General features: G+C 35.7%; 1 pseudogene; it reads left to right on the forward strand.

The window, feature by feature from the left end:
- The first annotated feature begins 20,852 nt into the window (after window positions 1–20,852).
- On the forward strand, window positions 20,853–54,782 carry LOC132426286 (mitotic spindle assembly checkpoint protein MAD2A pseudogene; annotated as a pseudogene).
- Window positions 54,783–72,089: the final 17,307 nt, after the last annotated feature.

Here is a 72,089-nt window from a genome sequence, read left to right on the forward strand (position 1 = left end):
TCATGCTGTTTTTAGTGAACACATAAACACATAGGATACAGCAGCAATCACAATTATTTACCAAGTTATAGGTTTGCCAATTCAGCTCATAATTATATTACTATAATAATCATACATTAAATTATAGAAGTTTATTTTACAAGAAAAAACAAATTAATTCAATATCAATTCAATTAAAATCAAATTAATATTTCCTACCTTGCAGTTTGAAGCTTAATTTAAATGTTTGTTAAAATATAATACTTTATGAGGGGGTTTAAATATATTAGTGATTTTCACAAATTTGGAGATTTGCAAAGGTCTTGTAAAATATTGCTCACAAATGTTGCCAGCTGTTCATCTTTTAAGATACTAATTAAAAAGTAGATTTCTACTTTAAATAGTATATCATTTTATTTGAAACTTTCTATATAAAAAATGTGACTTCCAGAAGGATAAAAGAAGCTTTCAGTTTGCTAATTGCATTATGTATGTGGACTTTCCTTTAATTTTTTCACTAAAGAACTTTACCAGTTTAATGATTTTATGAGTTATGCTCTTAAAGTTTGTTTTTGTTTATCTGTGAAACATAGAAGCCTATATACCTATTCTTGCTCTGAGGAGATTGTTTCACCCTCTAAACCATATATATCAGAATAGGCTAGACCTATGCTGTAGTACCGATTTTTCTGCTAAATCTCAGTGGCTAGACAAAAGTGTATTCTTTGCTCATTCTATAATAATTTCTGTGCAGTTTTGGGTGTTCCTTAGTAAAGTATGTCTTCCACGTGGAAGCTCAACGGAAGTTTAAATAATTTCCATCTTATGGCTCCACTCTTTCGAGGTAAAGCCTTATCCATTATTGTCTTGGCAGGGGAGGAGCGAGAGAACAGAACTCTCTAATGACTTATTTTCTGTCTTAGCCTAGAAATGACACATTTCTCCCTCTCACATTTTAATGACAAGTGAGTACTTCCTAATTAAAAGAAATATTGAACTGCAGTCTCTTTTGTACAAGGAAAGGAAAAATAGATATAATGATGAGCACTAGTAATCTCTAACTCAAAAACTTAACCTAAATTTACAGTGTTTCTTGCTTAAGAAAGTAAAATCAGTTAAATACTAGGGCAATGACACGAGGAACTAGATAAAACTGGTTTGTAGGATCATTTAGTATATTTTCCACAATGAATCTAATAGATTTGCAAAACAAATGAGGGGAAATATCCTATTTTAAGTAAAATATTGGCTAGCAAAATGATTGGCTCCTAAATATAAAGTTTTCCACATAACCTCCACATAAATAAAGCCAACTATAACCCATGCCTAGAACATAATTAGGAGACACAGTCTGCTAAAAACTCCAATCTACGTATGGGGGAAAACATCCAAAATCAATGTAGCCTACTCTGTAACCTTTTTCTAAGTAGAGAAACAGGAAGATTATCTGTGAAATAGATTGAGTAACAGAATCTTTATAGTAGGAGACACAGATAGCATTATCCTTGAAGGAGAAAGTCTGACACTGAGTGACAGAAATATTGGAACGTGGTCAGTGCCTGTGGATCAGTACAATGACTATTGGGGAACCAAAAGGGAAGACTGGAACATATGTGTGGTCAGAGATAAAAAAAGTAGAAAAGCATCACTTTGGTGGATGATAGAGGCTACATGAAGAGGAGGGATTATTGGAAGCTTGGTAGTAAAGAGATAAAGGGGTACAGGAAAAGCAGTGAAAAATATGGAATCTTCAGAAACAAAAGAATATCACAGGATCAGAAGACATTCTACATTTCCCCTACCCCCAACACACATACAGGAAAAAGACAGCAATTAGTAAATAAGCTTCACTGTGCTATCCAAATATGGTAAGCTTGAACTAAGAATCTTAGCAAACCAAACCATTCAGCCTCATCTATAATTAACTATAATTAATGTTTAAGAACAATAAAAGGTACTTTAAAAGTATACAGAAAAAATCACATAGCATCCACTTCAGATCTACTATAAGGAGAAGGAAGGTGACTGTCAAAACCTTTGAGTAGATGAAAACACACACCATAAACAGTTATGGAGCAGAGGAAAATTATAATACAACTCTAATATAAATTAAATAACATTAAATAAGCAATGACAAAAATGAAAGAACACTATGAATCAAAGTCAACAATTCAGAGTATAAATGGTTCATAAATAAGGTAAAAAACAGGAAACGTATTAACCTTGAAAACAATACACTAAGCGAAAGAAGCCAATCGCAAAAGACAACATATCTTTTGTTTCCATTTATATGAAATGTCCAGAATAGGCAAATTTTTAGAAACAGGAAGTAGACTAATGGTTATCTAGGGCTGGAGAGATGGTTGGGAAGTAACTGCTAATGGGCATTTTTTTGGGGGGTGAAATGGTACAAATGGTCTGAATTTATATTATGGTGATGGTTGCAGAATTCTGTGAATATCCTAAAAACCACTGAATTACACGCTTTACATTTGTGAATTTTGTGGTATGTGGATTATTTCTTAATAAAGCTATAAAATACACACACACACACAAAACTTGAAATTAGATTTACTGAACTGAGGAAAGAAATCAAAGGAAAAGACAGAAACAAAGACTGAATTTAAAAATTCTCAAGGGAGAATAATTTGAAAGTATAGTAAGGGAACTTGAAGAAAGGAGTAAAAACAAAGACGAGAACTATAATGAAATAAAATAAGAGAGAAAAACATGAGAGATAGCCATCGTTTTGGAATATAGGGAACAAAGACACATCATAAGTATCATGGGAATGTCTGAAGAAAAAATCACAAGAATAAAACTAAACTAATGTTCAGCATTATAATCAAAGAAAAGTCTCTGGAATTCAAAGATGGCCTGAATCAGCATTTTGAAAGGGTTCACTTAAATCTTGTTAAATTGACTCAGAGTGATGAATCTTGAGATAAAGGTATGTAACAAATAGAGTAAAAATAAACATAACAGAAATCTCTAATCTTCCAGATAAAATCACTAATCACTTACAAAGGAAAGAAAAGAAGGATGATGTATGTAGCAACATGCAAACCAAATGATAATGAAGCAGTATTGTCTATTTATGTCAGTGGGGTGTTAAAGTTTTGTACTATTATTGTATTATTGTCAATTTCTCCATCTATGTCTGCTAGTATTTGTTTTATATACTTATGTGCTCCAATACTGGGCGTATATTATATTACCGAGTGTAATATCCTTTTCTTGTATTGATTCCTTTATCATTATATAACACCATTATTTTTTTTTAACAACTTTTTTGGAGTATAATTGTTTTACAATGGTATGTTAGTTTCTGCTTTATAACAAAGTGAATCGGTTATACATATACATATGTTCCCATATCTCTTTACTCTTGCATCTCCCTCCCTTCCAGCCTCCCTATCCCACCCCTCTAGGTGGTCACAAAGCACCGAGCTGATCTCCCTGTACTATGCTGCTGCTTCCCACTAACTATCTATATTACTTTTGGTAGTGTATATATGTCCATGCCACTCTCTAACTTTGTCACAGCTTACCCTTCCCCCTCTGCATGTCCTCAACTCCATTCTCTAGTAGGTCTGTGTCATTATTCCCGTCTTACCCCTAGGTTCTTCATGACATTTTTTTCCCCTTAGATTCCATATATATGTGTTAGTATATGGTCTTTGTCTTTCTGACTTACTTCACTCTGTATGACAGTCTCTAGGTCCATCCAACTCACTACAAATAACTCAATTTCGTTTCTCTTTATGGCTGAATAATATTCCATTGTATATATGTGCCACATCTTCTTTATCCATTCATCTGATGATGGACACTTAGGTTGTTTCCATCTCCTGGCTATTGTAAATAGAGCTGCAATGAACATTTTGGTACATGACTCTTTTTGAATTATGGTTTTCTCAGGGTATATGCCCAGTAGTGGGATTGCTGGGTCACATGGTAGTTCTATTTGTAGTTTTTCAAGGAACCTCTATACTGTTCTCCATAGTGGCTGTACCAATTCACATTCCCACCAACAGTACAAGAGTGTGTTCCCTTTTCTCCACACCCTCTGCAGCATTTATTGTTTCTAGATTTTTTGATGATGGCCATTCTGGCCGGTGTGAGATGATATCTTATTGTAGTTTTGACTTGCATTTCTCTAACGATTAATGATGTTGAGCATTCTTTCATGTGTTTGTTGGCAATCTGTATATCTTCTTTGGAGAATGTCTATTTAGGTCTTCTGCCCATTTTTGGATTGGGTTGTTTGTTTTTTTGTTGTTGAGCTGCATGAGCTGCTTACAAATTTTGGAGATTAATCCTTTGTCACTTGCTTCATTTGCAAATATTTTCTCCCATTCTGAGGGTTGTCTTTTGGTCTTGTTTATGGTTTCCTTTGCTGTGCAAAAGCTTTTAAGTTTCGTTAGGAACCATTTGTTTGTTTTTGTTTTTATTTCCATTTCTCTAGGAGGTGTGTCAAAAAGGATCTTGCTGTGATTTATGTCATACAGTGTTCTGCCTATGTTTTCCTCTAAGAGTTTGATAGTTTCTGGCCTTACATTTAGGTCTTTAATCCATTTTGAGCTTATTTTTGTGTATGGTGTTAGGGAGTGTTCTAATCTCATACTTTTACATGTGCCTGTCCAATTTTTCCTAGCACCACTTATTGAAGAGGCTGTCCTTACTCTACTGTACATTCCTGCCTCCTTTATCAAAGATAAGGTGACCATATGTGCTTGGGTTTATCTCTGGGCTTTCTATCCTGTTCCATTGATCTATATATCTCTTTCTGTGCCAGTACCATACTGTCTTGATTACTGTAGCTTTGTAGTATAGTCTAAAGTCAGGGAGACTAATTTCTCCAGCTCCGTTTTTCATTCTCAAGATTGTTTTGGCTATTCAGGGTCTTTTGTGTTTCCATACAAATTGTGAAATTTTTTGTTCTAGTTCGGGGAAAAATGCCAGTGGTAGTTTGATAGGGATTGCATTGAATCTGTAGATTGCTTTCGGTAGTAGAGTCATTTTCAAAATGTTGATTCTTCCAATCCAAGAACATGGTATATCTCTCCATCTATATCATCTTTAATTTCTTTCATTAGTGTCTTATAATTTTCTGCATATATGTCTTTTGTCTCCTTAGGTAGGTTTATTTCTAGATATTTTATTCTTTTTGTTGCAGTGGTAAATGGGAGTGTTTTCTTAATTTCACTTTCAGATTTTTCATCATTAGTATACAGAAATGCCAGAGATTTCTGTGCATTAATTTTGTGTCCTGCTACTTTACCAAATTCATTGATTAGCTCTAGTAGTTTACTGGTAGCATCTTTAGGATTCTCTATGTATAGTATCATGTCATCTGCAAACAGTGACAGCTTTACTTCTTTTCCGATTTGGATTCCTTTTATTTCCTTTTCTTCTCTGATTGCTGTGGCTAAAACTTCCAAAACTGTGTTGAATAAGAGTGGTGAGAGTGGGCAACCTTGTCTTGTTCCTGATCTTAGTGGAAATGCTTTCAGTTTTTCACCATTGAGGATGATGTTGGCTGTGGGTTTGTCCTTTATTATGTTGAGGAAAGTTCCCTCTATGCCTACTTTCTGCAGGGTTTTTGTCATAAATGAGTGTTGAATTTTGTTGAATGCTTTCTTTGCATCTATTGAGATGATCATATGATTTTTCTCCTTCAATTTGTTAATATGGTGTATCACGTTGATTGATTTGTGTATATTGAAGAATCCTTGCATTCCTGGAATAAACCCCACTTGATCATGGTGTATGTTCCTTTTAATGTGCTGTTGGATTCTGTTTGCTAGTATTTTGTTGAGGAGTTTTGCATGTATGTTCATCAGTGATATTGGCCTGTAGTTTTCTTTCTTTGTGACATCTTTGTCTGGTTTTGGTATCAGGGTGATAGTGGCCTCGTAGAATGAGTTTCGGAGTGTTCCTCCCTCTGCTATATTTTGGAAGAGTTTAAGAAGGATAGGTGTTAGCTCTTCTCTAAATGTTTGATAGAATTCGCCTGTGAAGCCATCTGGTCCTGGGCTTTTGTTTGTTGGAAGATTTTTCATCACAGTTTCAATTTCAGTCCTTGTGATTGGTCTGTTCATATTTTCTGTTTCTTCCTGATTCAGTCTTGGCAGGTTGTGCATTTCTAAGAATTTGTCCATTTCTTCCAGGTTGTCCATTTTATTGGCATAGAGTTGCTTGTAGTAATCTCTTATGATCTTTTGTATTTCTGCAGTGTCTGTTGTTACTTCTTTTTCATTTCTAATTCTATTAATTTGAGTCTTCTCCCTTTTTTTCTTGATGAGTCTGGCTAATGGTTTATCAATTTTGTTTATCTTCTCAAAGAGCCAGCTTTTAGTTTTATTGATCTTTGCTATCGCTTCCTTCATTTCTTTTTCATTTATTTCTGATCTGATCTTTATGATTTCTTTCCTTCTGCTAACTTTGGGGATTTTTTGTTCTTTTTTCTCTAATTGCTTTAGGTGCATGGTTAGGTTGTTTATTCGAGATGTTTCCTGTTTCTTACGGTAGGATTGTATTGCTGTAAACTTCCCTCTTAGAACTGATTTTGCTGCATCCCATAGGTTTTGGGTGGTCATGTCTCCATTGTCATTTGTTTCTAGGTATTTTTTTGATTTCCTCTTTGATTTCTTCAGTGATCACTTCATTATTAAGTAGTGTTATTAAGTTATTTAGTAGTTTATTAAGTAGTTTAGCCTCCATGTGTTTGTATTTTTTACAGATCTTTTCCTGTAATTGATATCTAGTCTCATAGCGTTGTCGGAAAAGGTACTTGATACAATTTCAATTTTCTTACATTTACCAAGGCTTGATTTGTGACCCGAGATATGATTTATCCTGGAGAGTGTTCCATGAGCACATGAGAAAAATGTGTATTCTTTTGTTTTTGACTGGAATATCCTGTAAATATGAATTAAGTCCATCTTGTTTAATGGATCATTTAAAGCTTGTGTTTCCTTATTTATTTTCATTTTGGATGATCTGTCCATTGGTGAGAGTGGGGTGTTAAAGTCCCCTACTATGAATGTGTTACTGTTGATTTCCCCTTTTATGGCTGTTAGCATTTGCTTTATGTATTGAGGTGCTCCTATGTTGCGTGCATAAATATTTACAATTGTTATATCTTCTTCTTGGATCGATCTCTTGATCACTATGTAGTGTCCATCTTTGTCTCTTATAATAGCTTTTATTTTAAAGTCTATATTCTCTGATATGAGAATTGCTACTCTAGCTTTCTTTTGATTTCCATTTGCATGGAGTGTCTTTTTCCATCCCCTCACTTTCAGTCTGTATGTGTCCCTAGGTCTGAAGTGGGTCTCTTGTAGACAGCATATGTATGAGTCTTGTTTTTGTATCCTTTCAACCAGTCTGTGTCTTTTGCTGGGAGCATTTAATCCATTAACATTTAACGTAATTATCAATATGTATGTTCCTATTACCATTTTCATAATTGCTTTGGGTTTGTTATTGTAGGTCTTTTCCTTGTCTTGTGTTTCTTGCCTAGAGAAGTTCCTTTAGCATTTGTTGTAAAGTTGGTTTGGTGGTGCTGAAGTCTCTCAGCTTTTCCTTGTCTGTAAAGGTTTTAATTTCCCCATCAAATCTGAATGAGATCCTTGCTGGGTAGAGTAATCTTGGTTGTAGGTTTTTCTCCTTCATCACTTTAAATATATCCTGCCATTCCCTTCTGGCTTGCAGAGTTTCTGTTGAATGATCAGCTGTTAACCTTATGGGGATTCCCTTGTGTGTTATTTGTTGTTTTTCCCTTGCTGCTTTTAATATGTTTTCTTTGTATTTAATTTTTGATAGTTTGATTAATATGTGTCTTGGTGTGTTTCTCCTTGGATTCATCCTGTATGGGACTCTGTACTTCCTGGACTTGATTAACTATTTCCTTTCCCATATTAGGGAAGTTTTCAAGTATAATCTCTTCAAGTATTTTCTCAGTCCCTTTCTTTTTCTCTTCTTCTTCTGGGACCCCTATAATTCGAATGTTGGTGTGTTTAATGTCGTCCCAGAGGTCTCTGAGTCTGTCCTCAGTTCTTTTCATTCTTTTTTCTTTATTCTGCTCTGCAGTAGTTATTTCCACTATTTTATCTTCCAGGTCACTTATCTGTTCTTCTACCTCAGTTATTCTGCTATTGATCCCTTCTAGAGTATTTTTAATTTCATTTATTGTGTTATTCATCATTGCTTGTTTCCTCTTTAGTTCTTCTAGGTCCTCGTTAAATGTTTCTTGCATTTTCTCTATTCTATTTCCACGATTTTAGATCATCTTTACTATCATTCTGAATTCTTTTTCAGGTAGACTGCCTATTTCCTCTTCATTTGTTAGGTCTTGTGGGTTTTTATCTTGCTCCTTCATCTGCTGTGTGTTTTCCTATCTTTTCATTTAGCTTATCTTACTGTGTTTGGGGTCTCCTTTTTGCAGGCTGCAGGTTCGTAGTTCCCGTTGTTTTTGGTGTCTGTCCCCAGTGGCTAAGGTTGGTTCAGTGGGTTGTGTAGGCTTCCTGGTGGAGGGGACTAGTGCCTGTGTTCTGGTGGATGAGGCTGGATCTTGTCCTTCTGGTGGGCAGGTCCACATCTGGTGGTGTGTTTTGGGGTGTCTGTGGACTTATTATGATTTTAGGCAGCCTCTCTGCTAGTGGGGGGGTGTTGTGTTCCTGTCTTGCTAGTTGTTTGGCAGACGGTGTCCAGCACTGTAGCTTGCTGGTTGTGGAGTGAAGCTGGGTCTTGGTGTTGAGATGGGTATCTGTGGGAGATTTTCGCCTTTTGATATTACATGGAGCTGGGAGGTTTTTTGTGGACCAGTGTCCTGAAGTTGGCTCTCCCACGTCAGAGGCACAGCATTGACTTCTGGGTTCAGCACCCAGAGCCTTTCATCCACACAGCTCAGAATGAAAGGGAGAAAAAGTAGAAAGAAAGAAAGGAAGGAAGGAAGGAAGCAAGGAAGGAAGCAAGGAAGGAGGTAAAATAATATAAAGTAAGATAAAATCAAATAAAGTTATTAAAATAATAAATAATTATTAAGAAAAAAATGTTTTTTTACGTTAAAAACAAACAAAGAAACGGACGGATAGAACCTTAAGACATATGGTGAAAGCAAAGGTATACAGACAAAATCTCACACAGAAGCATACACATACACACTCACAAAAAGAGGAAAAGGGGAAAAATTAATATATCTTGCTCTTAAAGTCCACCACCTCAATTTGGGATGATTCGTTGTCTATTCAGGTATTCCACTGATGCAGGGTATATCAAGTTGATTGTGGAGATTTAATTCGCTGCTCCTGAGGCTGCTGGGAGAGATTTCCCTTTCTGTTCTTTGTTCGCAGATCTCCTGGGGTTCAGCTTTGGATTTGGCCCCGCCTCTTTGTGTAGGTCGCCTGAGGGCGTCTGTTCTTCACTCAGGACGGGGTTAAAGGAGCAGCTGATTTGGGGGCTCTGGCTCACTCAGGCCGGGGGTAGGGAGGGGCACGGAGTGTGGGGTGAGCCTGTGGTGGCAGAGGCCAGCATGACGTTGCACCAGCCTGAGGCATGCCGTGCATCCTTCTGGGGAAGTTGTCCCTGGATCACGGGATCCTGGCAGTGGTGGGCTGCGCAGGCTCCTGGGAGGGAGAGCGTATAACACATTTCTTTGTGTTTCCTTATGGTCTTTGTTTTAAAGTCAATTTTGTCTAATGTGAGTATTGCTACCCATGCTTTCATTTTTGTTTGCGTGAAATATCTTTTTCCATCTCCTCACTTTTGGTTTGTGTGTGTGTTTCACCCTGACTAGTGTCTCCTGTCTGACACTAGTGACTTTCACCCTGACTAGTGTCTGTTGTAAGTGGCATATTGAAAGGTCTTGTTTTCTCTTTTTTTAATCTTTTTCTTTTTTTTAATCCAGTCTACTGCTCTATGTCTTTTGATCAGACATTTAGTCCGTTGACATTTAAAGTAAGTCAATATAGGTATATATTTATTGCTATTTTATTCCTTGTTTTGCAGTTGTCATTCTAGTTCTTCTTTGTTCACTTCTTCTTTTTGTTTTTCCTCCTGTAATTTGATGATTTTCTTTTGTAGTATGCTTGAGTTTCTTTTTGGTTTCTGTGAATCTGTTTTAGGTTTTTGACTTGTCATTACCCTGGTTTTCAAGTATGTTAACCCATAACTATATCTACTTGCTTTAAACTGGTATTCATTCAAGTTCAACACATTCTAAAACATCTACATTTTTATACTCCCCTCCTCTGCATTTTGTGATCTTGATGTCCTGTTTTACGTCTTCATGGTTACCCTCTTACTGTTTATTGTGGTTATAATCATTTTTATAATTTTTTGATTTTTAAGAAATCTTTATACGGTCTTATTTATGTGATCTTCAATTCTTTTACATATTTGCCTTTCCTATTACGATTTTCCCTTTCTCATAGATTTTTATGTCTTTTCTACTTAGAGAAGACTCTTCAATCTTGTTTTGGGGGCAGGTTTAGTATTGCTGAATTCTTTTAGTTTTTGCTTCCCTGAGAAATGGTTTATCTTTCCTATTCTAAATGATAATCTTGATGGGTAGAGTATCCTAGGTTGCAAGTTTTTCCCTTTCAGGACTTTGAATACATCATACCACTCCCTTCTGGCCTTAAGTTTCTGTACATAAATCAGCTGATAGCCTTATCAGGGTTTCCTTGTAGCTGACTGTTTCTTTTGTTGCCTTTAATTTTTGCCATTTTGATTATGATATTCCTTGGAGGTATGTCTTGGGTTCATCTTGTTTGATTTGTGCTTTCTGTACCTGGATATCTGTTTTCTTCTTTAGGTTTGGGAAGTTTTCAACCATAATTTCTTCAAATACATTTTTGATCCCCTTCTCTTTCTCTTCTCCTTCTGGAACCCCTATTGTGCATAGGTTGGCATGTTTTGTATTATTGCATAGATCTCATATGTTACTTTATTATTTTTTTAATTTCTCTCTCTGTCTGCTGTTATGATTGAGTAATTTCCACTATTCTATCTTCCAGATCACTTATTTATTCTTCTGTGTCATTTAGTGGGCTACTCATTGCTTCTAGGTTGGTTTTTATCTTGGCAATTGAATTGTCTATTTTTGATTGGTTCATCTTTATAGTTTCAAAGTCCTTGTTACAGTGATTTGTGGTTTTATTGATGAGTTTTCTTAATTTACTTAACATGTTTACTACCACCTTTCCTAACTCAGGGTCTAGTAGACTGATGAGCTCTGTTTCATTATTTCTTCTTTCAGGGGATTTCTTCTGTTCTTTTAATTGGGAATACTTCCTCTGCTTTTTCATTTTACTTACCCTTTTCTGTTATTATATATTTAGGAGAAACAGTTATCTATTGTGGTCTTGAAGGGATATTTTATGTGGGAGCATCCCTGCGTAGACTGTGTGTGTCCAGTGGTTTTGGCATGAGGGCTGGTTTTTGTAGGATACAAGCCAGGTCTTTCCTCAGGGTGTTCTGGCCATTATCTCCTTGATAGGACGTGTGGTTGTTGTTGTTGGTATATCTGAATCTTGTGTCAGGTGTGAGTTTAGGCTTCCTCTCTGCTCCATGACTGCTGCTGCCCTGTCAGGGGTGCAGTCTGCTCCCCAGTTGTTGGAATAGAACCCCTGAGGGTCAGGTTCAGTCAAGCTCCCTTGCCCTTGAGTGCATACCCTGGCCCCAAGGAGGTGATTGCAGAAGCAAGTGAGGCCTGTGCAGTCACAGACGACCTATGCGCTGCCTCTGTAGGCATCTGTGGTTCCACCCAGAAGAAGCCCAAGGTCACATCTCTTTCTGTTTTGTTAGTCCCAGATCTAGTGCAAGGCTGCATTGTGGAGGAGGCTGGGCCTGGGGGTAGAAGCATTGTGGCTACAGGAATTGAAGTAGCTGCACTGCCACCAGAAATTTGGGCTGTTCCTCTGGCAGTCTTCTCCCAGGACCTGTCTGCCCCAGATCTAGTGCTAATGTGGAATGTGTAGTGGCGGATCTGGGGTACACTCACTGGGAGAGGAGTCGCTGTGTACTCCTGAGTGTACTGACAATGGCTGCTGCTGCCCTGCCTAGATCACATCCCATGCCTCCTGGGCTTTCTCTATGAGCTAGATCGAGTCCTCTCCCAGAGTCCTCTCCTAGGGTCTGTCTGCACAATATTCAGCACTTCACCGCCTTGCACTCCTGTGGTGCCCCCCACCCCTACCCCATGCACACTCTGACAGTGTCCACCATGACTACACCAGGATCACACTCCAGGTCCCCACAGTCTGTCCCTGCACAGCTAGACTGAGTATTTTCTCAGTGCTTGGTTGGCCCAGACTTTGCACCAGGCTATGTTGTGTAGTGAGCAGGGCCATGGTGTTAGCTCCATTTGGATTGAGAAGTGTGGTGAGGAGGCAGTCACCATTGCAAGGCTCTCTCTGCCCTGATTGTTGTCAAGTCAGCGTGTGCACACTTCTCACAAGTAGCGTCTAGGCTTCTCCAGCCCTTCTGTCTGTCCTAGCAGTTATCCCTGCAGGTAAGTGGGCTGGTCTGTTCCATGCAGGACCCTAGGACCAGGATGTCAGAATGTTGCTCAACCTGCTTGCTTGCCAGGTGAAGGTCCACTCATGTGGACCTTCTCTGCCTTTCAGATTTCTCCCAGGGGTTCAGGTGCCGATCAAATGCCTCTTTTTCCCCATCTTACCCACCTACATGGAGATCTTTCCTACAGCTTTGGGTTTATAGGAATTATTCTGCCAGTTTCCAATTTGTTTTCCACGAGATTTGTTCCACATGTAGATGTATTTTGTGTGTTTGTGGAAGGAGGTGAGCTCCATGTCCTCTTACATCTTGATCCCCCTCTGTGAAATGAAGAGACTCACTTTATTTCTAAGCCATGCATAGGTTGAAGGTGAAAGGATGGAGAAAGATATTTCATGCAAATAGTAACCAAATGAGATTAGGGGTGACTATATTATTTTCAGAAAAAAATAAACTTTAAATAAAAAATTGTTTTAAGAGAGATAAAGGGACCTTGTATATAAAAGGATCAGTTATATAACAGGGTCAGTCCTTCAAGGAGGTATAAAAATTTAAAATATATATGCAGCAAATATCAGAACTCCTAAATATGTGAAGAAAACATTGTGAGAATTGAAGGGAGAAGTGTACAGTTCTACAGTAATAGCAGTAGACTTCAGTACCCTAGTTTTAATAGTAGATAGAACAACTGGACAAAAGATCAGTAAGGAAATAGAAGACTTGAACAACATTATGGAATAATTGGACATAACAGACATTTATAGAACACTCCATGCAACAACAGAACAATACACAGTGTCCAGGATAGACCAAATGTTGTGTCACTAAATAAATCTTAATAACTTATAAAAGATTGAAATCAAAGTATATTTTCTGATATCAGTGGAATGCAACTAGAAATAAACTGAAATGTGTGGAAAACTGGAAAATGCACAAATATGTGGAAATTAAAAATACATAGATTTAAACAACCAATGGATCAAAGAAGAAATAACGAGAGAAATTACAAAAATATCCTGAGATAAATGAAAAGGAAAATAAAACATACAAAACCTTATGGGATGCAATGAAAACAGGGAGAAGATGTAACACTTCAAAAGCCATTTTATGAGGCCAGCGTTACTCTGATACCAAAGCCAGACAAAGATATTACAAGAAAGGAAAGTTATAGGCCAATACATCTGATGAATGTTGAAATACAAATTCTCTACAAAATACTAGCAAAGAGAATTTAACATAACCAAGTAGTATTTATTCCTGGAATGCAAGAATGGTTCAACATATGAAAATCAGTCATGTAATATACCACATTAACAGAACAAAGAAAAAAACCCCATAAAATCAGCTCAACTTATGTGGGAAAAGCATTTGCCAAGATTCAGCACCTTTTTGGGATAAAAATGTTCAGCAAACTAGGAAAAGAAGAAAACTACCTCAACATAATAAAAGTCATGTGTGAAAAACCCAAATTAATATTATACTTTATGGTGAAAGATTGGGAGCTTTTCCTCAAAGATCAGGAGAAAGACAAGGACGCCTGCTATGACCACTTGTAGTAAACACATAACTAGGAAGTCCTAACCAGAGCAGTGAAGTTAATATATATATATATGTATATATATGCGTCCAAATTGGAAACAAAGAAGTAAAATTATCTCTGTTCACAGGCATTTTATATTTAGAAAACCCTAAAGATTCCATACACACAAAAAAACCCTGCTAGGTCTACTGAATTAATTCAGCAAAGTTGCAAGAATCATTTGCAATTTTATACACTGTCAAAGGACAATCAAAAAAGGAAAATTAAAAAGCAATTTTATTTATAAGAGCATAAAAAATAAAATATTTCAGAATAAAATTAACCAAGGAGGTGAAAGCCTTTGTATACTGTAACAAACAAAATTTTGGTGAAAGAAATTAAAGAAGAAATGAATAAATGGAAACATATCACAGGTTCATGGCTTGGAAGACTTAATATTATGTCAGTACTACCCAAAGCAATTTAGAGATTTAATGAAATCCCTATCAAAATCCTAATGATGTTTGTGCAGATGTAGAAAACTTCATCTTAAAATTTACATGGAATCTCAGTGGACTCCAAATGGCATAATAGTCTTGAAAAAAGAAAAACAAATTAGGAAGTCTCATGCTTCCTGATTTCAAAATTTAATACTAAACTACAATAATTAAAACAGTGTAATATGGCATAAATGCAGACATATGGACCAATGGAGTAGAATGAAGAACCCAGAAATAAACCTTTGCATATATGACCAAATGATTTTTGGCAAGAGTGCCCATACTATTCAACAGGGAAAGGACACTCTTTTAAACAAATTGTGTTGAGAAAACTGGATATCCACCTGCAAAGGAATGAAGGTGGATTTTTACCTTAAACCACATACAAAAAATAACTCAAAATGGATCAAAACCTAAATGTAAAAGCTAAACTATAAAACTATTAGGAGAAAACATAAGGGGGAAGCTTCATGACGTTGGGTTTGGCAGTAATTTCTTGGATATGACACCAAAAGCATAGACAACAATAATAAAAAAAATAGATAAATTTGACTTCATCAAAATTAAAAACTTTTGTGCATCAGAGGGTGCTATCAAAAGAGTGAATAACCCATGAATTGGGAGAAAATGTTTGCAGACCATGTATCTGAAAAGGAATTAATATCCAGAATATAAAAGGGACTCCTAAAACTATACAACATCAAAACAAAATCCCTAAGAACCCATTTACAAAATTGGCAAAGCTCTTCAATAGACATTCCTCAAAGTTATGTAAATGATCAATAAGCACATGAAAGATGTTCAACATGTCTAATTATTAGGGAAATGCAAACTGAAACCAGAATGACACACCATCTCACAACCATTAAGACGGCTATTATGAAAACAAAGAAACAAACAGAAAATAACAAGCGTTGGTGGTGCCATGGAGGAATTGGAACCCTCCTACGTTGCTGGTGGGAATGTAAAATGGAGCAACTGTTCTGGAAATCAGTATGGTGGTTCTTCAAAAAAACATAGAATTACTGCATAATACAGCTATTCCCCTTCTGGGTCTATAACCAAAGTAACTAAAAATAGGGACTCTAACATATTTGTATACACGTGTTCACAACAGCATTATTCAAAATAGCCTAAATAAGGAAGCAATCCAAGTGCACATTGACAAATTAATAACTAAGATGAAGCGTATACACATTGTAGAATATTATCTACCATCTACCATATCTATCTACCATTATCTACCATAATATTTGGTAGAATATTATCTACCAAAAACCAAGGAAATTCTGTTTTATGCAAGACACATATGATCTTTTTAGACATTATGGAAACTAAGCCAGTCACGAAAGAACAAATTCTGTATGATTCCACTTACATGAGTTACCTAGAGAACTCAGATTCATAGAGACGGAAATTAGAATGGTAGATTCCAGGGCTGGGGGAGTTATTGTTTAATGGGTATGGAATTTAGTTTAGGAAGATGAAAAAAGTCTGGAGTTGGAGTGTAGTGATTTTTTAAAAACAACGTGAATGTATTTAAGGCCACTGAAATGTACACGCAAAAATAGTTAAAATAGCAAATTTTATGTTTTGTATATTTTACTAAAATTTAAAAAATTAAAAGAATCTAATACATATATAGTTGAGCTGTAGTAAACAAGTAAGTAAATACACAAGACTCATGGAATACTATTTCTAAAAATGTTTTCTAAAGAACTGAGTAAGGACAAGATTTATCCTATTAAATTCTGGCAGTGCAGCTGAGTTTCAGCATTGAATGTATTAACTGAATACTTATAAAAGTAGGGACAACATTTCAGAATAGCATGTAAATATTACATATTTGATAAAAATACAATGGAAAATTTGGGTGAACTGAAAGAGACAAGGAAAATAGAATATTCTTTCTAATAGTAAGTAGTCAAAGAAATCTTGTAAAAAGTATGCTAATAATCCAAATATTAGAAGCACAGGAAAATTCTAGTATGTACAGACATACCTTGTTTTATTGTGCTCCATTTTATTGCACTTCACAGATATTTCATTTTTTACAAATTGAAGGTTTGTGGTAACTGTGCCTCAAGTCTGTCGGTGCTGTTTTCCAGCAGCATTTGCTCACTTCATGTCTCTATGTCACATTTTAGTAATTCTCACAGTATTTCAAACTTTTCATAGTATTATATTTGTTGATCTCTGATGTTACTATTGTAATTGTTTTGGGGTGCCACAAACTGCACCCATATAAAACAGGGAACTTAGTAAATGTGTGACTGCTTCACCAGCTGGCCAGTGTCCTATCTCTCTCCTTTTCCTAAGGCCTCTCTATTCCCTAAAATACAACAATATTGACTTAGGCTAATTAATAACCCTACAAAGTCCTCTAAGTGTTCAAGTGAAAGAGTCACATGTCTCTCACTTTAAATCAAAAGCTAAAAATGATTAAACTTAGTGAGGAAGGTATGTCTAAAGCCAAGAGAGGCTGAAAGTGAGGCCTCTTGTGCCAAAAAGTCGAGTTGTGAATGCAAAGGAAAAGTTCTTAAAGGAAATTTAGTGATACGCCAATGGACGTACAGATAAGAAAGGGAAACAGCTCTGTTGCTGATACGGAGAAAGTTTAGTGGTCTGGATAGAAGATCAAACAAAGTACAATATTTCCTTAAGTCAGAGCCTAATCCAGACTGAGGCCCTAACTCTCTTCAATTCTGTGAAGGCTGAGAGAGGTAAGGAAGCTGCAGAAGGAAACTTTGAAGCTAGCAGAGGCTGGTTCATGAGGTTTAAGGAAAGAGATCATATCCATAACATAAAAGTGCAAGGTGAAACAGCAAGTGCTGATGTAGAAGCTGCAGCAAGTTATCCAGAAGATCTAGCTGAGATAACTAATGGAGATGGCCCCACTAAACAGTAGGTTTTCGACGTAGGCAAAACAGCCTTATATTAAAAGAAGGTGCCATCTAGGACTTTCATAGAGAGGAGAAGTCAATGCTTGGCTTCAAAGCTTCAAAGGACAGGCTGAATCTCTTGTTAGGGGCTAAGGCAACTGATGACTTTAACTTGAAGCCAGTGTTCATTTACCATTTGGAAAATCCTCAGGACCTTAAGAATTATGCTCAATCTACTCTGCCTGTGCACTGTAAATGGAAGAGCAAAGCCCTAGATGACAGCATATCTGCTTACAACATGGCTTGTTGAATACTTTAAGCCTGCTGTTGAGATCTACTTCTCAGGAAAAGATTTCTTTCAAAATATTACTGCTCATTAACAATGCACCTGATCACTCAAGAGCTCTGATGGAGATGTACAGTGAGATTAAAGTTGTTTTCATGCCTGCTAACACACATTTATTCTGCAGCCCATGGATCAAGGAGTCAAGTTTTATTACTTAAGAGACACATTTTTTAAAGCTGTAGTTTCCATAGATAGTGATCCATCTGATGGATCTGGGCAAAGTCAATTCAAAACCTTCTGTAAAGGATTTACCCGTTTAGATGCCATTAAAAATATTCACAGTTCATGGGAAGTGGTCAAAATGTCAACATTAACAGGGGTTTGGAAGAGGTTTATTCCTACCCTCCTGGGTGACTTTGAAGGGTTTAAGACTTTAGCAGAGGAAGTATCTGGTGGGAATATCAGACCTAGAATTAGAAGTGGAGCCTGAAGATGTGACTGAATTGTTGCAGCCTCATGAGAAAACTTTAATGGATGAGGAGGTGAATTTCTTCTTCTGGATGATCCAAGAAAGTGATTTCTTGAGATGGAATCTGCTCCTGGTGAAGTTGCTGTGAAGATTGGTGAAATGATAACAGAGTGTTCAGAATATTACATAAAAATAGTTGATAAAGCAGCATGGTTTGAGAGGATTGACTCTGATTTTGAAAGAAGTCCTGTGAGTAAGATGCTCTCAAACAGCATTGCATGCCACAGGGAAATCGTACGTGAAAGGGAGTAAACTGATGTGGCAGACTTCATTGTTGTCTTATTTTAAGACACTGCCACAGCCTCCCCAGGCTTCAGCAACTTCCACCCTGACCAGTCAGCAGCCATCAACACTGATGCAGTATCCTCCACCAGCAAAAAGATTATGACCTACTGAAGGCTCACAGGATGGTTAGCATTTTTTAGCCTAAAGTATTTTTTAAAGGTTTGTACATTGTTTTTTAGAATAATGCTATTTATTACACACTTAAGAGACTATAGTATAGTATATACATTCATTTGCACTGGGAAACCAAAAAATTCATTTGACCTGCTTTATTGCAATATTCACTTCATTGTGGTGTTTTAGAACCAAATACACAATATCTCCAAGTGATACCCATAGTCTTAAATATTTTATAAATGAACAGAATTTCATAACAAAGCTGTTGGAACACATACACATTCCAGTGTAAACATAGAGAACAAACAAAAAAGGTGGGATACATACAAACGAAAGTAGAAATTAACTAAAAGAGAAAAGTAGTAGAACTATTGAATAAATCAAAAATTAGTTCTTTGACAAAATAAAAAAATCAAACGTTGACAATTAAGAAGAGATAGAAAATACAAATATGCAAAATAAGAGGGAAATGAGAGGGAGAAATAAATGAGAAAATGAGAGATAAGGAAAATTTTGAAAAACTCATAAATTTTCATAAAAGCTTATAAATACTATGTAAACTTAGATTATAATAAATACTTTCTAAGTAATTTAATTACTATTTATTAAGTGGACACTAGTAGAGATACAGAGATAATAAAAAATTTCCACAGGAGAATTATAGAAAGTTATCACAAAGAAACACATTAAAAAGCACTAGGCTGGATGTTTTTCAGGGGAATTTATTAAACCTCAAAGAATAGATGATTCCTGGTTACCTGACTTCTTTCTGTAGCCTAGAAGACTAGAATCATCCAGATTCTGTTTCTTAAACAGGTATATTTGATGCCTAATCCTAATAAAGGTTGCACAAGACAGAAAAATACACATTAATTCCATTTGTGAATATCAATGCAAAGTCCCTTAATAGGAACAAAGCAAGCAGACTTTACATTTAAAAAATCAATGGAACAATATAGAAAGCCCAGAGATAAACCCACGCACATATGGTCACCTTATCTTTGATAAAGGAGGCAAGAATATACAATGGAGAAGAGACAGCCTCTTCAATAAGTGGTGCTGGGAAGACTGGACAGCTACACGTAAAAGAATAAAATTAGGACACTTCTTAGCACCATACACAAAAATATACTCAAAATGGATTAAAGACCTAAATGTAAGGCCAGAAACTATCAAACTCTTGCAGGAAAACATAGGCAGAACACTCTATGACATAAATCACAGCAAGATCCTTTGTGACCCACCTTCTAGAGAAATGGAAATAAAAATTTAAAAATGGGACCTAATGAAACTTAAAAGCTTTTGCACAGCAAAGGAAACATAAACAAGATGAAAAGACAACCTCAGCATAGGAGAAAATATTTGCAAATGAAGCAACTGACAAAGGATTAATCTCCAAAATTTATAAGCAGCTCATGCAGCTCAATATCAAAAAAACCAAAAAACCCAGTGCAAAAATGGGCAGAAGACCTAAACAGACATTTCTCCAAAGAAGATATTCAGATTGCCAACAAACACATGAAAGGATGCTCAACATCACTAATCATTAGAGAAATGCAAATCAAAACTACCTACCATACAACCCAGCAATCCCACTACTGGGCACGTAACCTGAGAAAACCATATTCAAAAAGAGTCGTGTACCACAATGACCAGGACAGTGGCGGACATGGGGAGGCCAGCATGGAGGTTGTGATTCAGGAGTCCCAGGACGGGGCTGGACCAGGAGGCAGAGGTGTTGGGGCGGAGAAAGGGCTGGAGTTTGGTCGTAGCCAAAGGAAGAAATAACAGGATGGCCGGGGGAGAAAGCTGAGGCCTGAGAGGTGGTGGCCCTGCCTCTTGCTGCCCATCACGCGCTCCTGTGGTCCCCACCTGCTCAGCACCAGGATTGGCCAGGTGAGCGGCGGCCCTAGGGTCAGGTGTCTGGATGGCTGGTCGGAACCAGGGCCTGCACAGAGGGGTACGGGTCGTTGAGGCCAAGTCCTGGGCATCCGCCCTCCACTGGATAGGCGGGAGACCTGTGTCCAGGTTGGGGAGAGCATGGCCTTGGCCCATGCCCTGCCTTTCCATGGGGGCTGTGGATGGGCAGGAGGGCCGTCTCCTTCAAGGCACTTTCCTCTTTCCCTGAGGGCCATCGTCTCCCAGGCAGGAGACAGTAGAGCTGGAATTTGAACCCAGCACCTCCTCCAAGCTCCAGACATCCACGCCCTCTGGTCCCTAGACGGCTGAGATGTGGGACGCTGGCCAGCCCTGCTTTGCTGAGCAGGAGGACCAGGGACCAGAGCTGCAAGCCGGGGGTCCCGCCTTTACGGCCAGTCCTACAGACCCCTCGGAGGGGCTCAGAGCAAGGGCTCCCCACCCAGGGGACCCAGGAGCCCCATCTCACCCACTCCTTGAAAGCCTAGTTTTCCCTATCTGTCAAATGGGAATCAGAAGAGCAAGTATCCTGGTATCTTACTGAGAATTGTCTAGATCCGTGGCTTTCAAGCCTTTTTGAGTATGATCTATAGTGAGAAATACATCTTATATCCTGCCCCCCCCCCAAAAAAGCTGTTCATTGCAGCTCTATTTACAACAGCCAGGACATGGAAGCAACCTAAGCGTCCATCATCGGATGAATGGATAAAGAAGATGTGGCACATATATACAATGGAATATTACTCAGCCAAAAAAAGAAATGAAATTGAGTTATTTGTAGTGAGGTGGATGGAGCTAGAGTCTGTCATACAGAGTGAAGTCAGAAAGAGAAAAACAAATACCGTATGCTGACACATATATGTGGAATCTAAAGAAAAAAAAATGGTTCTGAAGAACCTAGGGGCAGGACAGGAATAAAGATGCAGGTGTAGAGAAAGACTTGAGGAAAAGGGGACAAAGTCCCAGGAAAGCTGGGACAAAGTAAGAGAGTGGCATGGACATGTATACACTACGAAATGTAAAACAGATAGCTAGTGGGAAGCGGATGCATAGCACAGGGAGATCAGCTCGGTGCTTTGTGACCACCTAGAGGGGTGGGATAGGGAGGGTGGGAGGGAGATGCAAGAGGGAGGAGATATGGGGATATGTGTATATGTATAGCTGATTCACTTTGTTATACAGCAGAAACTAACACACCATTGTAAAGCAATTATACTTCAATAAATGTTAAAAAAAAGAAAAAACACTACATTAAAAAATACAATGCAACCATAGCAACTAGTCAGTGTTTGTTATAGTTCGGTTTTCTGGTCATGGAATATCTGTTTTAACTTCCCTCCCACACCACCTTCTCAAGTGATGCAACCCTAGCATACATTATCCAAATGGAAGTTCAGGGTTTCTGGGTGATTTACAGTCATTTTCTTTACAACTGAAGGTTGTGCTTTATGACGGAATAATATATGCATGATAAAGAGAACTTATCTGCACCCACCCTCCTCAACACACACCCAGAATACAATGGTGTAGTGAAAACAGGATAATTGCAGTGAAAACTTCCATTACAAAAGAAAAGAAAAAAAAGGAAATATTTAGAAATACACAGCAGTCTGGATCATAGAAATAATAAATTACTGCTGGGCCCAATGTGGAAAATCTCTCAACCCTGGCATAACAGGATCTTAATTCTGTTTTGTGAGTAACTCACCAGTACACTATTCTCCAAGGCTTTCTAATGCCACCCTGTGGGACTGTTCCTGTTCCTTTTCCATTATTATCCATAGACATGTATGAAGTGGCTGCTAGGGTGTATCCTTCTTTGGGGGCTGCCCAGTTTTTAGAGTCCATTTCTTACTGGTTCAAGTTTAGAGGTGGAGGGTTGATTTAAGATTAAAATAAGCAATGCATTTTAAAAATTGGCTTTGATCTAATGACAAGAGAATTCCTCAAAGACATTGAGCTTCAGATCTATCTGCTTCCTATCCATTTATGTACCAGCAACTTACCTAACCACATCCAAAATAATTTCCTAATTCTAATCGTAAATTCTTTCCTCTCTCTCTCTTAAATGCTGAACACCTTTGAACACCTCGAGGTTATCTGAAATAATAGGCTTATCTATTTAGAAAAACTGTTAATCTAAGCTTTGCACAAGGCTGTGTGATTTTGTTTTCCTGATAATCTGTTGCTCAAATCTGACTGTTATAAGTCCAGAAGCAGCCAGAATTTTCCTAACTTTTGAGAGTCTCCAAATGTTAGGACCCTTTTGTTTGCTTTCATTTCATTTTGTAAACCATATAATTATTTCTTGAACTTATCTCTTTCATAAAATATATTCCGGAAGCATAAAATAAAAACCAGTGCATACTATCATTTTAATTTTCACATTTCCTAGAACTACAACTTAGTAGGCGTGTGGTCAGTCTACTATATCAAGGGCAACAGCCTTAAATGATGTACTGCCACTGTCCAAGGAGTTGACATGTTTCTGAGCTCTGGTATCAATTTCTCAGATACTGTATCTGATTGCTAGACCAATGCCATATAGTTTATGTTTATACTGTGAAATTGTTTTACTTCAAAGTACCATTTTTATAATTAAGAAAGCACTGTTGCTAGATAACAGACAAAAATGTGTAGTGGCACAATCATAACAGGATTTTATTTTAAGCTCATATAAAGTTCATTTGGTGTCCCCAATCTGTTAGTTCTTCTCTTCCGAGACATGACAAAACACCAAGCTGCTTCTGTCGTGAGGGAAGATGCCTATACTATCTTTACCATGTGTCTTTCAGAGTCACTGTACATATTAATCTCAAGACAGTACAAGGAGAAGGAGAATGGAAAACTATTCAGGGTCATTTTTTATCACCCAAGGTTAGAAGTGGCCCCATCCCTTCTGTTCACATTCTGTTTGTTCAGATTCTTCCAGCAACACGTTATTGTTACCTTGTACTTAGCATTAGCCCTGAGGTGGCTGGAAGGCTTCTCTGTGTTCCTTTTCCACTTTCTGCTTTCAGTTGCCCCTGCACAGCTGTGCACAGAGGTAGTTTCTCTTTCCATGCTCTGTCCTGCAGCAGCACACTGCATTTCTCCTGGTGCAACCTCAGTCTTAGTAAGGGTTTATGTGTCTAGGCTGTGGGAAGCCTAGCACCTTCTCAGGGTTTCTGGCAGCACTCTCTATGACTAGAAATTGATTTCTATCTGTGATAAGTTTTAGAAAGAAGAGAAGGAGAAAAGGAAAATTCCCTGTTCCTCCCTAAATAGTAGCAAACTTCTGTTTATATCAGTGCTGGGTCCAGGGGTTTTTCATGGACCTTTCCTAGGCACAAAGGACTTTTATCCTTCCTCTAGAAGTTGTATATATTTGCTTGCTTTATGGCATCAGTGAAGAGAATTTCCTATCCTTAGACAGATTTCGCTTCTACCACTCCCCAAAAGACCATAGGGTTGAGAGGGTGTTTTTCGCTGTCACCTCCGCTTCAGTGGCTAAAGACTTGCTTCCTATGGGAAGAAGTTCCAGGGCAGGCATTGTGGCTGAAAATCATCTCATGCATGCCTGTGCCACTGAGGGAATTCACTCTTGTCTTCAGCCCTGCCTAATCTAAGTATCTGGAGGAAGCCTGTGGGAAGAGCTCTCCACATGTCTGTGGCTCCCAGTTATGCTAAACTGATAGGATAGCCCAGCTTGGTCACAGTGATTCATCATTTCAGCCAATGTCTCATCCTTCTATTGAAGCACCTATATCTTCTCTGCTTTGAGAAAAATGAAACAGTTCATTTGTCCCTTTTCTCCTGGGAGAGGTTTGTCACTTGAAATTAAGTCCCTTGGTGGTCTACAGACAAGTATTCTGTACTTTCCAGGAAAGTTACGCTTTTGTAAATGGTATGCCTTTTTTGGTTGTTAGGATAGAAGTCACATTCCCTTGCTTTCCACATCTTAAGTGGAAGCAAAACTCTGTTGATTATTTGCTATGTCTTTTTAACTACACTGTAAGCACCATAAAGGTTTTATTTATTACTGTAAATTGAAGTATGTAACACTTCAGATATAACAAGAATTAGACTCAAAATTTTAATGAATGAATAAATAGTACATTAATGAGAATATATAATGTTCTAAAAGGAAAATAAATAATATTTGTTTATACACACACATATCCTCTCTTCCCCCCAAAGCTACATACTTCTTTTTTACTCTCATATCTCTGAATTTTATGCCTCCGTGGCACTTGTTACAATTATATCATATGTGTTTGTGTGGAGATGTAGGTATAAATATTGGATTAATGTTTTTTTCTCTCACCAGACTACAGAGTTCACAAGGATATATTTTTGTTTACTATTGTTTTCCTAACACTTAGAACACTATCAAAAGCAGGCCCTCAAATACTTGTTGAATGGATCAATAAATGCCAATGACGCAAAATAGGCAACATCAGGGAGATAGCAGAAAAATCATAAAATAACAGAGTATTTTCATTTCAAACGTGACAAGAAAAGTTTAGGCAACTGTATTTGAAAGAGGTATTTAAAAAATTCAGTTCAGACTCTTTGTTGTATACAGGAAGAAATTAAGGGCAGGAGAAATTAAATAACTCAAAGTCATCAATTTTGTTAGTGGCTGAGTCTGGAATAGAAACTAGGTCTCCTGACTCTAAATGCATTGCTCTCTTGACTAGTTGCTCTGAGCAAAACACTTTAAGTCATTGGTTTATGGATATAAATTGCCCATGTTGAGAAATAGGGAAAAAGGAAGATAGGCTTCTAAAATATGTCTCAGCCATGATACCCAATCAGATGGCTATGTTGCAGCAGCTGTCTCAGGGAAATTATATTCAGAAAAAGCAACACATCACCAGGTCTCTTAATCCCATTGGGCAGTAAATGATTTCACAGTGTATCGGGCAGCACAGCAACTGGCATTTCAATATTTCCTCCTGAAGGGACGATGAATGCAAAATAGCTCTAGCTTCATGCTCTAGCTGGTGATTTCCCTGCTGTGCCCTTTATAACATAGGTAGGGAAAAAAAAAAAAAAGGAAGGGCATGAATAGAGTCTGCCAGCTATTCCAGGTATTCATAAGCTCAGAAAAAACTAAAGTTTCTACTAATAACAATAATAGTAATAATATCTAATAATAATTCTTAACATGAACTGAATGTAATACAAATTGATTATTACTTAAATTCTTAAAACCTTCAACCAGCAATCATAAAAGACCAAAAGTCTTTTTTTTTTTGTGATTAACTGATAAATACATAGGCTTAGAGAGTTTAAAGGTCTCAGCTGGAAAGTGGTATCTAATTGATTCAGTTCAAAGTTACTATAATATACATAAACAATATAGGCATAGACTGTAAAAATGTAATTAATGTAAGGATCTCTAAAGTATCATCTGGATGCCTTTGTTAGTTTCTTGATTGTCATGGTCAAGGCCTGAATTCCGTGTCATGAAAAGAAATCAACTTTTAATTCTTTTTAAGAGTACGTGAAATCATCTCCCAAGAAACTGTATGATGGTTTTCAAACTACCATCTCTATCAGCTCTGACCAATTAAAAGATAATTAGACCTAGCTCTTTAATTTCACATTTTTTTTTGTTAACCACACAAAAATAAAAAGGAACAGGTAATATTAAATTTTGTAATATATTTTATTTAACCCAATATGTTAAAGATGTTTTTCAATTCAACTTGTAATCAACAAAATACCACAGGGACTTTCCTGGTGGTCCAGTGGTAAAGAATCAGCCTTCCAATGCAGGGGATGCAGGTTTGATCCCTGGTCGGGGAACTAAGATCCCACCTGCCATGGAGCAACTAAGCCCACATGCCACAACTACTGGGCCCACGTGTCTCAACTAGAGAGCCTGCATGCCACAACTACAGAGCCCACGCACTCTGGAGCCCATGTGCCACAACTAGAGAGAGAAAAACCCACATGCCACAACTAGAGAAGCCCACATGCCACAACTAGAGAGAAGCCTGTGTGCTGCAAGGAAGAGCCCACGTGCTGAAAGGAAAGATCCCGTATGCAACAGTGAAGATCCCGCGTGCCACAACTAAGGCCCAATGCAGCCAAAAATAAATAAATAATAAAAATTAAAACAAACAAAAGCCCCCAAACAAAGCTTGGCTCATTAAAAAAAGAAAAGTACTACAAATAAGATGTTTTACATTTTCCATACTAAGTCTTTGAAATACACTGTATTATTTTACAGTTATCATATTTTAGTTACTTTCCAAGTAAGTTTTTTCTAATATATAATGTCCACTAATGTATGTTGCATTTATATTAAAAACATCATCACAGTAACTGGTGTCTTTAAAATGCAGACATTTGAAAGAAAATGTCAAACATATATAGTTGTTTATAGGTTTGCCAGTAAACCATGCTTGAATTGTCTTTTGATCTGAATATTAGATTTTTTACGACAGCGTTTCTAGAATAAATTGCGTCTTCTCTTTTTTCTCATATGTTTTACAATTAAGAAAAATAGTTTTGAATAATGCATCTCTTCTCTGTTCAAGTAGCAGCTAACACCTACACTGCTGTCTGCTATTAAGTATAATTGTTATTTCCATTACCTGGTGTCCGAGTCATTTTCTGTGTCTGTGAATACTGTCTTCATTACCATCTTTGACTTATTTAACATTGCTTCTCAACCTAATTTTTAGACTGTATATCACATTTGTTTCCATACTGTGAAAAATTTTCTGTAGTACTGTTTACTCTAATAATGATTTTTCCAAAGGTGATAATTCTTCCATGAAGCCCATTGTTAATTATCTCCTGAGATCTACTTTTCAGTTGTTCCTAATATGTTTTGCCTTCAAATGAATCAATACTTTCAGTTAATCACATGTTATTATGTCATAATATTGCTTGAATATATTTTTGTCACATCCCCTTACTGGTACTGATTTTCACTAGAAAAAATAGTTGAACTTCTATAATCAGAGTAGGACCATATCTTTCAACATTCTGGAATGCAGTTTTTGCAAAATAATAGAAAATCAATTAAGAAGAAACAATAAATAAGTACCTCCCATAATACAGTTTTACTTATGCGAAACAAGAATCATTTTTATAGCAAATGGTATTTTATGAAGGTCAAATTTATTTCATAGCAATGAACTAAACAAGTGAGGTAGGAACTGTAATGTTGCTTGGTACTGACTATGTTAGGATGCTGAAACTGACAATTCAAGTATCACTCATAAGCAAGTGAAAATCAGTTCAATATATTTAAAAAAAATCTATTTCATTACCGTTTTATGAATCCTACAAGTAGCCCATCTTGTACAGTAGATGTTGTATATTTCAGAACTAGGAATTCTGAACCTGTAAGGCTGTAACTCCATGAAATTATTCATTCAAATCCATGTCTTTCTTTTTTCGTCTGAGCATTCATGTGTACTTTTCTTTCTTCTCATTCTTTGTTTTCTTCTTCCCTCAATCTCTGATTCTAATATCACATGTCCTAAACTTATCTTTGTCCACACACTGCTTCTCACGATAGACAAGGTGAAAGAAAGGAATAGGAAAAAAGAATATATTGTGGAAAATATATTAAAAAAAGGAGGTGAATAAAGATCCAGGTTGCAAAGGAAGCCCTCCCATTTTCTAGATGTTTTCCCTGCTTGCTAGTGAGTGATAACTCCAGCAGCTAACATGCATTGTGTGATAGCTCTGTGCCAGGCACTATTCAAAGTCTTTTATAAATATTAGCTGATTTAATTCTGAAAAGTCTATGAGGTATATCAAATTATTATTTCTATCTAATAGATACTAAAGCCTAGAAGGACTAAGAAATTTTTCCAGAGTCACATGACTAGTGAGTGCCAGGGCCAGGATTTGATCCCAAAGTTTGGTCCCAGAGCCTGAGCATGGTTAATAACTCATGATCTTCTGCTTCTTAACTGCTCTGGAGTTGGGAAATTGTTTATATAACAAAGTATTTAGTGACAAAGTTTTACAAAAAATTTCTTTTCATTAGCTAAGTGATTGAGAGCTAATTGTAGATATGTAATATTATTTTGCAACAACCAAATATTTCCTTTACTGCACTGATGTATATTGTGAATCTCCAGGAATGCTATATAAAACATTTCATTTTAGAAATACATTTGACCTCAGATCTCTTTTATTGAAGAAATATTATTCTATTATGGCAAGCAAATACACAAAAATTGAAAGAATACCGAATTTATAGATAACACATCTTGATTTTGGACTTATAACACATTATTACAGTGGCCTTTGATTATCACTTAATTTTCTTAGTGAAATTCCTTCACCAAGCTCTGTAGGGTGAATATGCTTATTTAGCATACATTTATAATACACAACTAATTTTCTATCAAAAAAGCAGTCATTGCTGACATTGACATTTCTCAAATAAGACATTGACGTTTTATAGATGAAGACTGACATACAATAGCTATGTCACTTGCTATAAGTTACTTAACCTCTCTGAGCCTGTTTCCTTACTCCCACATTAAGAATGTTGCTCTAGATAACTTATAAGGGACTTCATAGCAGAGAATTGAACAAGTTGGTTTGGAGCCCTTACTAGCTCTCATCCCACTTAAAGGCAAATCCTGGAGTATCCCAGAAAATGTCCCTGTAGCTACACAGACACCACAGAAAATCACCTATCCAAATTCACGCAATAGTTGTTTTTGTTTATTTTTTTTCAAATAGGCTTTTTAAAATCATCACTAGGTTCACAGCAAAATTAAGTGGAAGGTACTGTGATTTCCTGATATACCCCCTACCTCCATAAATGGATAGCCTCCCCCATTATAAATATCACCCACCAGAGTGGTATATATTTCAATATATGGCCTTACATTGACACATCATTACCCTGCAAAGCTCATAGTTTACATTATGACTCACTCTTGGTTTTGTGCATTCTATCGGTTTGGATAAATGTATAATGACATGTATCCAACATTATGGTACCATACAGAGTATTTTTACTGGTCTAAAAATGCTCTGTGCTCTGCTTATTTATCTTTCCCTCACCCCTAATTCCTGGCAACAACTGATCTTTTTACTGTCTCCAAGGTTTGTCTTTTCCAGAATGTCATAGAGTTGGAATCATAAAGTAGGTAACCTCTTCAGTTGATCTTTCATTTAGTAATATGCATTTAAGTTTCCTTCATGTATTTTAAGGGCTTGAGAGCGCATTTCTTTTTAGCCCTGAATAAGATTCCATTATCTGGATTCAAAACAATTTATCCATTCACCTACTGAAATACAACTTGATTGCTTTCAAGTTGTGGCAATTATGAATAAGACTGCTATAAACATCCGTATGCGGGTTTTTGTATAGATATAAGTTTTCATCTCTTCTGGGTAAATACCAAGGAGCATGATTACTGAATCAGAACATGTTTATTTTGTAAGAAATCACCAAACTTTGAAAGTTTCTGTACCATTTTGCATTCCCATAAGCAAAGAGTGAGAGTTCCTGTTGTTCCACATCAGTGTCAGAATTTGTAATTGTCAGTGTTCTGTATTTTGGCCATTCCAGTAAGAGTGTAGTGGTAGCTCATAGTTGTTTACTTAAGTTTTGTGTCTGTTTCCATCCTAAAAGCTGGCATTTAGTTTCTGCCTTTAAATCCAGAGCATTTGGTTTGATGTTCTGGCTTTACTCTCTGCCTTTACTTTCTGTTTTGCCCTCCAATGTAGTCATTCCCATTTTCCTTGACTCTTCAAGGGGCTGTTTTAATATCATTTCTGAACCACTTTGACACCCAGCTCAGTTTACTATAACCCTTATCTTTTACCTCATATCCCAAGTCATACATACCTAGGAGGGTAAAATAAATAACCACTGCCTACCTGAAAATGATACAGCCAATAGAATATCAATTAGGTGCCCTGCCAGTTTTTGAGGAAAATAACTAGGCTCCACAACCAGGAATAAAGGGTTTTATTTATCGGTTGTTTGGTACACTGAACACAAAATACAGACAGATTTTGGCTTAACAGTAGTTTTCAACTGTGAAATTATTAACTGAAAAGAATAATGGCTTAGGGCTCAGAGTGACTGGTGTTGAATATAGAATTTACCACTTACTAGCTCTTTGGTCTTGGACAACTTAATTTGCTCCTCTCTACCTCAGTTACCTTTTCTATAAGTTTGCAGTACTAATTTTTTAAATTGAAGTATCACTGATATACAATGTGTTAATTTCTGCTGTACAGCAAAATGATTCAGTTATATATATATATATATATATATATATGTGTCTTTTTTATATTCTTTTCCATTGTGGTTTATCACAGGAGATTAAATATAGTTTTCTGTGCTGTACAGTAGGACCTTGTTCATTCAATATATAATAGTGTGCATCTGCTAAACCCAAACTCCCAATCCCTCCGTCCCCCACCTCCTTGCCCTTGGCAACCACATGTCTCTTCTTTATGTCTGTGGGTTTGTTTCTGTTTCATAGATAAGTTCATCTGTGTCATATTTTTGATTCCATGTATAAGTGATATCATATGGTATTTGTCTTTCATTTTCTGACTTACTTCACTTAGTATGATAATCTCTGACCATCCATGTTGCTGCAAATGGCATGATTTCATTCTTTTTTATGGCTGAGTAGTATTCCACTGTATACATGTACCACATCTCCTTTATCCATTCATCTGTTGATGGATATTTAGGTTATTTCCATGTCTTGGCTATTATAAATAGTGCTGCTATGAACATAGGGGTGGATGTATCCTTTTGAATTATAGTTCTGTCCAGATATATACCCAGGAAAGGGATTGGTGCATCAGATGGCAAGTCTATTCTTAGTTTTTGAGGAACCTCCATACTGTTTTCCATAGTGGCTGCACCAACTTACATTCCCACCAACAGCGTAGGAGGGTTCCCTTTTCTCCACACCCTCTCCAGCATTTGTTGTTTGTAGACTTTTTAATGATGGCTATTCTGACCAGTGGGAGGTGGTATCTCATTGTAGTTTTCATTTGCATTTCTCTAATAATTAGGAATGTTGAGCATCTTTTCATCTGCCTGTTTGTCATCTGTATGTCTTCTTTGGAGAAATGTCTATTTAGGTCTTCTGTCCATTTTCCGATTGGGTTGTTTATTTTTTTGTTGTTGGTTGTATGAGCAGTTTGAGTATTTTGGAAATTAAGCCCTTATCAAGTCTCATCATTTGCAAATAAAATATCTCAGTCTGTAGGTTGACTTTTTGTTTGGTTTGTGGTTTCCTTTGCTGTACAAAAGCTTGTAAGTTTGATTACATCCCATTTGTTTATTTTTGCTTTTATTTTTATTTTCTTGGGAGACTGACCTAAGAAAACATTGGTACAATTTATGTCAGAGAATGTTTTGCCTGTGTTCTCTTCTGAGTTTTATGGTGTCATGTCTTATATTTAAGTCTTTAAGCCATTTTGAGTTTATTTTTGTGTATGGTGTGAGTATATGTTCTAACTTCATCGATTTACATGCAGCTGTCAAACTTTCCCAGTACTACTCCCTGAAAAGACTGTCTTTTCTCCATTGTGCATTCTTGCCTCCTTTGTCAAAGATTAACTGACCATAGGTGTGTGGCTTTATTTCCAGGCTCTCTATTCTGTTCCATTGATCCATTTGTCTATTTTTTGTGCCAATACCACACTGTTTTGATTACTGTAGCTTTGTAGTATTGTCTGAAGTCTGGAAGGGTTATGCCTCCTGCATTGTTCTTTTTCCTCAGGATTGCTTTGGCAATTCTGGGTCTTTTATGGCTCCATATACATTTTTGGATTATTTTTTCTATTTCTGTGAAAAATGTCATAGGTAATTTGATAGGGATCACATTAAATCTGTAGATTGCTCTGGGTAGTATGGCCTTTTTAACAATATTAATTCTTCCAATCTGAGAGCATGGGATATCTTTCCATTTCTTTGAATCCTCTTTAATTTTCTTTATTGATATCTTATAGTTCTCATGTAAGTCTTTCACCTCCTTGGTTAGGTTTATTTCTAAGTATTTTATTTTTTGGGGTGCAATTTTAAAAGGGATTTTTTTTTACATTCCCTTTTTTATATTTCATTGTTAGTGTAAAGAAATGCAACTGATTTCTGTATGTTAATCTTGTTTCCTGCTACCTTTCTGAGTTTGTCTGTTCTAGTAGTTTTTGTGTGGAATCTTAGGGTATTATATATATAATACTGTGTCATCTGCATGTAATGAAAATTTTACCGCTTTCCATCCAATTTGGATACCTTTTATTTCTTTTTCTTGTCTGATTGCTGTGGTTAGGACTTCCAATACTGTGTTGAATAGAAGTGGTGAGAGTGGGCATCCTTGTCTTATTTCCAGATTTTAGCAGGAAGGTTTTCAGTATTGAGTATTATATTGACTTTGGGTTTGTCATAAGTAGCTTTCATTATGTTGAGATATGTTCCGTCTATACCCACTTTGGTAAGAGTTTTTATCATGAATGGATGTTGAATTTTATCAAATTTTTTTTTCTGGATCTATTGAGATGATCATGTGGTTTCTGACTCTTCTTTTGTTAATGTGGTTTATTACATTGATTGATTTGCATATGTTGAACCATCCTTGTTAACTTGGGATGAATCCCACTTGGTCATGATATATGATCTTTTTTATGTGTTGTTGGATTTGGTTTCCTAGTATTTTCTTGGGAATTTTTGCATTTATATACATCAAAGCTTTTGGCCTGTAATTTTCCTTTTTGGTAGTGTCTTTGTCTGGTTTTGGTATCAGGGTGATGGTGGTTTCATAGAATGTCTTTAAGAGTGTTCTTCTTCTTCAGTCTTTTGGAAGAGTTTGAAAAGGATCAGTATAAGTTCTTCTTTGTGTGTTTGGTAGAATTCACCTGTGAAGCCATCTGGCCCTGGACTTTTGTTTGTAAGGAGTTTGTTGTTGTTGTTTTTTTTATTTCTGAGTCTAATTTGCTTCTAGTGATCAGTCTGCTGAAATTATCTATATGTTCTTAATTCAGTTTTGGTGGGCTGTATGTTTCTAGAAACTTGTCCCTTCTAGGTTGTCCAATTTGTTGTCATATATTTGTTCATAGTATTCTCTACTTTTTTTAAATTTCTGAGATATTGGTTATTATTTCTTCTTTTGCATGTCTTATTTTATTTGGTTCCTCTCCTTGGTGAACCCAGCCAGAGGTTTGTTAATTTTGTTTACCCTTTCAAGAACTAGCTATTGGTTTTATTGTTTTTCTACTGCTTTTTAATCTTTTAAAATTTATCTCCTCTAAGATCTTTATTATTTCCTTCCTTATGCTGACTATAGGTTTTGTTGTTCTTCTTTTTCTGATTCTTTTAGTTGGTAGGTTGGGGTGTTTCTTTGAGATTTTTCTTGTTTTTTGAGGAAGGCCTGTATCACCATGAGCCATGCCTGTATCACCATGAACTTCCCTCTAAGAACTGCTTTTGCTGTGTCCCATATATTTTATATGGTTGTGTTTTCATTGTCATTTTTCTCAAGGTATTATTTAATTTCCTCTTTAATTTCACTGCTGACCCATTGCTAAACAACAGTAGCATGTTGTTTAGTCTCCACATAATCGTTTTTTTCTCATTTCTTTTTCTGTGGTTGATTTCTGCTTTCATGCTGTTGTGGTCATAAAAGATACCTGAAATAATTTCTGTACTCTTAAATTTGTTGTGGCTTGTTTTGTGCCCTAGTATGTGGTCAGTCCTAGAGAATGTTCCATGTGTGCTTGAAAAAAATGCGAAAAAAATGCATGTTTTGGGTTTTTTTTTTTTTTTGGTTGTAGTATCAATTAAAAGTCTACTGTTCTATTGTATCATTTAGGATTTCTGTTGCCTTATTGATTTTCTGTCTAGAAAATCTGTCCATTTATGTGAGTGGGGTGTTACAGTCTCCTACTATTATTGTATTCCTGTCAATGGAGTAATCATTCTTAATTCACAAAGTTATAAGTGCATATAAGTGGGAAAAAATATTTTAAATACCCAGTTCAGTGCCTAGCATGTAGAATGTATCTAATGATACTCATTTCCTTTGTCTTTCTGAGCCTTCTTTCTTAGATCATCAGTCTTTCTACTTTTCTAGACTTCTCAGAACTTGGCATCTAATCTGCCTGATAACACTTTGTATTGAGATTTCAGTCCTCGTTCACTATGTAAATTCTTTTTGACTGAGCTTTGATATCTGAACATTTTTTGACTGAGCTTTGGTATTGTCAGCTTTTATGAGAATAATCAGACTTCTAACATGTTTACTATATTTAACCAAGAAAAAAGTATATCCATGACTGTTTATGTACAGTATATAATATTTTATTGCATAAAGATGTTTAAAACAAAGTTTCAAGCCTCAAAGGGAACAGAAGTACCATGTGCCTCAGAAACTCTTTATGAGAAAATTATTATCCTTGCTGTTTTACATATCGGTTAAGACCACAGTGGCTCAGGGAAATGATGTGAATTCCCAGAGAGCAAATTAGGCTGACTTGGGACTTAACCCTGTGGCATGTATCAATAAATAATGCCAGATGTGTAAGACTGACTTAAGAATACTCCTCAGGACAGGGCACATTACCATCATTAGATACCTCTTATATTATTTTCTTTTCCTATTCATTATTTCCATTTCATTTCTATCCTCATTATAAGTACTGTGATGGAAACAGAATCTCTCAGATTACCTGCTCAAGAAGTACTTGTGACCCCAGCTGTCAGCACATAGACTCTAACTGTTAATATCATTAGGATCTGACTCAGCTGCAGAGAACCAGGGACCACCCACATTGAATAACCGGTCAGAGCAGGAGTATAAAGACCTGTCCTTTTCAGCTTCCAAAAGACAATTCTTAGGTATTAAATATGTTCCAAGTCTTCCTGCAGACTGGCTAGATTTTACTGGTCTTGCATCATAGACTTCTTCCTCCATCCAAATTTGCTTTCTCTCTCCTTTTTTCACAGGTCTTGATCCCTGCATATCACATTCCATCATGGTATCTGTTTCCTGAGAGCCCAACCTAACACAATAGGCATCAGCTTTAATATTTATGACATATGAAAGTACCTCTTTCCCCAGGCCTCACAAACAGAATGTGTTTTCATGCTTTTTACTTTTAATGAACTGTGGATATTATTGTGTGGAAGCAGGTATCAGGGAATTAGTCAGACCAGCTGCCAAGAGTAAGTTTTCCTAAAGAAAAAAAAAATGTGTGTATGTGAGAGAGAGCATCTCTCTTCAGCATACTTTTAAAATCCCCTCCCAGTTCAAACTACCAGTTTACAACACGTTATATTTCACACATTCCGTTATAAGCCATGGAGACATTAAACTGACAGATGGGAGCATTCTGCTTTCAAATACAAGCTTTTCTCCAATTTGGTTCAGCAGCGTCATCCCAGATATGTATGACTTACCATTGAGTGAGCTTGAATATTTTTCCATATATTTGAGGACAAATTTTATATGTATTTTTGTAAATTATCTGTTAATGTCTTTTTTCCATTTCAGTATCAGTTTTTTGAACCTTTGTCCCTCAATTTCTAAGATCTCTTCAAGATCTTATTTTCATTTCCTTTGAATATATACTCAAGAGTTGGATTGCTGAATCATATGGTAGTTTTAATTTTATTCTTCTCCATATATTGTGCACCTTTTCTTAATAACATCTACTAAAATGTCCATCATTTCACCACTTAATTATGGAGCTTCATTAATAATATATCAATTTCTAATACATGGATTTTTAAAAATTATCTGCTTGCCTATTTGTATATTTTCAGAGCACACTACAGAACATTAAATTATCTAGAAAAAGGATTGCTATGACCTTATAGTTTACATTTAGTATGGGATTGATGCTTTCCCATATTCCATTCATTCTGTAGTAGACCTGTCCAGTAGAACTTTCTGCAACATTGGTAATATTCTATTTCTTCACTCTTCAATACAAGATTCATTAATCACATATGGCTATTGAACAGTTGAGATGTGGCTTAGTATGGCTAAAAAACTAAGTTTTTAATCATATTTATACTTAATTTACTCTAATTCGTAGAAGTCCAGTGTTGTTAGTGGCTACCATATTGGACAAAGAAATTCTGTAAAATAAGTAACAGTGAGAGATAGAAACATTTTAATGTTTTGTACTTCATAGGCATCATTTTTTTTTCTTTTTTTTTTTGCGGTACGCGGTCCTCTCACTGCCGTGGCCTCTCCCATTGCGGAGCACAGGCTCCGGACATGCAGGCTCAGCGGCCATGGCTCACAGGCCCAGCCGCTCCGCGGCATGTGGGATCTTCCCAGACCGGGGCACAAACCCGTATCCCCTGCATTGGCAGGCGGACTCTCAATCACTGCGCCACCAGGGAAGCCCCGTAGGTATCATTTTTGAACTAGGATTTTGAACTAGAAACTTCTCTCTTCGAGTGTTCTGTATTGTATCCCATATCTTTCTTTCTGCTCGTGCTGGAAAGTATATGGCATCTTGTGCAGAAGAATGGAAGAGTATTCTAAAGAGAATAGAGAAATTTAGGAAAAGTGCTATTACATTTGGCTTAAAACACTCAGTTTTTACTCTCTCTAGTTTGATGTCAGATCTGATTCCTTTATCAAAAGAAATATCTTCCAAGATGACACAACCTTTGTTTTCCTTTCTATTTATTGTTTGTGTGCATATTTTTGAGCGTGTAGTATAATAAAAAGTAAAAAAAAAGATAATTATTTTAAATGTGTTCTAAAACATTGTTTTTAACTTACTGCTAAATTTAAAAATACAGTGATAGTAGTGATAAGCCTTTTGATCAGTGTTCTCCCCACCTAATGCTCAATATTGTTTTATTATTTTTTATGATCATGAAGTATTCTGGTGATTTTAAAGTCAGCAGGAATTAATATCTGAATCTTATTATACATTCTGTGACTAGTTCCAATTTTTTTTTATCTGTTTCTTAGGAAACTAGACAAAATAGTTCCCTCTCCCAATTCATAAACTTTTTTTGTAGATACTCAGTGACATAGAAGGAGTACAAATACTCAATTAGCTTTGGCTATCTGTGTTTGGACCTTTGTGCATCTATTAAATGTTATCTTTTCATTCTATGGCAAGAATTTAAAAGTCCTGAACCTGAGATGTTGAGAGAAGGCATGATCTTTCCAGTCTTCTGATTTTTCATTCATCTCTGTGTCTTCACCACCCAGAACTACATGTCCATTTTTGCATTTTCTCCGAGGAAATGTGTGTGGCTGTTGGATTTTGTGCATCTTTTTAAATCTTGTATTTGCGTTGGACACCACCACTTTCACTTCCTTTTCCACACTGATTTTTCTCGGGATACTTCTTTTTTATCATAGCATCACACAAAACTCAGCTTTGCAAAATATAGACATATCAAAGACATGGAGCACAGTCAGACGTTAAAACTGCCAACTACCTGAAGCTTGTTAGTTCAAGGTGTCTGACAGATGTCACTGTGTTTCCCTTCTTTAGATTTCTTGAATGTTCCAAGATGTTCACAAACTCAGAGTTTTCATTTGCTCTTCTTGCTTCTTGGAATTCTTCCTATTCTTCTTCACATGCTGGCTTGTTCTCTTAGCCCATGTCTTCTGCTTAAATTTACAAAGCATTTTTAACATACCATGGGATTCACTTAACTGAAAATTTTATCTAAAATTTTTGAATATATGTTCATAAGTGAAAAGAACTTTGATTTCTATTCTCATACTTTTCTTATGGTTCTGAAATGAATGCTACACAAGCTTAAAAAATGCAGTGTGTATTACAATGGGTTTATATAATCCTTGTGTATTAGGTGAAATTCACCAGGGGAAAAAAAGGAACACGTAGGACTAAGGAATTTTAGGGTGGTGTGGTGACATTTTAATTTTTTATTAGTTACTAAAAAGTCAGTAGCTGATTCATGATTTCTATTTTCCTGTAAATTTTTGTATTTTATACTTTTACGTAAATGCTTTCCTTTCAAATATATTTGCAAATTTACAATGATTAAATTTCTTATATTCTTTTATCATTTTATAAATCTCTGATATGTCAGAAGCTATTTTACATTATTTATCCTGAATTTTGCTCACTCTTATTTTCTTTCTTTTTACCTTTATTAATGCTGCCAAAGATTTATAAATCATACTAAGCATTTTAAAGAACCAGCCTTGTTTTTTTATATTTTTGCTATTGTCTACTTCCCTATATAGTTCATGGATTTACTCACACAAATATACCTCAACAGTTTCTAAGCTTGCTATCTTTATTCCACTCTTATTATTTCAGAAGAATCTGTTATATTTACACATTAATCACTACCACAGAACTAAAAAAATCTGTCACAGTAACAAGTGTCCTTCATCTTGCTGAACATAAGGGGACATTTTCTATAAATCCTCTTAACCAAATATCTTACTATAACTTACACTCTTTTCTTCTTTTCTGATCCCTTTACACTAAAATCCTAAATACATTTATCTATACTATCGTCCCTATTTTGTCTTCTCTCATTTTGCCTTGATCACATTCCAGTAAGAATTTTGACCCCATTAGAATGATGAAATATACTTTGTCAGTGTCAACAGTGACATATCACTATATTCAAGGTAAAGTTTCAGTTTTCATCTTACCTGGTTGTAGCTATTGATACAATTGCTCATTCTTGAAGCACATCCTTAGCTTGGCTTCACAGATGCCACTGTCAGTCCTCTAACAATACTAACCTTATCTCTTAGTTGGTTTACTTGTTTCTTAATCTATGTGAAACCATGCCCACAGGGTTAAAAATTCCTTTCTGAAGCCATGCCCCATAATGTTAACAGAAACTGGTGACCTACAGAAATCCTTGAGCTTGTCTTACAGAACAGCAAATAAGGGAACAGCTGGTTAAAAACCCCTCTGTTTGTAATACAACAAAACTGGCTGAAACTGGGATGGAACCAGTGTGTCTGAACCAAGTCTGCATAATAGACTTGCTTGTCTATAGATGACCTTTTGATGTCACAGCGCCAAGTTCCCCCACATGTTTAATACCAACTCCCAAAATTTGCACATGTGACCCAAGAAGAGGCATGAAACCTGCTTGTACCTGTGCATAAGAACTTAGCAGCACTTCCTGGAACTTTGTATCCAGCTGCTCTCCTCCTTTCTTTACCACTCCAAAACCCTAACCCTTAAATATCCACCTCACTTGCCACCGTGGAGACGGATTTGAGCCCTACCTCCTGTCTTACCAATCAACTTTGCAATAAGGCTTTTTCTTTTCTTAAAAGCCAGTGCCATAGTATTGGCTTCTATGTGTGTCAGGCAGTGAGCCCTTTGCTGACATGTACACATGTAGTAATACTAAAAATTACTCGAGTCTAATGGCTGTACATTTATTCGTGTGCTAATAATTGCCTATATTTATTTTCCTTTAATTCAGGCTCATATTCATTTCCTATTCAGTATCTCCAGTTTACTATCCAATAAACTTCTCATACTCAACACATTCTAAGTCATTCTCTGATCTTTTCCAACCCGTGGCCCCAGCCTGTTCTGTGTATAGACTTCGTCATCTCAGCAAATTTCTCTACTCCTCATCCAGGTGCTCAGGACAAAAAACATTATCCAAATCCACAGACTCGAATATAGAAAAACATAGTTTAACAAATTAGGTCTATTATGTTTTAGAAAGTTTCATAAAAGTAGAAACCCTTGAAAATGCAGGTTGCTTGTAGTTTGGGGAAAATACATTAACTTTTTTATAACACAAACAAGGCAAAATTTTTGACCTAAAAATAAAAAGAGTATTATGTTTTAGAAGTACTCATGTATTACGTATGTTAAAGTGCTGGGACCAAGTATAGTTTCATAAAAGGAGTAATAATTTGGGCCAGGATGACATGAGGGGCTTTTCCTTTGACAGGGCCATAAGAATTTATGTTTTTCCCAAATGCAGCAAGATGTTGGCTATGTTTATATAGTAATAAATTCAGTTTTGTCTTCTATGTATAAACAGATATTAAATATTCTAATATCAGTAAAAGCTATCTAAAATACTGCCTGAGCTCAGGAAGACAGCCATAACTTGAAAATTTAGTAGAACTTGCTTATTATAGCATAAATTTTTACTTTAAATTTAAATAATAAGCAAAGTCAACAAATTAACGATACTGAAGAGACCAAACAGTGGGAATCTATAAAGTAGCTATAAAATATTAATTTCTGTATTACTCATAATCTATAGTTCTGGCTCTATTTCTATTAAATTTCACTACTTTTATGTAATTATAAAGTAATTACATGAAACATGCAGTTGTGGGAAATCACTGGAGCCCAAGTGATTATGTTTCTAATCAAGAGGAAAAGCATTAGGAAGGCATCATTTCATATATTTGAAATTGTGGCAAAATATAAAACTGGCTAGAATCCTAATTTTTCAAAATGTTTAACAATAATCTAATATATTGACAAAAATTTTACAACCTTTTAATCTAAAACTGGTCATGAAATGAAACTCAAAACTTTACTCAGTACTAGGCTTTTTTCTGCCACAGTTCTGTAGTAGACAACCTCTAAGATGGTCCCCAATAATCCCCACCCTATGTTTTTCAAGTTCTTATAAATCCTCTCCCCCTTGTGTGTGGGCTGATTTTAGTGATGCACTTTATTTATTTATTCATTTCTAATGAACACAGCAAGTGATGGGATGTTATTTCTGGGATTAGGTTTCAAAGTACTTTGACTTCTGTCTTGCTCTCCCTTCTCTCACTTTCTTACTCTGATAGAAATCAGTTGACATGTGAGACGCTCTATGGAGAGGTGCACATGGCAAGGAACTGATGTTGCTGGCCAGTACCCGTGAGGACCTAAGTTCTGCCAACAATTCTGCTTGTAGGTGAAACTTCAGATAAGCAGCCTTGTGAGAGACCCTGAGACAAAACTAACCTGTGCCCAGATTACTAACCCAGAAAAACTATGAGAGAATAATTATTTGTTATTTTAAGCCACTAATTTTTTGGAGTAATTTATTATGTAATAATAAATAACTAGGATAAATCCCAACAGAGGTAGTATTTCCATATCTGCTTTTAATCCATAAATTCAGGATAAATAACTTTGTGATGCTTCAGGTAATATTATCTACAACTTATTCACTAGTGTTTGTTCTGTGGCATGTAGTTCATGATCAGTAAGTATCATTAAAATTCACTAAAGCAAAAAGCATATGTTATTTAGATTTAAAACTAGGAGGGACAAAGTTTTACCTTCTATTAGGCAACAATTCTTCTGAAATGTAATGTTTATGTATGACATTTAAAGGGCTGGGTCAGTATATGCTTCAGAACTGGTTAAACTTAAAGAGTAGACTAGTAGAAAGTTTTAAAATAAACACTTAGTGACGCTATTAAGCAAAAATTGGATAGGGGTAAAATTGTATTACTTTTAGGATGAACATAATAAACACCTTTCTAATTAGAAATTTTGTTTTTTTTTCCCTAGTATTGATACATTTTGAGATTGTGTGGTTTATTTATTATATACACACAAAGGGTGGAGAGATATTGAGAGAGAGAGTAAAAACAAAATAGGATGAGATTTGACTTTCAAAATAAGTTAATCATTACAGGATAACATTAACAAAGGTGTGCAGTGCCATATATATATATTTTTTTAATTGAAGTATAGTTAATCTACAATGTTGTGCTAATTTCTACTGTATAACAAAGTGACTCAGTTTTACACATATATATATTCTTTTCCATTATGGTTTATCCCAGGAGATTGGATATAGTTCCCTGTGTTATACAGTAGGACCTTGTTTATCCATTCTAAATGTAAGTGTGCATCTACTAACTCCAAACTCCAAACTACCACTCCATCCCTTTCCCTCCCGCACTCCCACTTAGCAACCACAAGTCTGTTCTCTATGTCTGCGAGTCTGTTTCTGTTTCATAGATAAGTTCATTTGTGCCATATTTTAGATTCCACATATAAGTGATATCATATGGAATTTGTCTATCTCTTTCTGACTTCACTTAGTATGTAATTTCTAGTCTCATCCATGTTGCTTCAAATGGCATTATTTCATTCTTTTTTATAGCTGAATAGTATTCCATTCGATATATGCAACATATGTTCTTTATCCATTCATCTGTTGATGGACATTTAGGTTTCTTCCATGTCTTGGCTATTGTAAACAGCACTGCAGTGAATACTGGGGTGCATGTATCTTTTTGAATTACAGTTTTGTCTGGATATATGCCCAGGAGTTGTACTGCTGGCTCATATAGTAATTCTATTTTTAGTTTCCTGAGGATCTTCCATACTGTTTTCCATAGTGGCTCCACCAACAGTGTACAAGTGTTTCCTTTTCTCCACATCCTCTCCAGCATTTGTTATTTGTAGACTTTTTAATGATGGCCATTCTGACCAGTGGGAGCTGGTACCTCATTGTAGTTTTCATTTGAGGATTTGTCTAATAATTAGTGATGTTTATCATCTTTTTTTTTTTTTTTTTTTTTTTTTTTTTTTTGATGTTTATCATCTTTTCATGTGCCTACTGGCCATCTGTATGTCTTCTTTGGACAAATGTCTGTTTAGGTCTTCTGCCCATTTTTTGTTTGGGTTGTTTATTTTTTTGTTGTTGAGTTGTGTGAGCCGTTTGTATATTTTGGAGATTAAGTTTGTGTTAGTTACATTGATTGCAAATATTTTCTCCCCTTCTGTAGGTTTTCTTTTTGTTTTGTTTATGGTTTCCTTTGCTGTGCAAAAGCTTGTAAGGTTGATTAGGTGCCGTTGGTTTATTTTTGTTTTTATTTCTATTGCCTTGGGAGAGTGACCTAAGAAAACATTGGTACAATTTATGTCAGAGAATATTTTGCCTGTGATCTCTTCTAGGAGTTTTATGGTGTCATGTCTTATGTTTAAGTCTTTAAGCCATTTTGAGTTTATTTTTGTGTATGGTATGAGGGTATGTTCTAACTTCATCAATTTACATGCAGCTGTCCAACTTTCCCTGCACCACTCCCTGAAGAGACTGTCTTTTCCCCATTTTATATTCTTGCCTCCTTTGTCGAAGATTAATTGATGGTAGGTGTGTGGGTTTATTTCTGGGCTCTCTATTCTGTTCCATTGATCCATATGTCTGTTTTTGTACCGATATCACACTGCTGTTTTCATTACTGTAGCTTTGTTACTATAACTTTGTAGTATTGTCTGAAGTCCAGGAGAGTTTTGCCTCCTGCTTTGTTCTTTTTCTTCAGGATTGCTTTGGCAATTCTGGGTCTTTTATAGTTCCATATATATTTTTGGATTATTTTTTCTAGTTCTGTGAAAAATGTTATGCATAATTTGATAGGGATCACATTAAAACTATATAGTTCTTTGGGCAGTATGGCCATTTTAACAATATTAATTCTTCCAATCCAAGAGCATGGAATATCTTTCCATTTCTTTGCATCCTCTTTAATTTTCTTTATTAATGTTTTATAGCTCTCAGCATATAAGTTTTTCACGTCTTTGGTTAGCCTTATTCCTAAGCATTTTTTTTTTTTTGGTGCGATTTTAAAAGGTATTGTTTTTTTGACTTTTACTTTCTGATATTTCATTATTATTATAAAGAAATGCAACCAATTTCTGAATATTAATCTTGTATCCTGTTACTTTGTTGAATTTATTATCAGTTCTAGTAGTTTTTGTGTGAAGTCCTTAGGGTTTTCTTTATATAATATCATATTATCTGCATATAGTATCAATTATACCTCTTCCCTTCCAATTTGGATACCTTTTATTTCTTTTTCTTGTCTAATTGCTGTGGCTAGGACCTCCAATACTGTATTGAATAGAAGTGGTGAGCGTGGGCATCTTTGTCTTGTTCCAGATTTTAGTGGGAAGGCTGTCAGCTTTTCACCATTGAGTATTATATGGCTGTGGGTTTGTTATGAATGGCTTTTATTATGTTGAGATATGTTCCCTCTGTACCCACCTTGGTAAGAGTTTTTATCATGAAGGGATGTTGAATTTTGTCAAATGCTTTTTCTGCATCTATTGAGATGATCATAGATGTTACACTGATTGATATGCATATGTTGAACCATCCTTGTTAACTTGGGATGAATCCCACTTGGTCATGATATATGATCTTTTTTATGTGTTGTTGGATTTGGTTTGCTAGTATTTTGTTGGGAATATTTGCATCTATATGCGTCAAAGATATTGGTCTGTAATTTTCCTTTTTGGTAATGTTTTTGTCTGGTTTTGGTATCAGGGTGATGGTGGCTTCATAGAATGTCTTTGGAAGTGTTCTTCCTCTTCAGTCTTTTAGAAGACTTTTAGAAGGATCAGTACAATTTCTTTTTATGTTTGGTAGAATTCACCCTTAAGCCATCTGGTCCTGGACTTTTGTTTGTAGGGAATTGTTGTTGTTGTTTTTATTACAGAGTCTAATTTACTTCTAGTGATCAGTCTATTCAAATTATCTATATGTTCTTGATTCAGTTTCAGTGGGCTGTATATTTTTAGAAACTTTTCCCTTTCTTCTAGGTTGTCCAATTTGTTATCATGTAATTGTTCATAGTATTCTCTTTTTTTTAATTTCTGCATTATTGTTTATTAACTCTCCTTTCGCATTGCTTATTTTGTTTATGTGGTTCCTCTCTCTTCTTGGTGAGCCTAGCTAGAGGCTTTTCAATTTTGTTTAGCCTTTCAAAGAACCAGCTCCTGGTTTTATGATTTCTTTCTATTATTTTTTAATCTCTTATTGATTTCCTCTCTGATCTTTACTATTTCCTTCCTTCTGCTGACTGGCTTTGTTTGTTCTTCTTTTTCTAATTATTTTAGGTGACAGGTTAGGTTGTTTGAGATTTTTCTTGTTTTTTGAGGAAGGCCTGTATCACTATGAACTTCCCTCTAAGAACTGCTTTTGCTGCATCCCATAGATTTTTGTATGGTTGTGGGTTTTTTGTCCTTTGTCTCAAGGTATTTTTTTTTTTTTTTTGCGGTACGTGGGCCTCTCACTGCTGCAGCCTCTCCCGTTGCGGAGCACAGGCTCCGGATGCACAGGCTCAGCAGCCATGGCTCACAGGCCCAGCCGCTCCGCAGCATGCGGGATCTTCCCGGACTGGGGCATGAACCCGTGTCCCCTGCATCGGCAGGTGGACTCTCAACCACTGTGCCACCAGGGAAGCCCTCAAGGTATTTTTTTAATTTCCTTTTTGATTTCCTCATTGACCTATTGGCTTTTTAGTAGCATGTTGTTAGTTTCCACGTAATCATTTTCTTTCCTGTGGTTTATTTCTAGTTTCATGCTGTTGAGGTCAGAGAAGACACTTGAAATAATTTCTATACTCTTATATTTGTTGAGCTTAGTTTTGTACCCTAGAGAATGTTCTATGTGCATTTAAAAAGAATGTGTATTCTGGTGTTTTTTTGGATGTAATGTCCTGAAAATATCAATTAAGTCTAACTGTTCTATTGTATCATTTAGGATCTCTGTTGCCTTAAGATTTTCTGTCTAGAAGATCTGTCCATCGATGTGAGTAGGGTGTTAAAGTCTCCTACTCTTATTGTAGTCCCATCAATTTCTCCCTTTAGGTCCGTTAGTATTTTTTTTAATGTATCTGGGTGCTCCTTTATTAGATGCATATATGTACAGGTGTAAAATCCTCCTCTTGTATTGATCCTTTCATCATTTTAGTTTCCTTTATCTTTCTTTATGGCCTTTGTTTTAAAGTCTATTTTGTCTGATATGAGTATTGCGACTCCCACTTTCTTATCATTTCCATTTTCATGAAATATCTTTTTCCATCCCATCAGTTTTAATCTATATATGTCCTTTACCCTACGTGGGTCTCTTGTAGGCAGCATATTGTAGGCTGTTCTTTTTTTTTTTTTTAAATCCAGTCCGCCAGTCTATGTCTATTGGACAATTCAGTCTGTTGACATTTAAGGTAATTATTGATACATCTGTATTTATGGCCTTTTTAAACCTTGTGTTCCAGTTGATTCTGTTTCTTCTTTGTTCCTTTTTTTTATGTGTGTGGTTTGATGATTTCCTTTCATTTTATGCTTGTATTCTCTTCTTTTTTTGTTTTTTGTCTGTTTTTGATTTGTGGTTACCCTGTTTTACAAGTATGTTAACCCCTTCCAATATCTGCTTGCTTTAGACTGATAGTCATATAGGCTCAAACAGATTCTGAAAAAAAAAAAAATTTTATTTTCTTACCCTCCTTTCCTGATTTTATGATTTTGATGTCCTTTTTTACATCTTCATGTTTATCCTTTTGCTGTTCCTTGGGTTTTTCATCGCTTTCACAAGTAAGTTTTTTTTCTTTTTTTTAATATGTATATTGTCTTATTTAAGTGATTTATTTTCCAATTGTGACTTCTTCTTTCCTATATCTTCTTGCTTCTTTTCTATTTAGGAAGACCTCGCAGTATTTCTTTTAGAATAGGCTCTGTATTGCTGTATTCTTTTAGTTTTTGCTAGTCTGAGAAATTCTTTATCTCTCCTCCTATTCTAAATGACAATCTTGCTGGGTAGTATATTGTAGGTTTGCAGATTTTTCCCTTACAAGACTTTAAATGTATTTTGCCATTCCCTTCTGGCCTGCAATATTTTTGTAGAGAAATCAGCTGGTAGCCTCATGAGGGTTCCTTTGTAATTCTTTGTTTTTCACTTGCTGCCTTTAGAATCTTCTCTTTATCTTCAACTTTTGCCATTTTTATTATATGTCTTGGTGTAGGTCTGAGTTCATCTTGTTTGGGACCTTCTGCTCTTCTTGTATCTGGATATATGTTTCCTTCTTTAGGTTTGGGAAGTTTTCAGCCATAATTTCTTCAAATACATTTTCAATCCCCTTTCCTCTTTCTTCTCCTTCTGGAATCCCTATTATGCATAGACTGGCATGTTTTATATTATCCCATAGGTCTCTTATATTGCTTTCTTTTTTTTTCCATTTTTCTGTCTGCTGTTCTGATTGTGTAATTTCCAGTATTTCTACTTCCAGATCACCTATTCTTTCTTCTGCATGATTAATTCTGCTATTCATTGCCTTTTTCTCAGCTTTCTTCTAGGCAAATGAATTTTCTAATATTTTTTGGCTCCTGCTTATAGTTTCTAGTTCCTTTTTACAGTAATCTACATTTCTGTGATAGCCTTAATTCCTTCAGTATTTTCTTTACCTCCTCTTTTGAACTTGGTTTCTATTAGACCAAAGAGGTCTGTTACATTGTTCTTTCAGGGGTATTCTCTTGGTCTTTTAACTGGGAATGGTTCCTCTGCTTCTTCATTTTACTTATATTTCTTTTACTTTGTGAGTTTAGGAGAAACAGTTATCTACAGTAGTCTTGGAGGGCTATTTATATGCCGGAGTGTCCCAGAGTAGCTTATGTGGGTATAATATTTTTTTGGTGCAAGGGCTGCTTTTAGTTTGGATGCTTGCTATCTCTTCCTTTAGCACGTGCTGGCCATTATCCCCTTGAGTAGGGGATGTGCAGGTGCGTTGCTCTTGCAGGCTCCCAGGAAGGTGGGGGCAGAGACTGGCACTGGCTCATGGGACCCTTGGCAGTGGCAGAGGTCTGCACTTGCCTCTGGAGTCTGAGATGGCAGCAGCGGCTCGCGCCTGCCCCTGGAGCTCTTGTAGGCAGTACTCTGCCACTTGAGAGTACATACGTGCAGAGAAAGAAGCTCCTATGGTGGTCCTGCCCCTCTCCTCCTGTGCACCCCAACAATGGCACCTTGCTTCTCTGGCAGGCCTGTGTTTCTTCCTGTACTCCCTTGGTTGGGGTGCACCACACCTCAGCTCCCTCAGGCTGTCTCCACATAGCCAACCCTAGTCCTTTCCCCAGGTCTGCTCCAAAGCCCGAGCCTCAGCACCCAGCCCCCGCCTGCACAAGCACAGGAGCGTCTCAGGCTGGGGAGCGCAGGGCTGTGGCACCAACCATCTGTGCAGGTGTCTCTCTGCTTTCCCCTCTGCAAATTGGTTGCACTGCTCTTCTCTGAGGCTTCAAAGCTCCCCCCTGCCATCCTGTCCTGGCTGATTTCTCCACCGGTAAGGGGACTGCCCAGCGTGTGGAAATCTTTCCTCTTTCACAGTTCCCTCCCAGGGGTGCAGGTCCTGCCCTGATTCCTTTCTCTTTTTTTCTTTTTTCTTTTGTCCTACCCAGTTATATGGAGATTTTCTTGTCCTTTTAGAAATCTAAGGTCTTCTGCCAGCATTCATTAGATGTTCTGTGAGAATTGTTCCACATGTAGATGTATTTGTGGGAGAAGGTAGGCTCCATGTTCTACTCCTCCGCCATGTTAATCTGATTCCTGGCATATTTTTTTTCCTTTGTGACTTATTTTATTGAAAGTCAACTAATCATAGTGGCTGTAATGAGATATAAATACAAACTACTTGGAGAATTGGTTTCTTTTTTTAATGCATGCCTTAAACCCTCAGTCAGTGAAGATATATTTCATGACCTATAATTCTTCCCTCTAGGAGTCTATCCACATTTAAATTTCCACATTTTACTTTTAAGTACCTGCTATGTGTCATAAATTTATTTTGTGACTTTACGTGTCAAGAACAAATCTTCCTAACTTACAGCTTTGGTTTATATAAGGAGTTCAAAAGGCTGTCATCTATTTTAATGTTTTTAGTGATTTTCTTTTTTCTTATTTTTAACTGGTTAAATAATTAAACCAGTTCAGAATATTATGTGGAAAAAAATAGGAATAAATTGTACAAATGTCACCATAACAAATACAAGGTAATGAATTCTCATGTATATATCTTCATTATATTTTTAAAATATCTTTATATTTTGGAAGAGGCACTTTATTATGAATTTCATCAGTACTAGTCACATTTATACTTTCACATCTATACTAAACATATCACCTACTTACAAACATCTACTTTTTTAGTTCTACAAATGATAATGTGAGCCTAAAGGACAAGGGCTTTTGAGTGGTAGAGGTAGAAATTGAACCCACTTCACCTGCTCTCAATTCAGTGCATCTTATGCATGGCTCATATTGTACATTTTATTATCTGTCTCAGTAAGTCTCAGTAGTTGAGAACCTAATCATATTTTTAGTAGAAAAGCATATAAGGGATGGAGAAAAGAACACTTGCCAAGAATTTGTATTTCTAGCTTTATTGAAATATAATTGACATGTATTATACATGTATAAAACATTGTATAAGTTTAATGTGTGCATCATGTTGATTTGATACACATATATATTGCAAAATGATTGCCATCATAGCATTAGTTAACATCTCAGTTATTTCTCATAATTACCATTTCTTTTTGTGGTGAGAACATTTTGGATCTACTCTTTTAGCAACTTTCAAATATATAATACACTGTTATTTTGTATAATCACCATGCTGTACGTTAGATACCCAGGACTTATAATTTAAGTTTGTACCCTTTGAATAACATCTCCCGATTTTACCCATTCCCCAGTCCCTAGCAACCATCAGTCTACTCTCTGTTTCTACAGGTCCAGCTTTTTTTGATTGTATAAGTGATACCATACAGTATTTTCTTTCTCTGTCTGATTTATTTCACTTAACATAATGCCCTCAAGGTACATCTCTGTTGTGCAAATTTCAGGATGTTCTTTTTACAGCTAAATAATATTCCATTTTATATATATACACACCATATCTTCTTTATTCATTCATCCATTGATGGGCACTTAGATTGTTTCCACATCTTAACTACTGTGAATATTGATGCAGTGAACATGGGTGTGCAGATATCTCTTTATAATCTGTCTCATTTCCTTTGGATATATACCCAGAAGTGGGATTGCTAGATCATATGAAAGTCCTAGTTTTAATTTTTTTTTTTTTTTTTTTTGTGTTACGTGGGCCTCTCACTGTTGTGGCCTCTCCCGTTGCGGAGCACAGGCTCCAGACGCGCAGGCTCAGAGGCCATGGCTCACGGGCCCAGCCGCTCCGCGGCATGTGGGATCTTCCTGGACCAGGGCACGAACCCGTGTCCCCTGCATCGGCAGGCGAACTCTCAACCACTGTGCCACTAGGGAAGCCCCTAGTTTTAATTTTTTGAGGAATCTCCACACATTAAAAGATACATACTCATGTAGCTGGAAATTAAGTTTTTTTTAAAAAATGGGGCATTTAATGTATACTAGATAATTTCCAAGTACTTAAAATCATTAACTCATTTAATCTTCACAGTAACCCCATGATATGCATACATATATTTTTGTATGATTTGCAGATGAAGGGATACCGAGAATTTAAATAACTTGCCAAAGGTCACCACGTTATTATATTGCAGACACTTTGAGCCTAGCACTCTGGTTCCAAACCAGTGATCTTAATCATTACACTGTATTTATCATTCTTAAGCCTGCTAATTTCAGGGCAACATGTTTGATAGTCTGAATAAACTTCAGGCTCAAATAAGCCAATTTTTTTTCTTTTTTTTTTTTTTTCTTTTTTTTTGCGGTACGCGGGCCTCTCACTCTTGTGGCCTCTCCCATTGCGGAGCTCAGGCTCCGGACGCGCTGGCTCAGCGGCCATGGCTCATGGGCCTAGCCACTCTGCGGCATGTGGGATCTTCCCAGGCTGGGGCATGAACCCATGTCCCCTGCATCGGCAGGCGGACTTTCAACCACTGCGCCACCAGGGAAGCCACTAAGCCAATATTTTTGTTTAATTTTAAAAATTATTTTGGCTTATGTGCTCTTGTTATAACCAAGAAACTGAGAATTACTCTAAATATCCTGATTATGGGTTTAGAATCCTGTGCATTTTATGATTATGTTCATTCTTTCAAATTCACAGCATCTTAAAATAACAACAATTAAAAAAACCGCACAAAACTGCGAATGCATTTTACAAACACAACTTAGGAAGTTGGGCTACTATTTTCCTCTGTTTAAATCTTTCTGGGCTGCTGATTAGAACAATATGATTTAGGGTTTTCCCCCTAAGGATTAGGAAGCAATTAGTCCTAATGTGAAGGAATGACGGTCAATGCACATTGCACATGGGAAACATAGGATTTAATATTTGTCCTTGATAAATACAACTTCCTACTCAGTATTTCTGACATAGTTTTACAATGTTACTTGTAAAAAAAACTTCCTAGGGCTAGTGACTACAGGGTTTGTTACCAAACCAAACTTTGGCCTACTCACCAGACGTGGAAAAAAGCCAATCTACTGACACCGGGTTGTGAAGGAAAGTACAGTGTTGATTGAGGGCACCAAGCAAGGAGAATGGGCAGTTTGTGCTCCAAAGACCTGAACTCCCTGATGGATTTCAGGGAAGGGTTTTTTAAAGACAATGTGATCAGCTCATGCACAATTCTCTGATTGGTTGATGGTGAGGTAACTAACAAGGTGATGTTTCAGGGATCTCAGACACCAACCTTCTGGTTCCACCTGGCCTGGGGTCTTTGTGCTGGTGGTCAGCATGCAGTTAACTTCCTCCACCTGGTAGGGGTTTTAGTATCAGCAAAACAACTCAAGGATATGGCTCAAGATATTATCTATGGCCCTTGAGAAGGAACTAAAGGTCCTTGACTTTGTTTTATGGCTAAACTGTTATTATTTTGTCTTGCTTGACTGCTTTCCTTTATTTTTGCATTTGCTCACTTCTCTGATTAAATTTGCTCTTTGTAACTCATGGAAGGCAGAGGAGGCTAAAACTTTCTACAAACAAGAGCTGGGGGATCTAAGGTGGAGGGAGGTTGTCTGTCCCCAAGAGGGCCCCGCAGGGTCCTGCTTGGTTTCAGTTTGAATAGTTTCCTTTTATGTATGTAAAACTGAGACCTTTGTATTTTAAAATATTAGTGCTAAATTTGAAGGAGTTGACATTTAGATAACTAAGGAGGGAATGTTTTCAGCAAGACTGGGGTCAAATTCTTCTTAGACTAGACTGTTTCACATAGAATGGAGCTGCCAGTGGAAGTCTAATGTGAACACATGGCATTTAATTTCCATGAAAGTTTCAATATTCTGAGTAAAATGTGGCTATGAGTAAAATAATAAAATATAAGTGGAATAGCATTACAATAGTACCCTGCTGGGTTTCAGCCACCAGCAATGGAAGGGGCTGTTCTAAGAGCATATGTCTTTTTGGCAAAATTCAAAGGCAGCTGCTCTGGTTAGTTTCATAATGCTCGTGAGATTTCCATTTGATTATAGAAATGATGTCTGCCCTCTGTTGCTAGGCCTGTCATTTTGCATTTGCCCTACCTGTGATGTTATTTGTTAAACTGCTTTTAATGAGAAAAAATACTTCCTGAGAAAAGCTTTAGCAACCCGCATATATTCTTTTTCCATATCTCATCCTTATTTGTATTCCCAACATGATGGATGACAACAGTTGCAAACTCATAATATGATTGTTCTTATCATGCCATGATCTCTTGTAAATGCTGTCCTTTTTTGAGGTGGTGACCTGTTATATTTCTCTCTGCTGTCCAATTATTTTCTTGTAAAGGACTGATAAGTTAAATATGTGCCTGCTGTTTTTCTCTCCAAGAGCAGTTGCTCCTTTTTACAAATATTTAGAAACTCTGGACTTCCGTATCATAACAAAATGGAAGACTTACTAATATTTTAATCTCTAAAAGTGAGATGCTAAGAGTCTCTGTACACAAATCTTAAATATGTATATATACAGTGAAGTATGTGCAAATTATTGAGGCAGTAAATCTGGCTGGAATTGCTATTTTGTCATTTTTTGCTGATTATTTGGGCAGTATACATAGGATTTCTGAGTTTCAATTTACTCATCTACAAAACGTTGAGACAAGTTAACATATATGTTGAAAAAATATAATATGCAGATATATATTAAAATTTCTACATACAGAAAATAGGTGTATTAATCTGACATTAGTATTTCCCTGAGGACACCAAAGAAGTACAACTGACTACTAGGTGAGGAATATCTTATTTAAGTGGTTTGTCTTTTGAAGAACACTTTCTATCAACGTAACTCATTCTAGTTATCTAAAAAAAGTGACTTTGGAAAAATTCTCTCTTGAAATATTTGTTTTGTTCTGGATTCACAATTTTTCTGTGACAAAAGGAAAACATACAGGACAGATTACAATTTATAAATAAAAGTCAGTAAAACCAGTCAGGATTATAGAACATTACTCAAAAGAGAAAATAGTTGGTTATGGAAATTGAAAGAGCAACACGGGTGCAGAAGTTAAGTGGAAATTATGCAGCCAAAATTTAAAAGAAACATTCAAGAAGTATTTGAAAATGAAGGATTGTTATGGCAAATCAGAGTACCAATAAGAGTATGATCAGTGAACTAATTATATTATGTAAATTAAAGCATAATGAGTAAAAGAAGCTTCTAAAGCTTCTTATTTTCAAATAATGTAAGAAGTTGAGAGAACGGAGCCCAGGCCGCCCGTCAGGCCCGCGGCTTGGCTTCCGAGGCGAGGGGAAGCCGGGTGGGCTGGAGTGGCCCCGAACCCAAGCCCTCTCAGCCCCGGACTCCTGCCCGGCAGGAGGAATCTGGGAAGAGGCGGATGCAGGCGCCTCCTCCGGATGCGTTGCTAATGATGGAGGAGGACGCCTAGGTGCTGCTGAGGCCTGCTTCGTGGTACAGCCCCTTCGCCGGGAGAGTTTCTTTAAAGTGCAGAGCTCACCCCTCACCGTCACCCCCGCGAGGTGAAACTGGTCGACGGTGATGGACTAGAGTTCAGGAAGCGCCATTCTGGACCAGCATTTGGCATCAACAGCATTTTATATCAGCGTGGCTTATATCCATCCGAAACCTTTACTCGAGTGCAGAAATATGGACTCACCTTGCTTGTAACTACTGATCCTGAACTCATAAAATGCCTAAATAATGTGGTGGAACAACTGAAAGAATGGTTATACAAGTGTTCAGTGCAGAAATCGGTGGTAGTCATCTCAAATATTGAAAGTGGTGAGGTCCTTGAAAGATGGCAATTTGATATTGAATGTGACAAGACCACAAAAGATGACAGTGCCCCCAGAGAAAAGTCTCAGAAAGCTATCCAAGATGAAATTCGCTCAGTGATCAGACAGATCACAGCTACAGTGACATTTCTGCCACTGTTGGAAGTTTCATGTTCATTTGATCTCCTGATTTATACAGACAAAGATTTGGTTGTACCTGAAAAGTGGGAAGAGTCAGGACCACAGTTCATTACCAGTTCTGAAGAAGTTCATCTTCGTTCATTTACTACTACAATTCACAAAGTGAGTAGCATGGTAGCCTACAAAATTCCTGTCAATGACTGAGGATGAGCTAAAGACAGTAATGTACTTGTATTCTCAAATGTGGTTTTCCTGAAACCAAATCAACTTTAGTTGATATATTTCATTGGTTAATTTTTAGATGGGGAAAACTTAACATTATACTTTACTGAATCTGTGCATAATTGTTCCATTCCTTGGTACCTGTTTCACTTTCCATATGGCTGATGTAAGTTATTGCACACTGTTCCAAAGGGAACTAGCAGATTTCATTAACATTGTAATGTCAATTCCTTTGAAGGTAGTACTGTAGATGGAAAAACTTTTGCCATAAAAATAAATGTCTTTCTAAATCAGACCTTTTGGTCAAGCAGCTTGACTCAGAATGTACAGAAATATTTAAATATAAAATAGAGCTAAAGAAATATGAATATTCAGAATGTTTGTTTAGACCCTGAAAGTAACTAATGATAGTCCATAAGTAATAAAATATTGCTCTTATTAGGTCCTTCTGCCATTTATTTCATTTGTATAGTTTCCATATTGAAAAATTTTCCAATTATTTGATTTTAATTTATATAACTTGAACCCATGAAGCTATGGATATTCCTACTGTTCAAATTGCTATGATACCAAACTTTTAAGAATGTCCTTTTATGTTTTATAAAATCAAGCTTTAAATGACAATGATGAAATAAAGTTAAATGTGTATGTTTTAAAAAAAAAGAAAAGGTAATCCTTGGTGGCTTATGTGAAATAATGTCATTAGTGCATAAAATATTCAGAGTATCACATCCCTGCAATTAGCAGTTATGTTGAATATTTTTTATTTACCCTTTCCAATCCATTTTCCACCTTTCTTCAATCTACTCTGTGCCCTGGTAATGCCAACTTCCATGGAATAAATAATTAGAACTCCCTTACCCACATCTAGTTGTGTTTAGCAACAGGGTTTGTTTGGCATGGTACAGAGGATAGGAATACAGCAAAGTCAGAACATGTTATCTGCCCAGCTTCTTCCCTGCCATGTTGTGGGTTCCTCCCCTAGACCTCAGCCCTCAGCTTCTGTTGAGCTAAGTATTCTGAGCATGTATATGCAAATTGGGAGAAACTATTTGTATTAATGTAATTATTGTATTATTCCAACTATGCTAGACTAGTTCAGTATATGTAAACCTAGAAACAATGCCATAACAACTTAAAAAAGTAAATAATATAACAACAAAGTATCAGAAAGAGAAATTAAGGAAACAAGTCCATTTAACTTTGCATCAAAAAGAATAAAATACTTAGGAATAAACCTACCTAAGGAGGCAAAAGACCTGTACTCCAAAAACTATAAAATGCTGATAAAAGAAATTGAAGACAACATATTTTCCATTATAGAATGGAAAGATCACAAGTTTTATATTTAACACACCAAAGGGTAAATTGTTCCTGCAGTATTTACTTCCTGTGTAATTTTCATGTCCATTAACCTCAGTTTTCTAACCTGTAAGATAGTTTTGATAATACTAACTTTTCATAATAGTTGTAAAGACATCATTTGAATAGGATTTAAGAATATAAGACAGGTGGTTGGAAAGCACTGTTTTGGTGTACAGTAGGAAGCCCCTATGCCTGAGACACCTAGGATCCATTTTACTAAAAATAACTTTTAACGAAATTACTTAAAATTTATTAGTTTTTCCCATTTCTCTTTTTATTCCTTCCCCTTGCAAAAATTATGTTTCTATAATCTTGTGTTTGATATGTTTTACTTTCTTGTTATCCTTTAAATAAAGCTCTGAACAGTCATTTTTCCTCTAAGTATAACTTTGACTATTTAGAATTGCTTTGATGTATGCAATTCTAATTTTGATTCATTTACTCCCAGATTTTCGTCCAAGAAAAATTGTTTTTTGAAAGGCAGAATTTTTTTTGAGATTAGTTTTTTTTCTCATTTTAAATTATATTTATAGATTAAACACAATTATATGATTCTATTCTGTTATAGCAGTCATATTATTGGGTTTTGACTTACAATTTATAAACAAAAACCAATATGTAATAGAATTTCCAATCCCATTCACCAGTCAAAATAGAGCTAAATCATTTCTGAATCTAGGATATCTAGAAATGGAGTTATAACTCTAGCTTTCCAGTAATTAAACTTCATTATCCAATTATTAATATGTTTTGATGTTCATAAAGTAAATAATATTGCTATGCATCTGGATTTTCGATGCTAAGCGATGAAACAGAAGTTTCAAAAGGATATTCACCTGAGTAAGAATAGTTCTGTAGGAACGTATTTTGTGATCACTGTTTTATTCTTCTGGGTAGGCAACTCTTCCCATGCTCTGTGCTCAGTTCTCTTTTGTAGATCCCCTTCTATTATTTCCATCTCCTTTCCTCTGCCTTTCTTTGCCTTCCAATTTCATTCTTCACAGTGCTTGGTCTCATCAGGTTTCATTGCCTGAACTGTCATTGTGTGTGTGTATGTGTAAGTATGTGTGCATATATATGTATGTGTGTATATATATGTGTATGTGTGTGCACACACATTCTGTGTATCTGTTTATCTGTGTCCTTCTGGCTCTTTCCTTGATATATGGACCTATAAATCTGTGAAATCAGCATCTCCACTTAAAGGTTCTCAGGAACCCCAAAAACTCAGCATGTGTCAAACTGAAATCACTCTACCTGAATTTATTATATTGTGAATAGTATCACTCTCACTCCACTGTCCAGCCAAAATTCCAGTCTTCTTCCTTGTCTTGTCCCTCCTTCTTATCTTTCCCACATCAAGTAAAGCACTCCAACCCTCTAATCCTTTGAATCCTACCATCCAAATATTTTTTTGAACCTATCCACTCTTCTATCGCATCTTTCCCAAAATTTCCACTACCATGATTTAGAACACAACCACTTCTTTCCTGGATTAATGTTTAGTCTTCTAATAAGTCTCTCTGTTCTGAGTTATTTCCATGTCCACATGTTCTCCACACAGTAGCCTATTTCTGTTTTATTTCTAATTATCATTCATTTGTTTTGAGTTGAAAGGAAGCTATTGTTGGATATTAATATCTCCAGTTATTAAAAACTACTCTGAAAAGAAAACCTACTCTGCCAGTTCAGAGGCTGTTGTTGTGAGATGGTGGTGGTGGGGGCAGTGGTGGCAAAATAATCTGAGCATTTGAGGTACCCATTCCTCCATTCCTGATTCACCCAAGATAGCTCTGCATTTATCTTCTTTGTATATTATAAGTCTGCATTATTTTTATTGAAGAAAAGATGTGACAATGGTTGGAAACCATTATTATATCATTTTTCCAAGTAAAATTGTTCTCTATTGCAAATTCAATACAAATATGCTTACTACAGAATATCCCAATAAACAAATCCATATATCATGTTCCATCCCCTCAGAGTCCCAGAATTTCTCTGGAAATTATTTTTGTTTTCAGTAGAATGTAGTTTACTTGCTTTTCTTATGTTAGGTCTGTTCTTTCTCTCTTTTGATGAGCAGATTTAGCAGACCCAGACACAAACTTCCCAATCAAATTAAATGATTAAAAACGAATTTAACTTATTAAATGTGTTCTTAATAGAGAATGCAAAGAGAAAATTTTCAAAAATATTTCCACAAGCATACACTCAAAATAAAAGCAATTGATTTTATAGCTAAAACCCAAGAAGTAGTCCAAGTGAGCTAATTTTTTAGAAAGTGCTATCTCACTTTTTATAAACTCAGAAATTTTTCTTTTTTTGTTTGTGGTTTTGTATGCTGGTATTTTGGGTATGAATAGCTCTGGGCTAGTGGCACTGGTTATAGATAATACTAAGTTGCTTGGGGGTTTAGGCTCTCGTATACACCATTACTTCTGTTTTGCTGGTTCTGTTTGCTGAAAAGCATGATTCTTGTGTGCCCTCCCTGGCTCACATTCCAGAGGCAAACAGGAGTACTTTCAACTCCTGTCTCCACAACCAGTGACTTGTCTGTTAACAACTGCATTCTTTTATGCTGAGTGGAGCATAAAAGTGTAGCTCACTGCACTACCACTTCAGGCATCCATGATGAATCAATTAAGGATGTACTCGAGATAAAATCTTAGCTCAACTTTTAAATTTTTATTAAGTATTTGCCCCATCACTTGGACTACACAATTTTGGAGTCGCCTTCTGCTAATATTTTCTGGATTAAAGAAGAATTTTCTCATTTGTAAGATCTTCATGCCCTCCCTGACCTTCAATCTCTCCATCTTTTACTAGGACAGACAAGTTGGAGAAAAGAAAGATTCCCAAAGATATCCATCCTCTGTGGCCTCTGTTAGTTCTGAGATACGTTCCTTTCAATCAACACCAGTGTGGATGTATCCTGTCACTATAGCAACCATCTGCTTTCAGTAAGTTATTTCTACTATCTCTGATTTTCATTACAGACTCTATTTTAGTAATTCTTTAGAAAATAAGATTGCCATATTTAGCATATTCCTAACCTGAGTGCTCTTATTTCCTAAATCAGCAATTTTCTGCTTTTAAACAATTCTGAATACAATTTTACTTAAGTAACTCAAGATTTAAACAAACAGTAGAATTTTGTGAAAAGGACAAAATTTTGTTCAGTGGCTCAAAAGTAGTTGATAATTGGATTTAAAGATCAAGACAGAGCCAGTGTTTTATTGGAAATGAAGATCTTCAAAATATTCTTTATTTGGTATTAGTAAGTAATTCCACCAACTCCTGCCCCAGTTTTAGAGTTAACATTGGCTGCTACTCTAGATGATCTGACTAGATTTCTTGGTTACTTATTAACTAGTACAAGGATGAAATTTCCAGGTGGTTCTCACAGTGAAAATTTATGATTCTTCGTGGCAAGCACAAAACAGTAGTTAGCCACATAAAAATTAGTGAATAATAAATTATGTCCAATATAAAAATTAGATGGTATGAATAAGCTATATATTTTAAAATATAAATAAATTATGCCTGTAAACTGTTATTTTATTTGAATAATCAATGAAAAGAAAGCAAAAGATAGTGATCAATGGATTTTATTATACTTAACCTTTTTAAGATTAGTTTCTCTTTGGAACAACCATTTTCTCTAATCTCAGAGTAGATACATATGAAATTATCAGCCATCCTTCTTTCTTTTTCTATTTGTTACCACAAAGTATCATGATTTTTAATCACATGGCTTTGTAATTTAGTGTTGGGAAATCAAATTTTCCAATTCTGATTGAGCAGGCATTTTTTAAAAATTCAGCAAATGTGTATTTTTATTAGCAGGGCAGGGAATAGAGTGCAGTTGAGTTATGCAAACACAGGGTTAGATCTTTTCTTTATTTAAAAGTTTTATATTTTGCTCATCGAATTTTTGCATTAAGTTGGATTTTTAAAATTGCATGAAAACATTCATCTTGAAAACTGAGTTTTTGCTACACCCTAAATTCTATACCTGAAGTGAGTACCTAAATTCTCTTGCCCTAACCACAGTCCTGTTATTATCAAGATCCCTTGAGAGATTTGACATATTCATTCATAATATTTAAAGATTTGTTACTAAAAATGCTAAATAATAATTTATTATTCCATGAAGATATGTTATTTTTAAAGAACGTTTTCATTCCATAGTCAACGATAACAAATTGTTAATAATAACAAATCATTTTGGCTTTTCTTTGGATGATTTCCTAGGAAAGTGTGAAATCATAGCAGATAAGAAAATAATTGTCTTACATGAGCATTCTAATTATAAAAATCGAAATTATTTCTACCTGATGCATTTTTCTAAAGAGAAAACCCATTTACTTACATAAAAGTTGTATTTTTATCTAGGATGGGCTTTTCAAAATGAATGAAAGTCTAGATATCAAGTCAGTCTTATGTTGTTATGCCACAGATATTCACAGAAGAAATACAGTTTTAAAAATGATTTACTCTAATTAAACCTATAACATTTTTTAGTGGTCTCTTCCTCATTTTAAAAAGTAGACTTCCACATTTAGTTGCATGTTTGACTAGCCTTGCCGTAAGTGAGGCAATAAAAATAAGGTAAGGGGAGTTTAACATATGGTGAATTATGTGTTGGATTTGTCTATTCTGCTGGAGTGACACAGGGAGAGAAAAAAAATTTCCTGTAAATAAATATTTCTTTAAGACTTGAAGCTTTATATTTGTAGTTAGAAATAAGTAATTATTGAAAGACCATAATGTCCCTGTTGGATTTTATGAATCTAAAGATTATGTGATTTAATTTTGATATTTCATACATTGCTTGATATTTCATAATTCCTATGAACATTGGTACATCTCTAGCATCTTTAATTATTTGATAAATATATTAGAGTATTTTACATTTATAGCAAGAAATATGGCATGGGCAAAAGTCCATGAGAAGGAAACAATTATATCAAGTAAAACATAATTGAATTCTGTTTCTCTGAGGCAGTGTATCGGGTATTTGACTTACTAGTAGAAAATCACTTAACTTAAAAGAGCTATGTAAGTGAAAGCAAGTTTCTTTAGCATCTGGCTCTTACTGTTCTTATAAAAAGTTATGTGCTGCTGTTTTTTTCTTCAGTGTTAATGTGAATAGAAGGAATTAACTAAGTGCAAATGTATTTCACAGCATGATATGCTACAGGAAATAATGCCAAATACATGACAAGTAGAATTAGCAATTAAAATTAGGCATATAGTTATTATCACAGTATGAGTAAATATATCTACATTCTTACTGACATCAATGAAGATAACACTGAGAATAAGTGAAAAGTTCATTTCACTATTCAAGACAAATTATAATCTTCACTGAGGACCTCAATAACAATTGAACAAATTTTTCTTTGTGTGTGTGTACCTGTGTCCTGATTTTCATATAGGACAGTAATGCGAGTAGTTACCTGATTATGTTAATTTCTGAAGTCACCAAGGACAAATCCTTTATACAGAATAAGTCTTGATTAATAAAACTTTGTTACTGTATGTTCACTTACTAGTTAAGTGGCAACTGCTGCCACACCAACTCTTGGCATTTAAAAGCTGAACTGGTGCCTCAGCAGAACTGTAGGGTTAGCAACTTTGGAGTTTCTCACAATAGTCAAATGCTTGGAATAATAAATACTTAAATTCCACAATAGTCTTCTATCATCTTTTTGACACTGCCTTAAAGAAAAACCACATTAGATATCACATGATAATATGTCTGAATATCTATATAGATATATAGAGAAATCTCTCTCTATATATATATGGAGAGAGACAAAGAATATTAATAAATAAAAGTTCAGTAATCTATATAAGCATCATTCTTTAGTGCATATATTTAGCTAGCTCTTCACACTCACTTCATGTAAATCACAGAAAGTTTTCTTCAGTCAACCAATAAATATTTGTTGATTATATGTGATGTGGAACTTACAAAGATTAAAAATTTTGTTTCTCATTAGTATCGATATTTTCATCCAATAAATATTTTTGAGTGCTTATTCTGAATCCTTATGAAGAAATACTTATAGAATCCCTGAAAATTATCTATGAGAATATGTGAAAGGTGAACTATAGGAGGATTTCTTTATTTTTATATATCCAATATTGCACCTATATACACACATAGAAACACACATAGATACATCCTTCCATATACACACATAAATATTGATACTTTCTACTTTTTTGTATCACTTGAACTAAAAAAATAATAATCCCCATTTACTAAGTCATAAATCATACATAAATCTGACTTTACAGTCTGCTCTCACTTTGTTATACAGCAGAAACTAACGCAACATTATAAAACAATTGTACTCCAATAAAGACGTTTAAAAAAAAAAAGAAGAAGAGTGAGAATTTCAAGTCACAGATTTACCTCTTCAATGAGGATGTGTTCTAATCTTGGGGACAGCTGAGAGATTGGAGCTAACAGAGACAGATGCATAACAAGGGCAAAAAGCAATAGAAAAACTTTCCTTTCTATTATATATGCCATAGTACTGTAGCTGAGATAGCTTTCCTGTCAACAGCAACTTGTCTAAAATGCAATAAAGATAAAATCTATTGTGTAACATTAACAATATATGAAATATCTAGTAAGAAAATAATAAGTTGCCTAAGATAAAAAGTCATTAAGGAACAGAAAAATTTAAAAAATGGCAGAACAATGCCATTGTAAGTCACATAGTAAACACATTAAAAGTATAAATCTGTAATTTACTGTGATCTCAGTAACAAAGATATTCTTATTTATTTTTCCAGAATTAACATGGTGGAATACCTATGTGAGAAACCCTCAAATTATGTGGTTACTGAAAATTATGAAGTGTTTTTCCAAATATTAAAATGTATTCCATATCAGCGATAACCAAAATACAATTCTACCATAAGGATATACAAGCAGATTAATAAATCAACAAAAAGTCTAAAAGCAACACAAAGTCCATGTAGAAATATGATAAATGAGGCATCTTCTTATAATGTATCTACATCATAAATTAATATTAAAATATATATCCCTGCCCCATTTTATATAGTACTAAATGCTTGATGGATTTTAAAATGTGTCATGGATTTGAAATATAAATATAAAAAATAAACTTTAAAAAAGTACTAAAAGATTAAATATGTGCTTGGAATATGTATGGTATTAGTGAAAAGAAGGACACAACAAATAGAAAACAAAAAACTGGTATGTGTCTTACAGAAAAATGTAAATGCTATTAAAATAACTAAACAAGATAAGTAAAATTTTAATTACAAACAATAATTTGGAAAATTGTATAAATTATGATCTAAATAAATCATATCCATAATACTTAAGTAACTCTTATAAATCAATACAAAATAGAAACAGGCACTTCACAAAAGAAAAAAAATAAAATGTTCAATAGGAATAAATCCCAGTATGAATCAAATGGATGTGCAGTTAAAATGATGATAGAACATGCACCCCATTAGTAAAATTTTAACCGTAATGAAAATAAGCAGGTTGGTGAGCTGGGGAAATTGAATTCCTTATAATTACTAGTGGGAGTATGAATTGTGGAACTCTTATAACTGTCAATACATTTAAAATACATATACACTTTTATCTAATCATTACCGTTCTAGAAATGTGTCCTATTAGAAATACAGTTCAGATATAGAGGTAAAATAAGTTTAACTCAATTTTATTTTAACATTAATGTATAATCATAAATGTAAAGGATCAATAGTCTAATGTATAATTATGTAAAGGAATAATACGAAATTTTTAAAAGCTGGGCTGCTATTATAGGAGCAGACGTGAATAGTAGATATTCTCTGAAATGAAGAAAATAATAATGTAAACCAATACAGGGATAGAGGTTTTTATTCTGTAAGGCATCTCTGCTTAATCCATGCCATAGACTGCATACAAACGTGTCCATTTACATATCTACCATGAAGAACCATGGACAATAGTCATTGTTTTAGTGATATTGAAGGAAAATCAAAAGAAGTCATCTATACAACTCAAGACGTGAAAGGCTAGATATTTCACAGAAATCTAGTTTCTACTTTACTGAAAATGTTTATTATTAAGGCTATACTTACTAGTATTTTTTTCAGAGTTTATTTTAATTTCCCACATCCATTGACACAGCTGAGCGCATCCTATATCTTTTTTTTTTTTTTTTTTTTTTTTTTTTTTTTTTTGCGGTAAGTGGGCCTCTCACTGTTGTGGCCTCTCCCGTTGCAGAGCACAGGCTCCGGACGCGCAGGCTCAGTGGCCATGGCTCACGGGCCTAGCCGCTCCGCGGCATGTGGGATCTTCCCGGACCGGGGCATGAACCCGTGTCCCCTGCATCGGCAGGCAGACTCTCAACCACCGCACCACCAAGGGAAGCCCGCATCCTATATCTTAATATGTTTCCCACCCTTCCAACATTCAGCAGGCTTTGACACTTTTCTACTAAATATTCCCTCATCTCTTTTATCACATCTTAGTCTTCTTTGTCCCTGTTTTTTCATCCAAAATTTTGACAATTGATGTTCCACAAGATTTCAAAATAAACTCTCCTATTTGCACCTAAAACACCCAAACTTTGCCACTGTTCTACTTCTGTTAACTTTCTAACCACCTTTGCACCAATAATTATTGACTTTATTTCTTTGCTCTAGAATTTCCAGTCAGAGTCAGCTACATATTTCCAACTACTAGTTTTCAATACCCAGCTCAAAATTCTTTACTCTGAGCAGTCTGGCCCCTAAATTCCATGTCTTATATTCTTAGTCTTTCTTTCTCCTGTGATCCTATGATCCTTTGAACATATTTTAATATAGTCTCTCATAATCTGAAAATGACTTATTTATACATTTATCTCCACATGATATAGAATGACCTTTTTGTAGCAAATGCCTGTTTTGTTGTCCTATACACAATACCTAGATCACATTTAGTCATTAAATAATCATTTAAAGGAAAAAGAGTTTCCTAGTAAAATATCAGTGACAGTCATTCAGACAGCACAACTTCCTATGTCTATTCCACTAGAAGAAAACCTAAAATGATAGTTTACCTAGAAATATGGTTCTTTTATAAATTAAAGATATCAATAAAAGCGTGCCTTCCAAATAAATCATTTTGCAAGAAGTTCATGCCACTACGAAGGAAGCGTAAAATGTCTTGGAGCAAGTCACTGAAGAACACAATAATAGAAGAACCATGGAATAAGAACAAAAAATATTTTCTTGCTTTAAAAAAAAACCCTATTTTTAGTGGATCTAGCTTAATTGAGTTGCTTTCTGAACACTTAACTCTAATGAAAACTAAATTTTGATGATTGAAGAGGAAGTATTCCAGTGATTACTTTCAAGGTTTTCGATAATTCATCAGCAGAGGTCACAGAGATCTGAGAAGGCAACAAGGAGAGAAATAGTATTGCACATTGGATACTTAAAATGAATGTACCATGAAGAATCCAACCCTTGAAAAACACTTGCTGTATGTAATCTGCTCAATGACCAACCTTGAGGAAGTCAAAGCAGGTGCTGTTCATCTGCCAAATCACACTCTCCTTTTCCTGATGAAAGAAGAGAAAAGGGAGCATGGAGTCGGTCTCCATGGACCAAGGGCTGTGAAATGCTAAGAAATAGAATGAAAACAAAGGAATACCAGTGCCTAATATTCTGCTTTGCTAGTAACATGTGCCAGATGTAATGGTGCATTAGTTGCCAAAGAAAGTTATTCCCAAATGGAGATATGTGTCATTTATAATAGGGAATTATATAATAAAGTAAGTACTCAAGGAATAAGAGTAATCAGCTGGAGAATTACTTACAGGACTTATTGAAGGGCAGACAAAATATGAAGCAACTTAAAACAGAAGGGAAAAGATCAGCACAAAATACTTCTTTGTCACTAATATTTTGGGACATTCTGATCAATTTTATTGATGTATTCTGGAAACGATTACACAGATAAAATGAGCCATAAAAATATTAAGTGATCCCTTTATACTGTGGGTTTAATATTCAGTCATTTTTAGAATTTTATGAACCATTACAATCAAACAATTTATGAACATTCAAAGACATAAAAATCAGGGTCAGCATTCTGAAGAGCGGCTATTTTCCCAGCTATGATAATATATCTGCTGAATAGTCAAGTAAGAGTTTTGCTCACATATCTCTATGAACAGTTCTTCAGCATATGGAATGTTGAGAGATTTAAAAGCAAAGTCATATAGACTTGACTAGATTAATTGTTAGAGCATCTTGAAGTTCTCTTTTACTTACAAATTATTACTTTGGGATTATTTAGGATGCAGGATAAGGTTTCCATCAATCACAATCTAGCAGAATTTCATCAGGCAGTTGGACTATCAAATAAAATACTGTGCAAAGATATTTCAGGATAATTATGAAGAAAAGTATCATTAGAATCTCTATAGTTTTTATTAATAAACAAAATACTACTTTGATACAAAATGAAAATGTTCTAGCCTCATTGTGATATTCATACAGATTTAGTCAGTGTACATAATAATTTTTGGCTTCATAAGTGAAAAGTTTCATCTGGAACACATTAAAGAAGAGACCAGACACTCAGTAGTAGCAGTACGATAAATGTAAAGGTCCAAAGATTTTCACTAGGAAAAAAGTATGTAAAAATATTATAATTGCATGCATTTATAAAGTAAAAGAAATTGAGACACAGAACATTTAGCTCTTATCTCAAAAAACTTCTGTATGTGACTAAGATTATTGAAACAATAGTCTTTTGCTAAGTGGGTACATATATTTCACATTTATCTGACAGAATTATAGCTTTTCATACTGTGCAAAGCACTCTTCTAAACAACAGAACTCAAAATGAATAAAATATGATTCTTGTTTTCATAGAAGAAAAATAGTTAAGTCCATACATTTTCATGTAACTATATCTAACTTGGAAATATGTGCATGCATACATATGTTATAAAGATTAAAACCATTCCTTCCCTATTTTATGAATAAAAGAACCTATATATATCATTATGATTGAGCATTTCTCAAGAAGCTCAATAAGTTGGAGAGAAAGTACACTTCATCACTGCTTTTCAGCTTCCTGCAGTTTTTTGTCATGTAGTAAAACCAGCAAAAGCTTCAACAGCGGAGGAGTGTCAGTAGGTATGTAGGTGACCAGGAGGAGACTGGCATGATTAGAATAAATGCTGCTTAATGGGAATTAGTGGGAATTGCTGTTCTTGAGAAAGGCCAGGAAAAAATGGAGGGAACATTGAAGTTTGTTAGCTCAAGATTGCTTTAAGTTTTATGCTGATTCAATGGCTTATCAGTAAAATAGTGACGTAGCTAGATAGACACGTGTTAACTTGGTTTTGGTCAACTTTAGTTCCAAATGCAGTGCCACATTAACATATGTTTATTATTGATTTATTTGTATTTTGATTTTTAGCTATAGTCAAATTTTTTTTATTATCCAGACCAATAGAGGGGAGGTTTGACATAGACACACCAAAATTTAAAAATATATCTATATATGTATATATATACACAGACACACATATTCGTATTTCCCTTTAGTGTGTGTAATTTTGTTCAAGCCCTAGCTGAAAAATTCTTAATTATGTTTAGCTTAGACAATATTCAAATTATTTGGCATTCACTGAAAACACATAAATCACCAACGATAGCCATTAAGCCTCCTGAGAAGCAGTGGGGAAACAGTAATTATTATTTTAGGGTACTGTACGTATTGATTTTTAAGGCAGAAAACATTGTATAACTTTGATCAAGTTAAAGATGGTAGTATAGGAAGATTCTGGACTCACCACTTCCCAGGGACACAACAGATCTACAACTAAATATGAAATAATTCCCTCAAAAGGGACCTGAAAGTTTGAAGAACAGCCTCCACACCAGAGGGTAAAAAGACATCGTTGAGGTGGGTAGGAGAGGCAGAGATATGGTCTCTTCAAGGAAAAATCCACACCTCAGCCACAGTGATCTAGAGTCAAGAGAGATCACACAGGTATAGATCTTTTCCCTAAGGAATGAGGGATTCAATCTCTATATCAGGCACCCCCACCCCCTAGATTCTTAACAGGAAAGACAAGCTCCCCAAACACCTAGATTTGAAAAACAAGAAGGAATATACCCAGTAAAACTATAGAACTGCAGGGAACAGAAAATCCTCTCTTAAAGGGCTCACTCGCAGATTCACTCTACCCCAAAACCAGGGCGAAAACACCGTTTTGAAAAGCTCATGGACCATAGGTGGAGAAGACCCACTTATTAATATTGAAGCATCTTCCAGAGAGGCAGAAACCAGTTGGGACACTCCCTGGGAACTGAGACACTGGCAGGAGCCATTTTCATGATTTCAGGCTATTTGCTAATGCCAGTGCTGGTGGGCACCATTTTGGAATTTTCCATTTAACTTATTAGCACCAATGAATGCACCCCACTGAGATCCCTGCCTACCTCTACACCTTGGTCAAACCTCCCAGTAAGCCAAACAATAGCCCTGCCCACCAACACTCGGCAACAACTGCAGCCCTGCCACAGCAGGAAGATGCACACAGCCCACATAGGGGACATCCTTTGAGTACCTGGCTCTGGTTAGCCAGGCAGAATTGTGCTTCTGATCCCCACAGGCCACTCCTTCAAGACTGAGATAACTGATTTACCTAATACTTTGATACAAACAGAGAATTAGGCAAAATGAGGAGGGTCTGTTCATATATTCTATTTCTTCCTGGTTCAGTCTCGGAAGATTGTTCTTTTCTAAGAATTTGTCCATTTCTTCCAGGTTGTCCATTTTATTGGCGTAGAGTTGCTTGTAGTAATCTCTCATGATCTTTTGTATTTCTGCAGTGTCAGTTGTTACTTCTCCTTTTTCATTTCTAATTCTATTGATTTGAGTCTTCTCCCTTTTTTTTTTGATGAGTCTGGCTAATGGTTTATCAATTTTGTTTATCTTCTCAAAGAACCAGCTTTTAGTTTTATTGATCTTTGCTATTGTTTCCTTCATTTCTTTTTCATTTATTTCTGATCTGATCTTTATGATTTTTTTCCTTCTGCTAACTTTGGGGGTTTTTTGTTCTTTCTCTGATTGCTTTAGGTGCAAGTTTAGGTTGTTTATTCAAGATGTTTCCTGTTTCTTAAGGTAGGATTGTATTGCTGTAAACTTCCCTCTTAGAACTGCTTGCTGCATCCCATAGGTTTTGTCCTCGTGTCTCCATTGTCATTTGTTTCTCGGTATTTTTTGATTTCCTCTTTGATTTCTTCAGTGATCACTTCGTTATTAAGTAGTGTATTGTTTAGCCTCCATGTGTTTGTATTTTTTACAGATCTTTTCCTGTAATTGATATCTAGTCTCATAGCGTTGTGGTCGGAAAAGATACTTGGTACAATTTCAATTTTCTTAAATTTCCCAAGGCTTGATTTGTGACCCAAGATATGATCTATCCTGGAGAATGTTCCATGAGCACTTGAGAAAAATGTGTATTCTGTTGATTTTGGATGGATGTCCTATAAATATGAATTAAGTCCATCTTGTTTAATGTATCATTTAAAGCTTGTGTTTCCTTATTTCTTTTCATTTTGGATGATCTGTCCATTGGTGAGAGTGGGGTGTTAAAGTCCCCTACTATGATTGTGTTACTGTCGATTTCCCCTTTTATGGCTGTTAGTATTTGCCTTATGTATTGAGGTGTTCCTAAGTTGGGTGCATAAATATTTATAATTGTTATACCTTCTTCTTGGATCGATCCCTTGATCATTATGTAGTGTCCTTCTTTGTCTCTTCTAATAGACTTTATTTTAAAGTCTATTTTGTCTGATATGAGAATTGCTACTCCAGCTTTCTTTTGATTTCCATTTGCATGGAGTATCTTTTTCCATCCCCTTACTTTAAGTCTGTATGTGTCTCTAGGTCTGAAATGGGTCTCTTGTAGATAGCATATATATGGGTCTTGTTTTTGTATCCATTCAGCCGATCTGTGTCTTTTGGTGGGAGCATTTAATCCATTTACATTTATGGTAATTATCGATATGTATGTTCCTATTCCCATTTTCTTTTCTTTTCACATTCCTTGGCTCATGGGCCCTTCCTCCATCTTGAAAGTCAACAGTGTTGTATTTCTCTCATCTTTCTTTAATCTCACATCTCTCTCTGACCATAGCCTGGAAATTTTTTAACTCCTGTGATTAAATTGGGTCCACATGAATAATTCAGGATATTCTCCCCATCTCAAGGTCAGTAAATTTAATTACTTCTTCAAAGTCCCTTTCGCCATGTAAGGTAACATATTTATAGGTTGCAAGTGTTAGGGTGTGAACATCTTTGAGCGAAGGGCATTATTCTGCTTCCCATGGGGGCAATAGAAAATAATTGGAGTGATGGTTCAGTCTTTGGAGAACTAGGCATGTTCATCTTGATCTGAAAATGTACCTGACTGACTACCAGAGAAGGAGCTAGAGTAGGCATAGAAGACTACTTTGCATGGAGAATGGATAATGAAGATACAAGCTTTCAGATACAGTACCATCAGTTCTTTTGTGTTCATTTTCAAAATCATCTGCTATCTCAGTAGTGTGGTTATGAATGTAAATCAACTTTATCTATAAAAGTTAACATTCTGGCAAACTGATGTCTGTCTGAGGGAAAAACATATTTCCCTCCAACTCTGGTAAAAGAGAAGGCATTTCTATATACTGAAGCTCACATTAATACATTTTTTAAATCCCTTAATATAAAATTAATTTGCTTTCTCTATTTGGTTGTTTTTCATGAAAAAAGGAAAAAAGCCTCCAGGAATTTTGCCATCATGAAGTCAGTGGGGAATTGTGCAGGGAGAGAGTAGAGGTAAAACTAGGATGTAGATAGAAGAATAGGACCTGAAGAAAGGGACTCACTCTTGGCATTATAGTTCTTCTCCCAGAAATAATAAATTTTGAGTATATATATAGGTAGATTATTGACTTTGGGCTATGTTAAATAGAAGTTAAATAAAATGATGCCAAATGTTGATTCAGTTTCTTTTAGTATTACGATATATGCTTCCTTACTTTCCAAAAGCAGAGCAGGAAAATTTTAAAAACAATCCAGTATTCAGAAATATTTTACTTTCTTAATAAACCTTTTTTTCCCCCAGAGCTGCCATGAAATTATGAATTCTGCCATCAATTGCCAAACATTAATATACAGCTCACTAGGGACTGGTGTATATGCAGTGATTATTGCTGGGTATTTCAGTTGGGGCTCACTCACTACTCTGTTTAGGCACAGCGACTGGAAAGATCTTTTTAAAGTATGTGCTTCATTTAAGTCCCAAGCATTTTTTTTTTGTACTTAGAGATGCATAGCTATTTATGATATGAATCAAGTAACCACAATAGCAGCCTTTAAAAACTTTTTGAGGCATCTTTAGAATTTTTTTACATGATTACAGTAGAGGATATTTTAATTCTTTAATATGAAATGACTAAAAATAGGGCAACGAATGTTGAAAAAAACATAAAAAAACTGCACTGACTATTTCATATGTATTAGAAAAGACACTGTTTTTTCCCTCTATACTCCTTTTGGAAGTGCAGGATGTATGTCATGTATACCAGTATTCCCTCTTCTCTATGGCATAGGGAAAGCATGTCAGAAACAGGATTTCCATGTTTGGATGTGCAAATTGTGCACTACCCCATCAAGAGGACTCCATTTATGTGGGCTTTGTAAATTCATATGTTTGGTTGTCACAATATCCCAGAAAATGACTGTAATGTATTTTGGATGACACTACTTACACTACAAATATTTTCTCAGAAAGAAGGGGGAGACTGTCTATATTCAAAACACAATATCAATTAGAATTCTTGTCCTAAACCACCATCCTTGTATTTTAAAAT

This window comes from Delphinus delphis, chromosome 5 (genome assembly GCF_949987515.2).
Source record: "Delphinus delphis chromosome 5, mDelDel1.2, whole genome shotgun sequence".
Classification (NCBI taxonomy): Eukaryota; Metazoa; Chordata; class Mammalia; order Artiodactyla; family Delphinidae; genus Delphinus; species Delphinus delphis.